The following is a 72,089-nucleotide window of genomic DNA, read 5'->3' as shown; positions in this document are numbered from 1 at the left end:
GGACAGAAGGTTGCCGACTTCGAAATCGTAGTAGTAGGCACCGCGGCCGCAGACACAGGCACCCCCAGCGACAAAGGTGCAGGAAGACCAGGCTCCAGGACGGCGAAACTATTCGTTGTTTGTATCCGCTCTGGGCCTCTCGTTGGGAGTGTAGACTGCTTTGCGGGAGGTCGCTGTCTTCGGCTTCCATGCCTCGTGACATGCGACCATCGTTGATTGCCTTTCTCCTCATGCTGTGCTCCTTCGACGGCGCTATCAGATGGGGGAGCTCCAGGCAACACCGGCCAGTCGGATAATGACAAACGACAAGGCGGAGATGCATCCAACAAGCGTGAACGCCGTACAGCCACCGGCGTAGAAAATGTAAACATTCCACTCTGTGTTTCCCCCAGTTTCTTACGTAGGCTGGCGACCTGTGTGATCAAGGAAGCCACCTCAAGCCTATAATCCTCGGCAAGTAAACAATTGCCGCATTGGAACTCCGATTGATCCGGTTTGTCCCGAAACAAAGCGTAATATATACAGCTCCTACAGCGCTGGAACCGTTCATTTAGTTCTCCAGACAAAGAGGGCTCCATTGATAGATGGGAGGGGTTGATGGTAATGTTACTACTTAGCTTCGGCTGGTGGAGGTCCTGTAGAATCATGTCCAGATAAAGCGTCCGGGGTGAAAAAGTTGAATGAAAAAAGTAGAGTGAGTAAAAAATAACTAAGATGTTGGTAAAATGTGTTAAATGAAGATAGATTAAACGGTTTAAAAAAGTAAAAAACGTCAAGTTTGGCAGGTAGCCAAGCAGCAACAAACAGCGTAGCACGGATTGACGTGTACGACAGCGTTTCAGTTCCAGCAACTTCGCACAGCCATTGAAGAGGAGTGGGACAACATTCCACAGACCACAATCAACAGCCTGATCAACTCTATGCGAAGGAGAAGTGTCGCGCTGCATGAGGCAATTGGTGGTCACATCAGATACTGACTGGTTTTCTGATCCATGACCTTACCTTTTCTTTAAGGTATCTGTGACCAACAGATGCATATCTGTATTCCCAGTCATGTGAAAGCCATAGATTAGGGCCTAATGAATTTATTTCAATTGACTGATTTCCTTATATGAACTGTAACTCAGTAAAATCGTTGAAATTGTTGCATGTTACATATATATTTTTGTTCAGTATAGTTCTGCAGTAGACTTGTCATGCTATAAAAACACCTGTTGCCAGTCAACATGTATGAGTACCTGTTTGCCTGTCCTCTGATCATGCAGGTAACGTCAGTGGATCAATCCTATGTTGTCAAGGGGGAAGGATAATGATAACAACAACAACAACAAAAAAACATGTACAGAAATACAGAGATGAAAAAAAGCTGACGTACATTTTTAAAAAGCATGAGTAAAAACACTGTCCAAGCTGTCCCACTCCCAAAATAATAACACCCAGGAATACACTGGGTACATACAACACCTCTCCTTCAGCTTTCCACTTCTTCTTTCCTTTCTTCTCCTCCCCTCCTCAGCTCATCCTCACCCCAATCTAACTCAAGTGACCTTCTCCATTGGCAATGGCATCATCGAGTCCCTCTTCCCTCCTCCCAACCCTGGGTTCTTAACATGCCTGCCCCATCTGGTAGCAGGGCGCTGGAACAACAACTCTGTTCCGGGCCAGACTGGGGAGTTTCTCTGGACTCCACAGGTAAATCTTAGGAAAATCATTGGTTGGCCACACTCCAGGTGGGGGATCAGATGCAGCTGGTTGGATGGCAGTGGTAGGTACAGTTGGTCAGGGGGTCTCTTTCTGCCCTGCCGGTCCGCACTCTGGGAGCAGCCCCCCTCAACTGGAGACTCTGAAACAGAGTTCAGGGCTGGACTCACTGTGATCTTGGAAATCAAGGCTCTTTACTAAAACTTTACTAGTTTTAGTTAGGGAGAACTATCATAGTTTTAGTAAGTGAGACACTTGTTTTGCTATTCCGCTACATGTCATTCTAATTGTTCGTGCTGTGAGCTACTGACCTGTGTTCCTTGCACCATAAAGCTCACAAAATGTTACATTAAGTTATAATAGTTGATAGCAGGAGAGCACAGTGAGTAACCCACCCTCCATTTGCTCTTGGCAAAGTTCTTCTTGATCTGGGTAGTGACAGACTCATGGATGTTCTTACCCAGGGCTGTCTCCAGCAATCCTGGGGGAGGGAGAGAGACATGAGGGCCAGGCTCTGTTGGGGGGCACAATAATATGTGCAAGAAGGTGTTGTGTGTGTGTGTGTGTGTGTGTGTGTGTGTGTGTGTGTGTGTGTGTGCATGCGTATGCATGCTGTGTACCAAGGGTGCTGGAGAGCCTGGTCACATGTGTAGCGTATCCTTGGGTCCTTCTCTATCAGGTGGACTATAAAGTATTTAGATGAAACCACCACAGGGACACACACACAACGATCTATGTCTCTCTCATCTGAGAATGGAGGACTACCGTACCTGAGACAAAGATATCGTCGAGAGGTAAAAGACTGAAGACTGGACATACTTTAAAAAATGGACAGTTACATATCAGGATATTATTTTTGACAATATATCATATCATATTGACAATATTGCAATATTATTTTTACGCTAGTTAGCTGTACCTGCACCAGAACTCCAGTATTTTTCCTTCATAGCTTGTTCTCCATCATCTTTTTAAATAGTGAGCCAAAATGTTTTCAGCACTTTTATTTCCATGACTGATCAAAACTTGTTTTCTCATGGCTCTCTCTTGTCCCGCTGCAGCAGACATATGGTGTGCAATATGTTTGGAACATCGAATCCCAATAAAATCACATTGAATCGCAATACATATAGAATCGTGAGAATCACAATACATATCGTATCGGCACCTAAGTATCGTGATAATATTGCATCGTGAAGTCCCTGGCAATTCCCAGCCCTAACCAGGAGTGCAGAATCTTAGGCCCATGTATGACTAGACCATAATGTAATATCTTATTTATTTCTAATGTAATAACCAGTCTCCTGGCCCCTAGCGAAAAAGAAAAAAGACAGATAGATAGAGTAGAACCCCTGACACTATACATTTACATTTTAGTCATTTAGCAGACGCTCTTATCCAGAGCGACTTACAGGAGCAATTAGGGTTAAGTGCCTTGCTCAAGGGCACAGACAGATTTTTCACCTAGTCGGGTCGGGGATTAGAACCAGCGACCTCTCGGTTACTGGCACAACGCTCTTAACCACTAAGCTACCTGCCGTCCACACCAGTCTCCTGGCCAGCATCACAGTGAGGTGATAGTCCATCAGATGGAGGTTCTGCAGAGAGATGAGACAGCATAAACAGACTGAAGGAATGAGTGTGTGTGCGTTTACTCACCAGAGCGGTAGAGGCAGCAGGTGGTTGTGTGTGTGTGTGTGTGTGTGCGTGCCTATATTACTACTAACCAGAGACGTGGAGGAAGCAGGATGACTGTAAGGGTACCACCACACAGTCCTTTCGATGTTGATGTACTGAATGAACAATGCCACCAGCAGGTAGAGGAAATCAGGAACTCAAACAGCAGGCTGCTGTCCAATGGGAAGTCAGGGATCCGGGAGTGACGGACAGGTTCCGGCGTGATGAGGGCCGAGAGACTCACACAGTTCCTGCTCCTAGACGGATGGGGACATACAGGTAGTGGGGCTAGTGTGTGTGTTTGTGGTACAGTGTGAGTTGGCTACAGGAATAAGCCTAGGTGTCTGTAGCATGGTCATAGATTTGTGCTCTTGCTAACTCCATTGCTGTCATTGTCAAGCCAAACACTTGGCATCACCATGAGTGACAAGGAGTTGGCATGATGGCACAAACAGACTGGGACTCAGGCTATGGTCTGCAGCAGCGAGGAAGGTGTGTGAGTGTGTGCGAGAGAGAGAGAGAGAGAGAGAGAGAGAGAGAGAGAGTGTGAGAGTGTGAGAGAGAGAGAGAGAGAGAGAGAGAGAGAGAGAGAGAGAGAGAGAGAGAGAGAGAGAGAGTGTGCGGAAGAGCATATTGTGGCGAGAACAGAACAGTGGAAGATATCTCTCCTCCTATCTGTGCTGCCATACCTTCTTACTACTCATGGGAAATATTTCAGACAAAGTAAATCATCTCTACTCCCCCTCAGTCACATCAATGATTTATCTGACTAACCTAACCTCTACTATGTTATAGAAGATGGGGAGGATATTAAAAGGCAGGTATCTTACATCACCAGTTAGAGCGTTGGGCCAGTAACCGAAAGGTCACTGGTTCGAAACCCCGAGCCGACAAGGTGAAAAATCTGTCGATGTGCCCTTGAGCAAGGCACTTAACCCTAATTGCACCTAAGTCGCTCTGGATAAGAGCATCTGCTAAATGACTAAAATGCTAATGTAAATCAGTCAGGATGGGAAGGAAGATGATATGACCGCCTTATGGGGACTTATTTCCATTGCGGTCCCTATTGTTGACATAAATACATATACCATTACATAGATATAGATACAGACACATTACAGAGATGGAGACACATTACATAGATGCAGACACATTACATAGATACAGACACAGTACAGAGATACAGACACATTACAGAGATGGAGACACATTACATAGATAGACATTACATAGATACATACACATTACATAGATACAGACACATTACAGAGATGGAGACACATTACATAGATGCAGACACATTACATAGATGCAGACACATTACATAGATGCAGACACATTACATAAATGCAGACACATTACATAGATGCAGACATTATACAGACACATTACATAGATGCAGACACATTACATAGATGCAGACACATTACATAAATGCAGACACATTACATAGATACAGACACATTACAGAGATGGGACATTACATAGATACAGACACATTACAGAGATGGAGAACCATTACATAGATGCAGACATTACATAGATACAGACACATTACATAGATACAGACATTACATAGATACAGACACATTACATAGATACAGACACATAGATAGAGACATTACATAGATACAGACACATTACAGAGATGGAGACACATTACAGAGATACAGACATTACATAGATACAGACATATTACATAGATACAGACACATTACATAGATACAGACATTACATAGATACAGACATTACATAGATACAGACACATTACATAGATACAGACACATTACAGAGATGGAGACACATTACAGAGATACAGACACATTACAGAGATACAGACACAATACATAGATACAGACACATTACAGAGATACAGACACATTACATAGATACAGACACATTACATAGATACAGACACATTACAGAGATGGAGACACATTACAGAGATACAGACACATTACAGAGATACAGACACAATACATAGATACAGACACATTACAGAGATACAGACACATTACATAGATACAGACATTACATAGATACAGACATTACATAGATACAGACACATTACAGAGATGGAGACACATTACAGAGATACAGACACATTACAGAGATACAGACACAATACATAGATACAGACACATTACAGAGATACAGACACATTACATAGATACAGACACATTACATAGATACAGACACATTACAGAGATGGAGACACATTACAGAGATACAGACACATTACAGAGATACAGACACAATACATAGATACAGACACATTACAGAGATACAGACACATTACATAGATACAGACATTACATAGATACAGACATTACATAGATACAGACACATTACATAGATACAGACACATTACAGAGATGGAGACACATTACAGAGATACAGACATTACAGAGATACAGACATTACATAGATACAGACATTACATAGATACAGACACATTACATAGATACAGAGATACAGACATTACATAGATACAGACACATTACATAGATACAGACACATTACATAGATACAGACACATTACAGAGATACAGACACATTACAGAGATACAGACACATTACAGAGATGGAGACACATTACAGAGATACAGACATTACATAGATACAGACACAGAGATAGAGACACATTACATAGATACAGACACATTACATAGATACAGAGACATTACATAAATACAGAGACATTACAGAGACATTACAGAGATAGATACACATTACAGAGATACAGACACATTACAGAGATACAGACACATTACATAGATACAGACACATTACATAGATACAGACACATTACAGAGATACAGACATTACATAGATACAGACATTACATAGATACAGACATTACATAGATACAGACATTACATAGATAGACACATTACAGAGATACAGACACATTACAGAGATGGAGACACATTACATAGATACAGAGACATTACATAGATACAGACATTACATAGATACAGACATTACATAGATACAGAGACATTACAGAGATGGAGACACATTACATAGATACAGACATTACATAGATACAGACACAGAGATACAGACACAGTACATAGATACAGACACATTACATAGATGCAGACACATTACAGAGATGGAGACACATTACATAGATACAGACATTACATAGATACAGAGACATTACAGAGATACAGAGACATTACAGAGATACAGAGACATTACAGAGATACAGACACATTACATAGATACAGACACATTACATAGATACAGACACATTACAGAGATACAGACATTACATAGATACAGACATTACATAGATACAGACATTACATAGATACAGACATTACATAGATAGACACATTACAGAGATACAGACACATTACAGAGATGGAGACACATTACATAGATACAGAGACATTACAGAGATGGAGACACATTACATAGATACAGACATTACATAGATACAGACACAGAGATACAGACACAGTACATAGATACAGACACATTACATAGATGCAGACACATTACAGAGATGGAGACACATTACATAGATACAGACATTACATAGATACAGAGACATTACAGAGATACAGAGACATTACAGAGATACAGACACATTACATAGATACAGACACATTACAGAGATACAGACACATTACATAGATGCAGACACATTACAGAGATACAGACATTACATAGATACAGACACATTACAGAGATACAGACATTACATAGATACAGACACATTACAGAGATATAGATACAGACACATTACAGAGATAGAGACGAAAACATCCAGATGAGTATGAGGGGGGAGTTTAAGTACAATTCTGACAAGCTTGTTTAGCTGGTAGCTTATTCTTTAGATGTTTTGGGCTGCTGCTGAACCATGATGTGCAGGCATAATCAAAGTGACATCGGACTAGGGCACTTGCCAGAGTCTTTAGGGGGTTTATAGCTAGTTTTCCAGGTAGTTGGCAACAACATTTCATGTGAATATTCTAAAATCTTCATAAAGAAATATGCCATTTCAGAGTTTCCTTTTGGAAAATCTGGCGCTGGACAACATGACAGGAAAGATTTTAATTTACTGGACATTTGAGAAATGTAATGGACATCCATATGTATTCAGATCCAACCTGGCGCAGCTAGCGCCATCAATACACAAGGGATGTTGGCCAAATGAGCCACATTTACGTGTCCTTAAAAACAGCCTATAACAAATTACAAAAACACTATTCCTTGTGATCCAATGTGTAGCATAAGCAAAACTTTATAGCCTATATTTTGTTTGTTTTTTAGGCTACTTTCCTAAAACAATAATTGTCCACCTCACGGTTTAGCTGTCAGAGATTTGAGCACTAAATGTATCAGGGCATTGCATGCAAATGCCTAATAGGCTTAGGTGTCCACTGTATGATATTCATATCTTTATATACACTACCGTTCAAAAGTTTGGGGTCACTTAAATGTCCTTGTTTTCGAAAGAAAATCATTTTTTTGGTCCATTAAAATAACATCAAATTGATCAGAAATACAGTGTAGACATTGTTAATGTTGTAAATGGCTATTGTAGCTGGAAACGGCTGATTTTTAATGGAACACCAGTCTCAACGTCAACAGTTAAGAGGCGACTCCGGGATGCTGACCTTCTAGGCAGAGTTGCAAAGAAAAAGCCACATCTCAGACTGCCCATTAATCTTTTCTTTTTATTGGCCAGTCTGAGATACGGCTTTTTCTTTGCAACTCTGCCTAGAAGGTCAGCATCCCGGAGTCGCCTCTTCACTGTTGACGTTGAGACTGGTGTTTTGCGGGTACTATTTAATGAAGCTGCCAGTTGAGGACCTGTGAGGCGTCTGTTTCTCAAACTAGACACTAATGTATTTGTCCTCTTGCTCAGTTGTGCACCGGGGCCTCCCACTCCTCTTTCTATTCTGGTTAGAGCCAGTTTGCGCTGTTCTGTGAAGGGAGTAGTACACAGCGTTGTACGAGATCTTCAGTTTCTTGGCAATTTCTCGCATAGAATAGCCTTAATTTCTCAGAACAAGAATAGACTGACGAGTTTCAGAAGAAAGTTGTTTCTGGCCATTTTGATCCTGTAATCGAACCCACAATTGCTGATGCTCCAGATACTCAACTAGTCTCAAGAAGGCCAGTTTTATTGCTTCTTTAATCAGCACAACAGTTTTCAGCTGTGCTAACATAATTGCAAAATGGTTTTCTAATGATCAATTTGCCTTTTAAAATGATCAACTTGGATTAGCAAACACAACGTGCCATTGGAACAGAGGACTGATGGTTGCTGATAATGGGCCTCTGTACGCCTATGTAGATATTCCATTAAAAATCAGCCTTTTCCAGCTACAATAGCCATTTACAACATTAACAATGTCTACACTGTATTTCTGATCAATATGATGTTATTTTAATGGACAAAAAAATTGCTTTTCTTTCGAAAACAGGACATTTCTAAGTGACCCCAAACTTTTGAACGGTAGTGTATATACACATACAGTCCCTTCGGAAAGTATTCAGACCCGTTGACTTTTTCCACATTCTGATACGTTACAGCCTCATTCTAAAATTGATTAAATAGTTTTCCCCCCTCATCAATCTACACACAATACCCCATAATGACAAAGTAAAAACAGGTTTTTATAAATCTTTGCTAATTTTTCCCCAAAAAATATCACATTTACATAAGTATTCAGACCTTTTACTCAGTTCTTTGTTGAAGCACCTTTGGCAGCGACTACAGCCTCGAGTCATCTTGAGTATGACGCTACAAGCATGGCACACCTGTATTTGGGGAGTTTCTCCCATTCTTCTCTGCATATCCTCTCAAACTCTGTCAGGTTGGATGGGGAGCGTTGCTGCACAGCTATTTTCAGGTCTTTGGCTGGGCCTCTCAAGGACATTCAGAGACTTGTCCCGAAACCACTCCTGCATTGTCTTGGCTGTGTGCTTAGGGTCGTTGTCCTGTTGGAAGTTGAACCTTCGCCCCAGTCTGAGGTCCTGAGCGCTCTGGAGCAGGTTTTCATCAAGAATCTCTCTGTACTTTGCTCCGTTCAACTTTTCCTCGATCCTGACTAGTCTCCCAGAGCCTGCCGCTGGAAAACATCCCCACAGCATGATGCTGCCACTACCATGCTTCACCGTAGGGATGGTGCCAGGTTTCCTCCAGATGTGACGCTTGGCATTCAGGCCAAAGAGTTCAATCTTGGTTTCATCAGACCAGAGAATCTTGTTTCTCATGGTCAGAGAGTCCTTTAGGTGCCTTTTGGCAAACTCCATGCGGGCTGTCATTTGCCTTTTACTGAAGAGTGGCATCCGTCTGGCCACTCTACCATAAAGGCCTGATTGGTGGAGTGCTGCAGAGATGGTTGTCCTTCTGGAAGGTTCTCCCATCTCCACAGAGGAACTCTAGAGCCCTGTCAGAGTGACCATCGGGTTCTTGGTCACCTCCCTGACCAAGGCCCTTCTCCCCCGATTGCTCAGTTTGGCCGGGCGGCCAGCTCTAGGAAGAGTCTTGGTGGTTCCAAACTTCTTCCATTTAAGAATGAGGGATGCCACTGTGTTCTTGGAGACCTTCAATGCTGCAGACATTTTTTGGTACCCTTCCCCAGATCTATGCCTCGACACAATCCTGTCTCAGAGCTCTACGGACAATTCCTTCAACCTCATGTCTTGTTTTTTGCTCTGACATGCACTGTCAACTGTGGGACCTTATATAGACAGGTGTCTGCCTTTCCAAATCATGTCCAATCATTGAATTTACCACAGGTGGACTCCAATCAAGTTGTAGAAACATCTCAATAATTATCAATGGAAACAGGATGCACCAGAGCTCAATTTTGAGTCTCATAAAGGGTCTGAATACTTATGTAAATAAGGTATCTGTTATTTATTTTTAATACATTTGCAAAAATGTCTAAAAACCTGTTTTCGCTTTGTCATTATGGGGTATTGTGTGTAGATTGATGAGGGAAATGTTTTTATTTTATCCATTTTAGAATAAGGCTGTAACGTAACAAAATGTGGAAAAAGTCAAGGTGTCTGAATACTTTCCGAAGGTACTGTATATAAAGAATGAGATGCTTAGACCTAGCCCCAGAGAAAGAGAGATATTCTGGTGGCATTCTACGACACCGACATGGATTTGGCATGATGGCTACTGCGTCTGCTATACAGATATAGACGTACAGAAGGAGGGTAATTTGTTAATTTTTTATCCAAATATTTTATATAAAGATAAGCATTATATTGTTAGATTATAGGAGTAACTCTGGTAGGCCTGAAATCAGCCATCCTCACCTCAAGTTCAACTGTCGGAGCGTACTGCCTTCATGTCATAGGCCTGCAGTAGCTAAAGCTTAATAATAGCCACACCATACCAAACCTTCACAAACGTTTCTAAACTGTATTAGGGTAACATTAATAGTAAGTGAAGCCATTGTTTATATGGAAAATACGAGCAGAATAGCAAATGTAAACCAGGGGGAAAAATGCACTACCCTCCCCTGTGGTATACGGTTGTCAGCCAGTCAGCATTCAGGGCTCGAACCAGCCAGTTTATAATTCTAAATGTAATTTCACCACCCAACTGTTGGTGGCGGTAATGCACCATCTTCTCTGGCACCATTCGACATCCTATCTAATCTTGTGTCTCAGAGTCTGTGGCGTGAGAAGGTACAGCGTATTCAGAACTCTTCCCTTTTTCCATATTTTGTTACGTTACAGCACAATAGCCCATATTAACATTTTAGAAATGTTTGAAAATGTATTAAAAATAAAAAACAGAAATACCTTATTTACATAGACTCAAAATTTAGCTCAGGTGCATCCTGTTTCCATTGAGCATCCTTGAGATGTTTCTACAACTTGATTGGAGTCCACCTGTGGTAAATTCAATTGAATGGACATGATTTGGAAGAGCACACACCTGTCTATATAGGGTCCCACAGTTGACAGTGCATGTCAGAGCAAAAACCAAACCATGAGGTCGAAGGAATTGTCCATAGAGCTCCAAGACAAGATTGTGTCGAGGCACAGATCTGGGGAAGGGTACCAAAACATTTCTGCAGCATTGAAGGTCCCCAAGAACACAGTGGCCTCCATCATTCTTAAATGGAAGAAGTTTGGAACCACCAAGACTCTTCCTAGTGCTGGCCACCCGGCCAAACTGAGCAATCGGGGGAGAAGGGCCTTGGGCAGGGAGGTGACCAAGAACCTGATGGTCACTCTGACAGAGCTCCAGAGTTCCTCTGTGGAGATGGGAGAACCTTCCAGAAGGAAAACCATCTCTGCAGCACTCCACCAATCAGGCCTTTATGGTAAAGTGGCCAGACGGAAGCCATTCCTCAGTAAAAGGCACATGACAGCCCGCTTGGAGTTACCTAAAGGACTCTCAGACCATGAGAAACAAGATTCTCTGGTCTGATTAAACCAAGATTGAACTCTTTGGCCTGAATGCCAAGTGTCACGTCTGGAGGAAACCTGGCACCATCCCTACGGTGAAGCATGGTGGTGGCAGCATCATGCTGTGGGGATGTTTTTCAGCTGCAGGGACTGGGAGACTTAATCATGATCGAGGGAAAGATGAACGGAGTAAAGTACAGAGAGATCTTTGATGAAAACCTGCTCCAGAGCGCTCAGGACCTCAGACTGGGGCGAAGGTTCACCTTCCAACAGGACAACGACCCTAAGCACACAGCCAAGACAACGCAGGAGTGGCTTTGGAACAAGTCTCTGAATGTCCTTGAGTGGCCCAGCCAAAGCCCGGACCTGAACCCGATCGAACATCTCTGGAGAAACTTGAAAATAGCTGTGCAGCGATGCTCCCCATCCAACTTGACAGAGCTTGAGAGGATCTGCAGAAAAGAATGGGAGAAAGTCCCCAAATACAGGTGTGCCAAGCTTGTAGCGTCATACACAAGAAAACTTGAGGCTGTAATCGCTGCCAAAGGTGCTTCAACAAAGTACTGAGTAAAGGGTCTGAATACTTATGTAAATGTAATATTTCCATTTTTTATTTTTGAAAAATGTGCATAAATGTATAAAAACCTGTTTTTTCTTTGTCATTGTGGCGTATTCTGTGTAGATTGATGAGGGGAAAAAACTATTTAATCCATTTTAGAATAAGGCTGTAATGTAACAAAATTTGGAAAAAGTCAAGGGGTCTGAAAACTTTCCAACCACGAGTTTAGATAGCTGGCCATTAGACTAACTTACACTACATGACCAAATGTATGTAGACACCTGCTCGTCAAACATCTCATTCCTAAGTCATGGGCATTAATATGGAGTTGGTCCCCCCTTTGCTGCTATAACAGCCTCCACTCTTCTGGAAAGGCTTTCCACTAGATGTTGGAACATTGCTGCGGGGACTTGCTTCCATTCAGCCACAAGAGCATTAGTGAGGTTGGGCACTGATGTTGGGCGATTAGGCCTGGCTCGCAGTCGGCGTTCCAATTCATCCCAAAGGTGTTAGATGGAGTTGAGGTCAGGGCTCTGTGCAAGCCAGTCAAGTTCTTCCACACCGATCTCGACAAACCATTTCTGTATGGACCTCACTTTGTGCATGGGGGCATTGTCATGTTGAAACAGGAAAGGGCCTTCCCCAAAGTGTTGCCACAAAGTTGGAAGCACAGAATCGTCTAGAATGTCATTGTATTCCCTTCACTGGAACCAAGGGGCCTAGCCCGAACCATGAAAATTAGCCCCAGACCATTATTCCTCCTCCACCAAACTTTACAGTTGGCACTATGCATTGGGGCAGGTAGCGTTCTCCTGGCATCCGTCAAACCCAGATTCGTCCGTTGGACTACCAGATGGTGAAGTGTGATTCATTATTCCAGAGAACGTTTCCACTGCTCGAGAGTCCAATGGCGGCGAGCTTTACACCACTCCAGCTGACGCTTGGCATTGCGCATGGTGATCTTAGGCTTGTGTACAGCTGCTTGGCCATGGAAACATTTTACATTTTCATTTTAGTCATTTAGCAGACGCTCTTATCCAGAGCGACTGACAGTTAGTGAGTGCATACATTTTTCATACTGGCCCCCCGTGGGAAATCCATTTCATGAATCTCCCGACGAACAGTCCAGGGCAGCTCTAGCAGGACAGAAATGTTTACGAACTGACTTGTTGGAAAGGTGGCATCCTATGACGGTGCCACATTGAAAGTCACTGAGCTCTTCAGTAAGGCCATTCTATTGCCAATGTTTGTCTATGGAGATTGCATGGCTGTGTGCTCGATTTTATACACCTGGCAGCAACGGGGTGTGGCTGAAATAGCCGAATCCACTAATTTGAAGGGGTGTCCACATACTTTTGTATATACAGTGCCCTCCACAATTATTGGCACCCCTGTTTAAGATGTGGTCGAGGACTTCCAAAAATTCTCATTTTTTTTTTAAACAACATAGAACCCAAATGCAAAAAAAGAGAAAAATCCAACCTTTTATTTAAGTACATTACTTTGGTGTAAAAAAAAAATAATCACACATTTAAAAAAAAAAAAACTTGAAATCATGTGTCCCACAATTATTGGCACCCCTGATGTTAATACTTTGTACAACCCCCTTTTGCCAACAAGACAGCACTTAATCTCCTCCTATAACATTTCACAAGATTGGAGAACACAGGGAGAGGGATCTTTGACCATTCTTCTTTGCACAATCTTTCTAGATCATCCAGTGTCCTGGGTCCTCTCTTATGCACTCTCCTCTTTAGCTCGCCCCACAGGTTTTCGATTGGGTTGAGGTCTGGGGACTGAGATGGCCATGGGAGGACCTTGAGTTTGTGACTGCTGAACCATTTTTGTGTAGATTTTGCCACATGTTTTGGATCATTATCCTGCTGAAAGACCCAATGACGACCCATCTTCAGCTTTCTGGCAGAGGCCATCAGGTTTTTATTTAAAATGTCCTGGTAGTTCAAAGCGTTCATAATGCCATGCACCCTAACAAGGTTCCCAGGGCCTTTGGAAGAGAAACAGGCCCACAGCATCACAGATCCTCCACCATACTTCACGGTGGGCATGAGGTGCTTTTCGGCATACTCATCTTTTGTTTTACGCCAGACCCACTTAGAGTGTTTGTTGCCAAAAAGCTAAATCTTAGTCTCATCTGACCAAAGCACACGATCCCAGTTGAAGTCCCAGTGCCGCTTAGCAAACTCCAGACGTTTACGTTTGTGAGTGTTAGTGAGAAAAGGCTTTTTCCTTGCATGCCTCCCAAACAGCTTGTTGGCATGTAGAGAGCGTCTGATGGTTGTTTTGGAGACTTTGTGACCCCAAGATGCCACTCTTTGATGCAATTCTGTGACAGTGAGCTTAGGACTTTTTTTTACTTCTCTTACCATCCTCCTCACTGTGCGTTGTGGCAAGATAAACTTGGGACCTCTTCCAGCCTTGTTTGTCACTGTTCCAGTTGTTTTAAACTTCTTAATGATTCCTCTGACTGTAGATACGGGCAAGTTAAGGCGAGTGGCTATTTTCTTGTAGGCCTGACTTATGAAGGTCGACACAAATCTGCCTTACTTGAATGGTGTGTTCTCTTGTCTTTGCCATGTTGACAAATGGGTAAGAGAATTAGGCCTCCGTGTCACGTCATATTTATACCCCAGGGAAACAGGAAGTCATGTATTACTAATTAAAAGTTCCTAGATACCCTGACCAACTTTAGCAACTACAGAAAAATATATTTTTAAAAAAATCAATTAAAATTTTCAGCGGAATTGTTAGGGGTGCCAATAATTGTGGGACACATGATTTCAAGTTTTTATTTTCTAAATGTGTGATTTTTTTTTTACCACCAAAGTATTGTACTTAAATAAAATGTTGGATTTTTCTCTTTTTTTTTGCATTTGGGTTCTATGTTGTTTAAAAAAAAAGGAGAATTTTTGGAAGTCCTCGACCACATCTTAAACAGGGGTGCCAATAATAGTGGAGGGCACTGTGTACTGTACACATTTTTTTTTTTTTATAGCTGACATGGGCTAATTGAGTGACTGACATAAGAGAAAAACTGTTGATGCACGTCTCCGTTTCCACTCAAGGCATTGAGCCACAAAGATATGTTCTCTGGTTATGAGTTATTCATGCAATCAGTAAGGTGCACAACAAAAAGTTGGCACAAATGATTTGAAATCACATGGTTTGCAGTATAACACAGAGGCCTACTGAGGGGGTGGAGATAAAGGGTAGATTTGCACTTGAAGCATTTCAGTTTTCAGATATTGTATGGAAATGAGTTAACTTGTGTGGGAGTCTTACTCACCCCTGCCCACTTCTCAGACATGGGTTAAGTCATTTTGATACTGAGCGGTCTAACCAAGCCATGACCTTGCACAATCGTGTCATTTAGAAACATGATTGATGAAGACCCCCTGCTAGGCTACTAGAAATATCAGTGGCCCATTCAGTGGAGTGAAACAATCAGAATGCAAAAAATAAAGGTTTAATGGGCAGTACACACTGACGGGGATGCATTTTTAGACTGGACTTTTAAACACATTGAATTTTCCCTAACAATTCTGTTTTACTACTGCAACTAGATGTTTCCCATGTAGTAAAGATTTAACTCATGTGACTTCTCGTTCAACAACTGACTTCCTGTGGAACACGTTTTTCAAAAAAAAATCTGTAGTCATTCTTGACACCCACGGTTGTGACAAAATAAATTGTAGTAGTGTTGAGTAAATAAGGAAACCGTCACCGCAAGTAGGAGGTGATATGTTCATTCTTGAACACTGTACCACCTCCTTACAAAAATGATAGAAATCGTAAATCATCAAAACCTGATTATAGAAATGTTATCATGGGGTGACCAATGTCAGTTGTGTTTTTTGGTTGACAAAGTCACAAGGATGTGTGTGCCATATTTGCTTTACGGTAAATTGAAGCCACAAGATAGTCAAATATGGACGAGCACAGCTTACAATCTGTTTTATGTCAATGTGATGTCAATTGTACACCGAATCTGTCACTGTATCTTTCTATTGTGGTCTCCTGCACAATACTAGTGTCGTATTTGGTTGCCATCACGTTTAAGGCCTGAGAATGAGTAGAGCAACAGGGTGACCGGATAGAGAATCTGAATAGTAATCTGTGATATGTAATAAATCATTAAGATACTATATCTTCAATATCTGAAATGAAGAAAAAAAAGTTAACTTATCAGCATGTGTAAACTATCTAAACATGACAGACAGGAAATCCATCAACCCTAAAGAAGAGGGAGGAATTCAGATTTTGAGAACCTGAGACGTGACCTAAAATAAAGGACAAAATAACTCGACCCAGCAACTGGTAACCTTTAGGATTAGATTGAGTGGGATGTAACCTCACACACACATCACATTAATACATGTATGTTCTGTTCCACTACTACAGTAAGCTGCATCATCAGTTAACCCTTTCCTGCCATTCACAGTGAAAGCCTGTAGTGACTGGTTAGTTTCCCCAGCAGTGGGAAGGTTGACTGAGGGTTGCGTATGTAGCCTGCTGCTCCTTTTTCTCTGCTCAGTTATATTACTGAAAAGAGGCATGGAGAAGCCCACGTCATCACACGCACACACTGATCTGGACGGCTTGGGAGTAGGAAGTGATGTAATGAGAGCTCAGGGGGGAGTTCCCCCCACGTGGCTGTGTGTTTCACACAGGAATGAATATATCACATCACACATTACCATACTAGCTTCAATTGAACAACATAGGCTAACAGATACTTATGGAGAAGATGGTGAAACATTCTGTTCTCTTGGAATCTATAGAGTTTGTACACATTTACTGTAACATAGACCTCACCTCTTATTGACTCATTAATACAAATACAATATTTCCTACTGGATTCAGGTTACAATACCAATAGGTCATATGTTTTTAAGGTCAATCATCAACATATGTTAAGGAAATAATGAATCACTAGTTTAGAGTAAGCCCCCCCCTAGGTCACATCTACGTTTCATAGCACCCTGACCTTTTCAACAACAAAAAAACAAAAAAAACAGTCAAGACGGAAATCACACATTCCAAGTCTTAAGTTCATGTATTTAAATTAATTTAATGTTGTTTTTATAGTCAATCTAGCCTACTAGTTGAAATACTACAATGATAAAAAATAAAAATAAAAAGTACGGGTTACATTGCATTTCCCTTGAATGCATTCAGGGGTCCTCATCCACGCCAAACCCCAATCCTGTCCAATCGATCCTGCAAATTCTTGAGAGAGCGTCAACCATCACCATCCATTCAGGCCACATTAAAACATTCACACATGAAAGAGCAGAAAACAGCACAGCTCTCAAAATAAGCACGTCATAATGGACTGATAAAAATGCTATGACTACATCATCAGGAACATGTACTATATGCGACTATGCTCCATGTGTCCAAAAAGGTTACCGTTTCAACTCAAGCAAAAGATCCTAAGAAAATGTTTACAAAGGTTTGCATTGCTTTCTTTCCCAGGTTATTCCCCCAGGCAATGTTGAAGGCTATGTGAAAACCATTGACCTATCGTGAATATGCCACGTCCCATGACCCATGCTATGACATTTGCTTTGCCAGTAGTACAGTACAGTTGTTTAACTGTAGTCCTTATCTATGTATGCACTCACTAACTGTAAGTCGCTCTGGATAAGAGCTTCTGCTAAATGACTCAAATGTAAATCTAGGGCTGCTAGAGATGGGGCCAACCATCCATTCAAACATCACCACCCTCAGTCCTGTCGTCAGAAATCGGAAGCATCCTGTTTTCAAGGGAAAAGCAGAGAAGAGCTGAAGCCTGAAAACCAAATGCTTCCGGTTTCTTCTGCCCCCAGCTCAGGCGTTTCTTTTACGCGTGCTACGTTAGGTTAAAACACCAACTGACATTGAAACAAACGTGTCAAGCTAATGCAAACAGAACATAAAAATAATGTACAGTGCCTTGCAAAAGTATTCAGACCCTTTGGATTTCTTCAGATTTTATTGTGTTAACGTATTAAAATTGATTGAATTGTCATTTTTTTTCAACAATCTACACAAAATACTGTCAAAGTGAGAAAAAAAAAATATATATATTATTTGATTAATACAAATAAAATATAGTCCATACATGTTAGATACACCTTTGGCAGCAATTACAGCTGTGAGTCTGCTTGGGTAAGTCTAAAGCCTTGTTCACACTGCAGGCCTTAATGCTCAAATCAGTTTTGGACTACTGTACTGACTGTCCAAACAGCAAGTTACAAGTGACCAAATCAGATGTGTATGTTCAGACAGCAGTCATTTGCTGACAAAGGCTACACTAGTTGTCATAGTAACAGGTGTGTGTGTGCAGTGGTGTAGGCTGATTGGTGGTGGTGCTTCCTATCGCTCAGAAGTTATGTAGCAAACTAAGGTGACAATGCCTGCCATGGACATTTCCCAGTTGCTTTGAATGTTCAAAATCATAGTGTAGGAACACTTAAAGCCTCAAAAGATAAGATGATCCAACTTCCAAAAGGAGTCTTTTTTAGCTAGCCACAGCAGTCAACTAGCTAGCTAGGTAGCTGTTTAGCTTTCTAGCACATTCACTAATTTGTTTGTAAACAATTATCAAGCTAGTTAGCTACCACATGTTCTTGTCAAACTGTCAATGTCAAACTGTCAACAGAGTAGCTAGCAAGCAACAAGATCTGCTGAATAAGTCTAAAAACCACTTGAGGGCAAATAAATCAGATTGGACCGTTCAGACACAAGTCACATGGCCAGGAATCAGATTTGTATCTGACTTCAAACTACCTACGAAGGTGGTTTGAAATGTGGCTTGAAATAGCCGATTACATGTGCTTTTTCGCCATTTAGACTGCAGGAAAAAGAACAGATTCAAATTGGATATGCAAATAAATTTGATTTGAGTCACTTCAAACTGCCAATGTGAACACGGCTTAAGAGCTTTGCACACCTGGATTGTGCAATATTTGCCTATTATTCTTTTCAAAATTCTTCAAGCGCTGTCAAGATGTTGGGGATCATGGCTAGACAGCCATTTTCAAGTCTTACCATAGTATTTCCACCATGCTTGAAAATAAGGGCAGTTACTCAGGTGTGTTGGATTTGCCCCAAACATAGGGCTTTGAATTTAGGCCATAAAAGTGTATTCCTTTGCCATGTTTTTTTTTTTTGCAGTATTACTTTAGTGCCTTGTTGCATACAAGATGCATGTTTTGGAATAGTTTTATTTAGTATATTTGTGTTCTCACTGTCATTTAGGTCATTACTGTGGAGTCACTACAATGTTGTTGATCCATCCTCAGTTCTCTCCCATCACAGCATTGTACTCCGTAACCGTTTTAAGGTCACCAATGGTCTCATGGTAACATACCTGAGCAGTTTAATTCCTGTCCTGCAGATCAGTTCAGGACGACTATCTTTGAGGTGTCTGGGTGGTTTAATCCACTGCATAATTATTATCTAGACCATGCTTTAAGATATTCAATGTCTGACTTGTTATTGTTACCAATCACTGCCCTTTTTAAGAGGCTTTCGAAAAGCTCCCTGGTCTTTATAGTTGAATCTGTGATTGAAATTCAATACTTGACTGAGGGAACTCACAGATGTACAGTGCATTCGGAAACTATTCAGACCCCTTCCCTTCTTCCACATTTTGTTACGTTAGTCTTATTCTAAAATGTATTACTTTTATTTTTTCCTCTCATCAATCTACACACAATACCCCATAATGACAAAGTGAAAAACTGGTTTTTAGAAATGTTAGCAGATTTATTCAAAATAAAAAACAGAAATACATTATTTACATAAGTGTTCAGACCCTTTGCTATGAGACTCAAAATTGAGCTCAGGTGCATCCTGTTTCCATTGATCATCCTTGAGATGATTCTACAACTTGATTGGAGTCCACCTGTGGTAAATTCAATTGATTGGACATGATTTGGAAAGGCACACACCTGTCTATTTAAGGTCCCACAGTTGACAGTGCATGTCAGATCAAAAACCAAGCCATGAGGTTGAAGGAATTGTCCTTAGAGCTCCGAGACAGGATTGTGGCGAGGCACAAATCTGGGGAAGGGTACCAAAACATTTATGCAGCATTGAAGGTCCCCAAGAGTACTCCCGAGTGGCGCAGTGGTCTAAGGCACTGCATCGCAGTGCTAGCTGTGCCACTAGAGATCCTGGTTCGAATCCAGGCTCTGTCGTAGCCGGCCGTGACCGGGAGACCCATGGGGCGACGCACAATTGACCCAGCGTTGTCCAGGGTAGGGGAGGGAATGCCCGGCAGGGATGTTGGTAGAGCATGGCGTTTGCAACGCCAGGGTTGTGGGTTCGTTTCCCACGGGGGGCCAGTATGAAAAAAATAATGTATGCACTCACTAACTGTAAGTCGCTCTGGATAAGAGCGTCTACTAAATGACTAAAATGTAATGTAAAAGTAACACAGTGGCCTCCATCATCATTCTTAAATGGAAGAAGTTTAGAACCACCAAGACTCTTCCTAGAGCTGGCTGCCAGGCTAAACTGAGCAATCGGGGGAGAAGGGCCTTGGGCAGGGAGGTGACCAAGAACCCGATGGTCACTGACAGAGCTCCAGAGTTCCTCTGTGGAGATGGGAGAACCTTCCAGAAGCACTCCATCAATCAGGCCTTTATGGTAGAGTGGCCAGACGGAAGCCACTCCTCAGTAAAAGGCACCTAAAGGACTCTCAGACCACGAGAAACAAGATTCTCTGGTCTGATGAAACCAAGATTGAACTCTTTGGCCTGAATGCCAAGCATCACGTCTGGAAGAAACCTGGCACCATCCCTACGGTGAAGCATGGTGGTGGCAGCATCATGCTGTGGGGATGTTTTTCAGAGGCAGGGACTGGGAGACTAGTCAGGATCGAGGCAAGATGACTGGATCAAAGTACAGAGAGATCCTTGATGAAAACCTGCTCCAGAGCGCTCAGGACCTCAGACTGGGGCGAAGGTTAACCTTCCAACAGGACAATGACCCTAAGCACACAGCCAAGACAACACAGGAGTGGCTTCGGGACAAGTCTCAATGTCCTTGAGTGGCCCAGCCAAAGCCCGGACTTGAACATCTCTGGAGAAACCTGAAAATAGCTGTGCAGCTACGCTCCCCATCCAACCTGACAGAGCTTGAGAGGATCTGCAGCGATTAATGGAAGAAACTCCCCAAATACAGGTGCGCCGAGCTTGTAGTGTCATACCCAAGAAGACCCGAGGCTGTAATCGCTGCCAAAGGTACTTCAAAGTAAATGTAATATTTCATTATTCTATTTGCAAAAATGTCTAAAAACCTGTTTTTGCTTTGTCATTATGGGGGTATTGTGTGCAGATTGATGAGATTTTTTTTATAGATTTAATCATCAATTCTAGAATAAGGCTGTAACATAGCAAAATGTGGAAAAAGTCAAGGAGTCTGAATACTTGCACTGTATGTATGAGGGACAGAGGAAGGGTTAGTCATTAAAAAAAAATTCAACCCATATTATTTCACGTCAACCCACGTCAAGTCCATGTAACTTATGTGATTTGTTAAGCAACATTTTACTCCTGAACTAATTTAGGGGCTGAATACATTTGCAACTACTATATTTTAGTTATTATTTATTCATAAAAAATTTAAATCCACTTTGACAGAGTATTGTGTATATTGTTGACAAAAATATTACAATTAAATCCATTTCACTTCCACTTTGTAACAATAAAAATGTGATGAAATCCAGGGGGTCTGGATACTTTTGCAAGGCACTGTATAGCCTATATGACATTTGTACAGTCTATACATAGGACATTTAGATTGTTGTGAGTCATATTCATGTATCTCAAGTGTTGCAGCAAAAGCAGATGGGCATCATTCTGAACCAAAGTTAATGACAGAGTGCTGTAAATTTGAATGTACAACTTTGTGATTGCAGTATGTCAAATCAACACCCTTCATTGACAAAGACTGTACAAACTACGCCCTTGTAGTTGTCTCTATGGGTGATTATTGACTTTACGGCTTGTTTGAATACAAATTCACATTTGTAATTTAATAATACCAGAACAACTGGTCTATGTCCTGTTCCAAATGATATATAGTGTATCCATTAATGATCGTTAGTGTAAGTTGGTCTAACAAATCATTATTAGAGTATTTGGTTTGTATGGAAAGCTGTACACGTAGGGCTAAATGAATTGCCTGGCTATGCGAACGTTGTCTGAGTCAGCCAGGCCACTAAATTAATGCCACAACACTCAATAAACTAACATACAGTATGAAGATTTATGGCATTTATCCAAATCAAATACTTCAATAATATGGTTTGCTTAGTTGAATCCTACACTAAAAACAGCGAGCAAATACTTGTGCTGGCTGTTTGTTCCAAGAGCTGAAGTTCAAGTCATTCCGTCTGGCTGCAACTCTTGCTGGCATTTGACAGTTAATTGACTTTTACATGACCTAACATAAGTGCGTCCTATTCAAAAATAAGACGGGCATCTTGAATGCTGCTTGAAATCTCTCTCTCCCTCCCTCCCTCTCTCCCCCCATATAAAATAGAACATAGTTATTGCTGCAAAGTTATTTTTGATGGTCTGCTAGTAAGCTGTGCATTTATTCTTGTGATGTTGTTAGGAAAATAGTTAAATTTTTTCTGTGGGGTCACTCAGTAACTTTCCTCAACAAATACACTATGGTAAGCCATGAGGGACAACACATCAGTCAACTAAAGATGTATGAACTATGCTTTTCCGATGATCTGAAAGGGCTGTATTTTGACTTGAGATCCGTGTGAGTGCAACCTGGACGTTCGTGTAAATCCTTCCTTGATGTCAATGGTAGACTTCTTCGAATTGTTTTTAGTTAAACACGTAGATCTCAAGTCAGAATAATGCCCAAAGTGAGACCTCAACCATACCTGCTTCTTTATATGAAACAAATAAAATATTCTCAAGCAGCATTACCTGATTATGAACTGGTAATGATCACCAACCATTTCTCTCATGCCATGTCCAAAAAGTACAAAAATGCAATTATTCGTTTTAAACTAAATTGATACAGTATCTACACAGAGAATATCCAAAATGGGACCTTATTTGGGGCCTACTCACCATAGTATCTCATGCCCTCTCACTGGCAAAGTAACTTTTCAGAGGCCTTATAAGCCACTTAATATGGTGCCATTCACAATATTACATTACCCATAGCTGGAGGCTTGCAGTATAGAGCACATGTACTAGTGATTACCCCAAAACTACACCACAAACATCAGATTTTTGTTTTCTGACTGCAGCTCCAGAAGCATATCCCAAAGGCAGAAATCAATGCCCATTTTATTAGTTATTTACATTTCACATGCCAATGTCGCATGCGTTTGACAGACAAAACGGACAAGCGACGATTGCTGTGTAATTTTGGGGTCACACTTAAACGGCCGTGACTGCTGATTGGTCCAGCCGAATCACTGCCATTGACCTGTAGTCTTGAAACCTAACCCTATGCAACAGTGACTAAGGTCTGATTTTAATGACTGAGTCTTTTGGCATAGAGAAACTACGTCACTGCCTACATTTATGCATGTACATTTGAGTCATTTTAGCAGACGCTCTTATCCAGAGCGACTTACAGTTAGTGAGTGCATACATTTTTCATACTGGCCGCCCGTGGGAATCGAACCCACAATCCTGGCGTTGCAAGCGCCATGCTCTACTAACTGAGCTACACGGGGCCTACGTTGATAAGGAAAAAAAATACATTCCGGGGACTCTCCCAACAAATCAAGAGGCAGATATGCCAGAACGTCGCGAATACCTTTGCAATGGTTTTAGTTAAGGTAGTTGATGCAAACTATCCACTTGCGAAATTCACTCATTAAAAATAACCTCTGATAATTTTGCTAGCTACTATTTTGTATTTTATTCAAGCAGATAAAGTAGTGACTTAGGCAGTGACGTAGTTCCTCTGACAAAAGAGTCCATAATTGAAACCAGACCCTAGTCATTGTGTTGCCTAAGGTTGGGTTTTCGAGACTAATTGACCTGTGTGGCGACGGCTCGGTTCGTGTGAAGTCAAACACCTTTAAAAAAGGCATTAGAATCCCTTTCTGTACCTTTCCTCTACAAAGTAGAGACCCATTAAATGAACACAAAAAGTCAAACGGGACACACAGAGACAGGAAAAAGCCCCACTGAAAACGTGGCTTCAGTTTGTTTTTCCAGTTCCCTCCTCAGACTCCTCCTAGACCTTCTGCACCTGTGGCTGCTGCGCCCTGCGTCCCGCCTTCATGCGGATGCGGGCATAGACGCGCAGGAAGAGGGCGAGGAAGACCACAGCCATGCCGAAGCCCCCCACCATTGTGACAACGTGGCCGTACAGGAAACAGGAGAGCAGGATGGCGATGGCCTGCCGCAGGGTCATGATGATGGTGAAGACGGCGGCGCCGAACTGCGCGATGGTGTAGAAGATGAAGAGCTGGCCGCATGCTGAACAAACCGACAGCAGCACGGCGTGGAAGGCGAACTCCGAATGGCGCGTCATGAAGGCCAGCGAGTCGAAGAAGGCGCCCTGCTCCAGCAGCGAGCCCACGGTGAAGAGGCAGGAGAAGAGGTTGACGCCGAACATCATCTGTACCGACGACATCTTGTACTTGAACAGGTTGTCCTGCCAGTTGGATGTGAAGCTGTCGAAGACTATATAGCCGCCCAAGATGACCACGCCACTGAAAGTTGTGACCGTAGAAGGGTGCTTACCGGTCGTGCTCGTCAACAAGAACATGCTGACGCCCAGAGAGATGAGCGCCGCCGTCAGGTACTCCCAGTACTCATAGCTCTTGTGTGACACGATCTTGCCCATTAGCATGACGGGGATCACTTTAGAGGCCTTGGCCAGCACCTGGGTGGGGAAGCTGATGTACTTGAGGGCCTCGTACTGGCACCAGCTGCTGAGGACGTTGGAGAGCGAGGCGAATGAGTACTTGTACATGGGTGCACCGTGGCGAGGCTGCTTGAACAGGAGACACCACAGGCCGGACACGGTCAGTGCCAGGATGCGGTTCATGAACACCAGGAACTGCGAGTCCTTGAAGCGCTCACCCTCCTCCTCGGGGGTGGAGGCCCCGTATGAGCGCGTCATCACCCTCTCCTGTAGGACACCCCATGTCAAGTAGGATACCTGGAGAGACAACAAGATAACATAGATAAGGAGACTAAACAATATGACGTACATGAGATATAATTGTGAATATTATTGTATCGCAGTTTAGCCCTTTACACTTGTGGGAATTGGCCTATATGGATAGTAGTGTTGCACGGTATACCGATACCACGGTAATATCACGATACTAAAACGTCATAATACCAACATTTTAGAATACCGTAGTACCGTTTCATATCATACTACCAAATTTTTCAGCCTTACCAATCTAAAATAACCTGCTGGCGCCTGTAATAAAACATTTTAAAAGTCAGTTTTGTTTATAAATTCAGTTGAATTTAAGCAACAGCCACTAGTCTCTTGTATGCGCAGGTCCAATAATATCCACTTCACTTTCATGTGCATATTACATGTGGCAGCTGTAATCAGTCAGCCACATCCCCTACCAGCCCTCACTCACCTGCTTCTCGCTAATTATTGGTTTGATAAACAACGTTGTTCAGTCATGTTAGCGAACAACCTGGTAACTTGACACTAGGTCTAGGCCAATTTGATTGGCACAGGAAGAAAGGAAAAGGGTCTGCTACTCATGAGATGTGCTTCAAAAGGTAGGATTCATATAGACCTAATGCAAGCCTAAACTATATCAATAAATCTCTCTTTCTGGTGCTCCTTAAATTCTGTTAGGTGCCCAATCAAATAAAGCTTTATTTATATAGCACATTTCAGACATGAATGCAACACAATGCGCTTCACATGAACAACTAATAATAAACAATGAAAATAAAATCTGAAATATTTACTACACAAGAAACATAAGAGGGAAAATAAGCACACAATTTAAAACTGAAAGTTTGGGAGCAGTGTGTGTGGGATAGAGGGAGACAGGGTGTGTGAGGAAGGGAGGGAGAGTGTGTGTGTGTGTGTGTGTGTGTGTGTGTGTTAACTGAAGCGTAAAGGTTTCATGTAGTGTTTTCCTTTACTGCCACAATGACATGCATATCATTATGCATTTATATTCCTTCCTCCCATTCCTCCAGCCAAATCACAGGTAGGCCTTTGCAAATATTAGCGAATCAGCCATTCTATGCAGAATTCTATCATACACTGAACAGTGTGAAGTTAAATTCAATGTGTTGTACTGAGTAGAAGTGTGAATTTCAGTGACAGGTTTTTGCGTAGCACATGCAGAATGTCTAGAAAACGGGAACAAGCGTCCGGGGGTGAACAAGATGCTAGACTACTGATTTTGCCCCCATGTTATTGCGATACTACTCGGTATCGTGATACTTGGCCTGGTAACGTATCGTTAGTAAAATGTTGGTATTGTGACAACAGTAATGGATAGGGCTAAATTGAAATGTTTATTACAGAAGAAATAAGAAAAGCATGGTAACAATTTAAAAGGGAACAGTTTGGAGATTATGGGAAAATTATTAGACCAAAGTTGAGGACAACAGTTCACCTGACAAGACTGAATCCAAACATTACACTGTTGATTTTATGTGCATCTTACATTTTAGGCCGGACAGTGTTGAATTACTGTTTAAGGGATGCCCCGCCTTTCTTTTCAACCGCACCACGCAAAAAAAAAAAAATGCACTGTCCGCTCTCCCTTGAGGCTTTTCCAAATTGATGCGCAAGAGACCAAAGAGCCTCAGATCACGCGCTCAGATCATGTTCGAGTCTCGGATTGGACAATGAAACACACACGCTCTCACCTGCAGGCGACGTGCAGATGTTTCATCTGTCTCTCATGCCATCATGGCTTAAGCCAGCGCAAATTCCTACTATTTATGTGTCCAGGTTAAACGTGGGACGTCCCTCGTTATAAATAAACAGTCGGTTAAATTAATGGTTAATGCATCATTTTCTATTAGAAGCGATTAATTCATCATTATCTATTAGAAGCGATTAATAGACGAAACAACAATGTCATTGAACCAATTGACTGGCCAGATATCAGGGCATTCATCAGCAAATACGCAGTGCAAGCTGATAGTATTTTGGACAACCAAATTGAAGTCAAAATGATTGACGAAATCGAAGTGTGTTAGCTGTATGGTGATTTGCGATTAAACAACTTACATTTTACCGGTACTACCAGTAGTAGTAGGCCAACCGATAACACCTAGACGGAATACGTTTGAAGTGATGATGCGCCAGCGAGAACAGCTAGCATGTCCAGCAAAGTACATCGCCAGTGGCATACACACTTTGTGCAGATCAGCAGCTCCACAATCATGTAATCGACTGTCTCGAAGGTGGGGGCTTTTCGTGGCAGCCAGACAAGACAATCGAAGGAGGATGCAGTGATTAAAGTTACTGGCATCGAATTTAGTCAAGCTTGCTCAATATAGATTGATGCTTCTATGCATGTTATAAACAACATTTTTTATTGTTATGATGATACGCTATACTTTATTGGTGGATTTATATATTTTTTCCAATGCTACATTATTTTGGCAGACCTAACTTGATTGACCCTCTTTCTACAAGGCCTAGTCTATGAGAGGCCTAATCATATTTGTATGAATAATTTGTTAACGCCTATAGGCTATCGAGATGCATTCAGGTAATGAACTCATTATTATACATCAACATTTTAATTTGATTACAATTATTTGTCAATCATTCTTGAATTAGAAAAACATGTTAAATAGTCTACTATTACCCTATACATCACATAAAATTACGATTGGATTGCACTGTGTGTTACATTCATTTGACCTAATTCAAATGATTGCCCTTTATTAACAATAGCATATTTTTCCTACAAAGGGTAGTCTATGATAGGCCTTTATATTTGCATTGTCTTAAATTTGTTAGCCTTGTTAGACTATACATTTAAATAGATGAATGAACTGAATACATTCATACATTACTTTCTTTCTTCAATAATTTTTGAATATGATAGAATATTGCATTCTATTATACACAATAAAGGGAACACTTAAATAACACAATGTAACTCCAAGTCAAATCAAACTTCTGTGAAATCAAACTGTCCACTTAGGAAGCAACACTGATTGACAATACATTTCACATGCTGTTGTGCAAATGGAATAGACAACAGGTGGAAATTATAGGCAAATTAGCAAAACACCCCCAATAAAGGAATGGTTATGCAGGTGGTGACCACAGACCACTTCTCAGTTCCTATGCTTCCTGGCTGATGTTTTGGTCACTTTTGAATGCTGGCGGTGCTTTCACTCTAGTGGTAGCATGAGACGGAGTCTACAACCCACACAAGTGGCTCAGGTAGTGCAGCTCATCCAGGATGGCACATCAATGCGAGCTGTGGCAAGAAGGTTTGCTGTGTCTGTCAGCGTAGTGTCCAGAGCATGGAGGCGCTACCAGGAGACAGGCCAGTACATCAGAAGACACGGAGGAGGCCGTAGGAGGGCAACAACCCAGCAGCAGGACCGCTACCTCCGCCTTTGTGCAAGGAGGAGCACTGCCAGAGCCCTGCAAAATTACCTCCAGCAGGCCACAAATGTGCATGTGTCTGCTCAAACGGTCAGAAACAGACTACATGAGGGTGGTATGAGGGCCCGACGTCCACAGGTGGGGGTTGTGCTTACAGCCCAACACCGTGCAGGACGTTTGGCATTTGCCAGAGAACACCAAGATTGGCAAATTCGCCACTGGCGCCCTGTGCTCTTCACAGATGAAAGCAGGTTCACACTGAGCACATGTGACAGACGTGACAGAGTCTGGAGACGCCGTGGAGAACGTTCTGCTGCCTGCAACATCCTCCAGCATAACCGGTTTGGCGGTGGGTCAGTCATGGTGTGGGGTGGCATTTTCTTTGGGGGCCGCACAGCCCTCCATGTGCTCGCCAGAGGTAGCCTGACTGCCATTAGGTACCGAGATGAGATCCTCAGACCCCTTGTGAGACCATATGCTGGTGCGGTTGGCCCTGGGTTCCTCCTAATGCAAGACAATGCTAGACCTCGTGGCTGGAGTGTGTCAGCAGTTCCTGCAAGAGGAAGACATTGATGCTATGGACTGGCCCGCCCGTTCCCCAGACCTGAATCCAATTGAGCACATCTGGGACATCATGTCTCGCTCCATCCACCAACGCCACGTTGCACCACAGACTGTCCAGGAGTTGGTGGATGCTTTAGTCCAGGTGTGGGAGGAGATCCCTCAGGAGACCATCCGCCACCTCATCAGGAGCATGCCCAGGCGTTGTAGGGAGGTCATACAGGCACGTGGAGGCCACACACACACTACTGAGCCTCATTTTGACTTGTTTTAAGGACATTACATCAAAGTTGGATCAGCCTGTAGTGTGGTTTTCCACTTTAATTTTGAGGGTGACTCCAAATCCAGACCTCCATGGGTTGATAAATTTGATTTCCATTGATCATCATATGATTTTGTTGTCAGCACATTCAACTATGTGAAGAAAAAAGTATTTAATAAGATTATTTCATTCATTCAGATCTAGGATGTGTTGTTTAAGTGTTCCCTTTTTTTTGAGCAGTGTACATCCTATGTGAATAATGTTCATTAATGTTAATTTGTGTATTCACAATAACAACAATAATCTGATAATCATGTTGAAATGTAATATTTCTCCTATGTTTCACGTCCATATAGCCTGGACATTCATTACCCGATTATCAAAAGCACTCTGGTATATGGACCCCCATCTAGAGAAGTTAAAAGAGAGAGGCTTAGCCATACCAGACAGATTCCTGCAATTACCACAAGGCCTTGGGATCCTACAACAGATACCAGGAAATACCAAAACTAAGTCAAGATCAGCTTCGGGATCATTGCAGTCAGCTCTCTCTCTCTCAATATCCCAGCCCTGGGCACACCGGAATCACTTCACAGGTATTTTAATGAATGTATTGTGTCATTTTCCTATATCAATTAAGTTTGTGGCACACTACTACTCCTTGTAGATTCATATCAAACATACTGTGTGAAATATTTAAAATGTTTATTTTCAAAAGTAAGTGTAAGCTTTATGTTCTAAACCTCTCAACTAAAACTGCCTGTATTCCTTGACGACATTAGATCTCAGAGAAGATGTGGTGCGTCTAAGAGAGTCCATAGCAGCTTATCCCACTTGGAGAAGGTGAATCAAGCAATGACCAGACGTCACCAACAGCCCACTCCCCTACGTACACCATTCTGATGTTTTATGCTACACTGAGAGCATCATGCGGACCGGTCAGCCCCCAGTACAGCACTCTGTTTAAAGCTTTGGAGAAAGTGCCCCAATACCACCCCCTCTTTCTACTGGACTTTGCTCCTGAAGATAGATTCCAGAGAAGGAAATGGATTGACAACTTGAAACTTCCATTGACTTTCCTTGTACAGGTTTGCCTATGGTGTTCATGAGACCAGGCAAGCTTCTGTCATCTCCACACTGAGAAAATAAATACCAACATACCACACAAGAGCAATGTAAAAAGCACTCCTGAACAAATACGCACATGCTGCCAAAGTGAACAGCTACTTCCTGAGAGAAATGTATCGGTTTCTGGCAGATGACAAGAGTTCAGCAAACGATGATGAACAGGGACTTGATGAGTATGAAAAAATAAATGTATGCACTCACTAACTAAGTCGCTCTGGATAAGAGCGTCTGCTAAATGACTACAAATGTAAAAAATAAAACGAGAGTATCCTTGATCCTCCTTGATGGTGATGACCCAGACCACAATCCTCATTTCAGCCGTTTTGGGATGAAGTACAGAAGTATTTGATCGAATACTCAGGTCAACGATCGCAGACATGGGGAGTACTTGTACTTACCTTTTGCTATATAAGTTGAGGACTTGCGTGACAGTGGAAAAACAGCTTCCACCAGAAACTAAAATCCCATCAATACAGTGGCTAAGAAAGCAGTTTACACCCAAGAATCCATGGTCCATGTCTGCTCTCCAGTACACAGGAAAGTTTGACCTCAAGTTCATGGTCCAGTCTCGGGTGATAAGGGACATAGAGACTCAAAGTTTGTTGCAGTACAGTGGAACTACATTAAACAGTTTGCCTGAATGTGGCAGAAGGACTGTGAAAAGTTGTGTGTGGATGATAAGGCAATCATTCCTGTCGGAGAACCTGGCCAGCCTATAGGGAGGGACCTGTAACAGATGCAGACATCCAAGCATTGCTCCTGTGAGTGGGCCAGTTCTAGCAGCTGCCGACCATGATTACCACATCAGTGGACTTGTACCATCTGTCATGTTGATCCCAGAGATCCCATTCATGTCACTGTCAAGAACACGGTTTTCCAGCCATCCAGCCCCCTTCGACACACAGTTGAAAATCTCAGCATCCTCAGAGGAGAGAACTACAGTTAAGATAATGTCTCTCTCAACAAGTCAATCTTGATCATTCAATCTGATGGTGAGCCAGACAACAGAATCACATATGCCTCTGTTCAAGCATGCCACACACACTCCTGTTTGTTCAACTGGATCTTGACATGCTTATCGCCTGTAGAACAGCACCAGGTGACAGCTGGGCCAACCCTGCCAAGAGAGTTAATTCCCTTCTAAACTTGGAAAGGAACACACGTAGAAGTACATCAGCCCGCAACACAGGAAGAAATTGCCAATATTGCACAACAATTCAACATAACTGATACAGAAGTTGTCATGATGCAGGACCTCAGCAGAAAAGGCCTTGACAAGGAACAGTACAAGCAATTCCTGGACAGACATTTCAAGATGTCACAATACAGGGTACAGATCAAGAAATGTGAGGGAGAAGATCCATGCTTGTACTGCTTAATGAATCCTCCACGCTTGCCAGAAGAACAATTAACATTGACAGCACACAGATGTGAGTACCAGAAATGTGATGATCTGTACAGTTTGGACACCACTGACAAGGATAGGCCTTCTCTGACACCAAATATAGAAAATGTAAAGAGGAGTGCTGCCATGGTCAGTGCAAAAGGTGAGCGCGACCATCAACTGTGTTGAATGTGAGAAACCAAGGCGCTTGTATGCCAAAAGCAAGCTGTCTAAAGAATAACAGAAAGGAGTCCAACGCATTCGGGATGAGAACATTTTTTACATGTGGTTCAGAGCTTTTCCAAGAAGACAATCCATATCACGAGCAGATAGTTGCTTTCAAGGCGCTAACCTGTGGAATGCAAGTGGAGACGCAGTATTACACAGCAATCACAGTGTCATTCCCAGATGTGTGTCCCCAGATGTTCTTTATTTTAATTTTTTTCTTCATTTAGCAGACGCTCTTATCCAGGGCGACTTACAGGAGCAATTCGGGTTAAGTGCCTTGCTTAAGGGCACATCGACAGATGTTTCACCTAGTCGGTTCTTGAGGTGCTAGAGATGGTGAGGCTCAAACAACATTCCAACATGTCAGGCCAATGTGCCCAGTGTGTAAGCAAGAAGGAAAGCAGTTCATTACGAGAGCTCCAATAAATCTTAAAAAGAAAATGAACACCATAGAGACCAGAATAAACAACAAATAAAAGGACAAAACAGACCGTGCTGTTGAACAGTAAAAAGCAGCAGGTGATTGTGCTATTGCCTCTGACCACATAACATTGGCCGTCATTTTCATTTCCAGACTATTCTACATGTTGAATCGCCATTATTTGTTGACACCCAGTAGGTGATCTACTGCACACGGCCAACTTGGTGTCTTGTGAAGCTGTTCTTGATTTTTATCAGAGTTTATCAGAGCCTGGTATAGAGGTCCTGGATGGCAGGAAGCTTGGCCGCAGTGATGTACTGCACCGTACGCACTACCCTCTGTAGTGCCTTGCGGTCGGAGGCCGAGCAGTTGCCATACCAGGCAGTGATGCAACCAGTCAGGATGCTCTCAATGGTGCAGCTGTAGAACTTTTAGAGGATCTGAGGACCCATGCCAAATCTTTTCAGTCTCCTGAGGGGGATTAGGCTTTGTCGTGCCCTCTTCACGACGGTCTTGGTGTGTTTGGACCATGTTAGTTTATTGGTGAAGTGGACACCAAGGAATTTAAAGCTCTCAACCTGTTCCACTACAGTCCCGTCAATGAGAATGGGGGCGTGGTGCAGTCCTCTTTTTTTTTCCTGTAGTCCCCAATCATCTCCTTTGTCTTGATCACGTTGAGGGAGGGGTTGTTATCCTGGCACCACACGGCCAGGTCGCTTTTCTCCTCCTTATAGGCTGTCTCATCGTTGTCGGTGATCAGGCCTACCACTGTTGTGTCGTCTGCAAACTTAATGATGGTGTTGGAGTCGTGCCTGGCCATGCAGTCATGGGTGAACAGGGAGTACAGGAGGGGACTGAGCACGCACCCCTGAGGGCCCCCCGTGTTGCGGATCAGTGCGGCAGATGTGTTGTTACCTACCTTTACCACCTGGGGTCGGCCCGTCAGGAAGTCCAGGATCCAGTTGCAGAGGGAGGTGTTTAGTCCCAGGGTCCTTAGCTTAGTGATGAGCTTTGAGGGCACTATGGTGTTGAACGCTGAGCTGTAGTCAATGAATAGCATTCTCACATAGGTGTTCCTCTTGTCCAGGTGGGAAAGGGCAGTGTGGAGTGCAATAGAGATTGCATCATCTGTGGATCTGTTAGGGTTGTATGCAAATTGGATTGGGTCTAGGGTATCTGGGATAATGGTGTTGATGTGAGCCATGACCAGCCTTTCAATGCACTTCATGGCTACAGACGTGAGTGCAACGGGTCGGTAGTCATTTAGGCAGGTTACCTTAGTGTTCTTGGGCACAGGGACTATGGTGATCTGCTTGAAACATGTTGGTATTACAGACTCAGTCAGGGACCTGTTGAAAATGTCAGTGAAGACACTTGCCAGTTGGTCAGCGCATGCTCGGAGTACACGTCCTGGTAATCCGTCTGGCCCTGTGGCTTTGTGAATGTTGACCTGCTTAAAAGTCTTACTCACATCGGCTAGGGAGAGCGTGATCACATAGTCATCCGAAACAGCTGATGCTCTTATGCATGCTTCAGTGTTGTTTGCCTCGAAACGAGCATAGAAGTGATTTAAGCTCGTCTGGTAGGCTTGTGTCACTGGGCAGCTCGCGGCTGTGCTTCCCTTTGTAGTCTGTAATAATTTGCAAGCCCTGCCACATCCAACGAGCCGGTGCAGTACGATTCAATCTTAGTCCTGTATTGACTCTTTGCCTGTTTGATGGTTTGTCGGAGGGCATAGCGGGATTTCTTATAAGCAGCCGGGTTAGAGTCCCGCTTCTTGAAAGCGGTAGATCTACAGTGAGGGAAAAAAGTATTTGATCCCCTGCTGATTTTGTACGTTTGCCCACTGACAAAGACATGATCAGTCTATAATCTTAATGGTAGGTTTATTTGAACAGTGAGAGACAGAATAACAACAACAAAAATCAAGAAAAACGCATGTCAAAAATGTTATAAATTGATTTGCATTTTAATGAGGGAAATAAGTATTTGACCCCTCTGCAAAACATGACTTAGTGCTTGTTGGCAAAACCATTGTTGGCTATCAGAGGTCAGACCTTTCTTGTAGTTGGCCACCAGGTTTGCACACATCTCAGGAGGGATTTTGTCCCACTCCTCTTTGCAGATCTTCTCCAAGTCATTAAGGTTTCGAGCCTGACGTTTGGCAACTCGAACCTTCAGCTCCCTCCACAGATTTTCTATTGGATTATGGTCTGGAGACTGGCTAGGCCACTCCAGGACCTTAATGTGCTTACTTCTTGAGCCACTCCTTTGTTGCCTTGGCCGTGTGTTTTGGGTGATTGTCATGCTGGAATACCCATACATGACCCATTTTCAATGCCCTGGCTGAGGGAAGGAGGTTCTCACTCAAGATTTGACGGTACATGGCGCCGTCCATCGTCCCTTTGATGGGGTGAAGTTGTCCTGTCCCCTTTGCAGAAAAACACCCCCAAAGCATAATGTTTCCACCTCCATGTTTGACGGTGGGGATGGTGTTCCTGGGGTCATAGGCAGCATTCCTCCTCCTCCAAACACAGCGAGTTGAGTTGATGCCAAAGAGCTCCATTTTGGTCTCATCTGACCACAACACTTTCACCCAGTTCTCCTCTGAATCATTCAGATGTTCATTGGCAAACTTCAGACGGGCATGTATATGTGCTTTCTTGAGCAGGGGGACATTGCGGGCGCTGCAGGATTTCAGTCCTTCACGGCGTAGTGTGTTACCAATTGTTTTCTTGGTGACTATGGTCCCAGCTGCCTTGAGATCATTGACAAGATCCTCCTGTGTAGTTCTGGGCTAATTCCTCACCGTTCTCATGATCATTGCAACTCCACAAGGTGAGATCTTGCATGGAGCCCCAGGCCGAGGGAGATTGACAGTTATTTTGTGTTTCTTCCATTTGCGAATAATCGCACCAACTGTTGTCACCTTCTCACCAAGCTGCTTGGCGATGGTCTTGTAGCCCATTCCAGCCTTGTGTAGGTCTACAATCTTGTCCCTGACATCCTTGGAGACCTCTTTGGTCTTGGCCATGGTGGAGAGTTTGGAATCTGATTGATTGATTGCTTCTGTGGACAGGTGTCTTTTATACAGGTAACAAGCTGAGATTAGGAGCACTCCCTTTAAGAGTGTGCTCCTAATCTCAGCTCGTTACCTGTATAAAAGACACCTGGGAGCCAGAAATCTTTCTGATTGAGAGGGGGTCAAATACTTATTTCCCTCATTCAAATGCAAATCAATTTATAAAAAAATGTACATGCATTTTTCTTGATTTTTTTGTTGTTATTCTGTCTCTCACTGTTCAAATAAACCTACCATTAAAATTATAGACTGATCATTTCTTTATCAGTGGGCAAACGTATAAAATCAGCAGGGGATCAAATACTTTTTTCCCTTACTGTACCCTTTAGCTCAGTGCAGATGTTGCCTGTAATCCATGGCTTCTGGTTGGGGTATGTACATATGTTCACTGTGGGGATGATGTCATCAATGCACTTATTGATGAAGCCAGTGACTGATGTGGTGTACTCCTCAATGCCATCGGAAGAATCCCTGAACATATTCCAGTCTGTGCTAGCAAAACAGTCCTGTAGCTTAGCATCTGCGTCATCTGACCACTTCCTTATTAACCGAGTCACTGGTGCTTCCTGCTTTAGTTTTTGCTTATAAGCAGGAGGATATAATTATGGTCAGATTTGCAGAGGGCGAGGGAGAGCTTTGTACGCATCTCTGTGTGTGGAGTAAAGGTGGTCTAGAGTTTTTTTTCTCCTCTGGTTACACATTTAACATGCTGGTAGAAATTAGGTAGAACGGATTTAAGTTTCCCTGCATTAAAGTCTCCGGCCACTAGGAGTGCTGCCTCTGGATGAGCATTTCCTGTTTGCTTATGGCCTTCTACAGCTCAATGAGTGCAGTCTTAGTGCCAGCATCGGTTTGTGGTGGTAAATAGACAGCTAAGAAAAATATAGATGAAAACTCTTGGTAAATCGTGTGGTCTACAGCATATCATGAGATACTCTACATCAGGCGAGCAAAACCTTGTGACTTCCTTAATATTAGATTTTGTGCACCAGCTGTTGTTTACAAATATACACAGACCGCAATACCGGGGAAATCCTGAGACGTCGAGTAGTACATGACATCTCCCTCTTTCCACGTTGAAATTCACCAAATCGCGATCTGGGTCAGGTGGGCATCATTTGAAAGCTTGTCAGGGCTCGACATTAACACTTGTCCACTTGCCCGAGACAAGGCAAAAAAAATTGTTGGACAAGGAGAATATAGACTGAGCATGTCTGACAGGACAAACAAAAAAAGATCACACAAAAAAAAAAAAAAGTCTAACAATTAATCTACTCAATTGGAACAAAGTCTCCTAGGGAAGCGATGTGTTGCGCACTGTAAATTCCCAATCTTTGAACAGAGACGCTTGTCTATCAGTGCGCTGCAAGTAGACAAAATTAATTGAGCTGTGAGTTGGAATTGCTCATCTGAAGACTTGAGGTATGGTCTAAAGTCTTTCTTCATGTGCCCCGTGTGTACCCACGATTTTACTTACGTTTTCAAATGTGTGTAGCCTACTCTCTTGTTGGTGTTATCTCTTGGAGATGGAGAGCAGTAGATAGCTGTTTAATATGTTTCTACAAGCACCGAAAGCTGGCCAGGTACCAGGAAAGAACCCAATCCGTCCACCACCACTACTACCAATCCTTGAACCAGCTGCTAAAAAGGCAGCATACGAGGAGAAAATAAGAAAATTAATTCAACGTGGAAAGAGGGAGATGTCATGTACTACTCGACGTGTCAGGATTTCCCCGGTATTGCAGACACGTAAGTTAATCAAAATAGTTGAAACTGTTCTAGCAAATGTTGATTTTAGCAACCTGTTACCAAATGGAGCTGAAGGATGGGACTAATAACAACAACAAGATAACTAATGTAAAGCATACTGTGTTCATAATAAGTATATGGGTTATAGATTGTGTGCTTTTGTGAAAGAGCACAGTTAGAAAGATATGGCATATAGAAGCAAACCGGTTTGACATCATGAAAATGATCGGAGAGGTTGAGGGTAGAGGAAGTTCAGGAGTAAAAACAAACAAAATAGAATTATTGTAAAATTGACTGTCCATAAAATGTATATAGTATGTGTAAGCTGGAAGTAGAGGCCTAAGCGTTGTTGTTCACTAGTTTACTCCAATTAGGGAAGGGGTTGGAAAGTAATAAAGGGAAATATATTTTTTTAAAGGATATATATATATTTGCGAGAAAGAAAAAAAACATGGGGGATTGGAAGTGATGCAGACAATTACATTGATGAAAGTTACAATCTATCTGATATAGTAAAGCTGATCTACCCCCAATAAAAAAATTATTTTCAAAAACCTGTTACCAACTGACAGGTTCACAGGCTGGCAAGCTATACAGCTAAATTAGCTAGCTAGCTAACATTAGCATAGAAGGTAGGCTAACTTTACTTGCCAGTCAATTAGTCACCAACAGATAATGCTAGGGATAGTTCGGGATTTTGGCTATGAAGCCCTTTACTACTTCCCCACAGCCAGATGAACTCGTGGATAAATTTTTTAAAGTTTGCCTGCAGTTTGAAGGTAGTTGATAACTAGCGTAAGCACAATTGCTAACTAGCATTATTGTGCTAACGCTAGTTAGCATTGGCTCACGAAACGATGTATTCCTATTGGTTGGTTGAATTTACATATCAATAAGGTGTTATGCCATTGGCCATGCTTACAGATGGGGGGAGATTGCGAACGTCAATTCTTCCCAGTCTGATACTGACATGCAAGAGGTATCTCACATTCTGAAATAGTGCATTCTATTTACATATTTACAATGTGTACGAGTTCACTATCAGAGATGGGCAAAAATGACAAAATCTGCTTGTTCTACTGCCAATATGACTAGCTAAGTTATAAAATACGATGTTACAGTGTTATGCTTTCACAGGGCAATTCAGAGAAACAGATCATCATTCTGGTGCGCATAGAAAGGAGTAATGCGTAGGGCTGTGGCGATCACGAAATTGCGTCAGCTGGTGATTGTCAAGCAAATAACTGCCGGTCTTCACGGTAATTGACCGTTAATTAACATGAAAACATTTAGCATCTCCTGGCTTCCACACACAGCCTACAAGCCACTGATGCAGACCTTTGGAACATCTACATTTTAAAAAGTCTAATAAATCCATGTAATATAGCCTACACCTTCACCATAAATCCATAATTTATTTTAGACGGGTCTATGAAGAAAATGTATTCTATTTCAGAAGAACAGAATAGCATTCTCTGAATTGTCCTTATGTTAGGTCCTCATCTGGCGATGCCATATGGCTGTGGGCTACACTAGTTCATTTAGCAGACAAGATTTGCTTAGAATTCCGTGGCATTATTTTATAGTATGAAGAATACAATTGAACAAAGCTGAATAGAAAGGATATTTTCTCCAAATTTGAGGGAGTGCGTACATGGGGCTATTCTGTGTTGAACGGTTAACAAAGAAATAGGTACTCCTATAGGCTTAATTTAGAGTTAATGTAACTTCAGTTGTACAAACGTTGGTCTATTTGTTTAGATTTTTTATACATTGTAAGGCTGCATGATACGACTAATGATGATTTGAAAAAAGTTGCATGAAAGGCATGAGCTCTGCTTAGTTTTTTGCGCAGGCTGTACACACTTCATCAGTCTCTCATTCACAATTTGACAAGCACTTGATAATACCTAGAATTTTCCGGCGGCATCCCCTTTGTGTGGCCTTAATGCCCCCTAAAAAAAAATCTATGCCTTTTGCGGCCAGTGGCCGTTGTGCCCTTAGGCTGAATATAATAATTTAAATTCACTTCTCCCTGAGTGCGGAGTGCTCCGAAGCACCTCTCACGCTCATGGCTCTCCATCACGTGATCAGGTCTTTCTCACAGGCTACAAGTGAAGACAGACACATCGGGGACGCAACTGCGCGTGTCCTTATCCAATTCCGAGGTGCATATTGAAGATATTGGAAGAACTGTCCACATTTACTTTTCGTCAGCCAACAAGATGAGTATGCCAAACGAACAGCAAAAACACTAGCCTATGTCAATCTACTATCCCCCATATTACAAAAGTTGACCTCTTCTATTCTGTGTGAAAAATAAATATTCCAAACATAGTCTGGGACAGTTGTGGGATGCAATAGATCCCAAATTAATATAACCATTAACATCAAAAAAAAAACTTTTTTACACAATGAGGCTGACGCAACATATCAGAACATTTAGGCTATTTCTTCACATTATAAGCGCAGCAATGCACACATGGCAGTAGGCTATAAGCGCGAATGTTCCATTAGCGGGAAAACACCATTATCAAAAAGTGACCACAAATGCGATTATGCATGTAATGCTTTTATTATAAAGGTGCATTTTTATGGGGAAAATGTTCTTCCCCAAACTTGAATCTCACCGCTGCTTATGTATGCCAGTTAGGCTCTCACCCCTTGTAAAGCGGATTAATGCGCTTAATTTAAAAAAGTTATTTGGCCACTTTAGTTGTGATTAAACCTTATCAAAACATACAGTACCTTCGGAAAGTAATCAGACCACTTGACTTTTTCCACATTTTGTAATTTTACAGCCTTATTCTAAAATGGATTAAATTATTTTCTTTCCTCAATCTACAAACAATACCCCATAATGAGAAAGCAAAAACAGGCATTTAGAAATTTTTGCTAATTTATATTGAAAATAAAACATGGAAATATCAAATTTACTTAAGTATTCAGACACTTTACTCAGTACTTTGTTGAAGCACCTTTGGCAGTGATTACAGCATCAAGTCTTCTTGGGTATGACGCCACAAGCTTGGCACACCTGTATTTGGGGAGTTTCTCCCATTCTTCTCTGCAGATCCTCTCAAGCTCTGTCAGGTTGGATGGGGAGTGTCGCTGCACAGCTTTTTCAGGTCTCTCCAGAGATGTTCGATCAGGTTCAAGTCCGGGCTCTGGCTGGGCCACTCAAGGACATTCAGAGACTTGTCCCGAAGCCACTCCTGCGTTGTTTTGGCTGTGTGCTTAGGATAGTTTCCCTGTTGGAAGGTAAACCTTCGACCTAGTCTGAGGTCCTGAGCGCTCTGGAGCAGGTTTTCATCAAGGATCTCTCTGTACTTTGCTCCGCTCATTTTTGCCTTGATCCTGACTAGTCTCCCAGTCCCTGCCGATGAAAAACATCCCCACAGCATGATCAAATCAAATTTTATTGGTCACATACACATGTTTAGCAGATGTTGTTGTGGGTGTAGCGAAATGCATGTGTTTCTAGCTCCAACAGTGCAGTAATATCTAACAATTCACAACAATACACACCAATCTAAAAGTAAAAGAATGCCACCACTATGCTTCACCGTAAGGATGGTGCCAGGTTTCCTCCAGACGTGACGCTTGGCATTCAGGCCAAAGAGTTAAATCTTGGTTTCATCAGACCAGAGAATCTTATCTATCATGGTCTGAGTGTCTTTAGGTGCCTTTTGGCAAACTCCAAGTGGGCTTCCGTCAGGCCACTCTCCCATAAAGCCCTGATTAGTGGAGTGCTGCAAAGATGGTTGTCCTTCTGGAAGGTTCTACCATCTCCACAGAGGAACTCTAGAGCTCTGTCAGAGTCACCATTGGGTTCTTGGTCACCTCCCTAACCAAGGTCCTTCTCCCTAGATTGCTCAGTTTGGCCGGGCGGCCAGCTCTAGGAAGAGTCTTGGTGGTTCCAAACTTCTTCCATTTAAGAATGATGGAGGACACGCTGTTCTTCGGGACCTTCAATGCTGCAGACATTTTTTGGTACCTTTCCCCAGGTCTATGCCTTTACACAATCCTGTCTCAGAGCTCTACGGACAATTCCTTTGACCTCATGGCCTGGTTTTTGCTCTGACATGCACTCTCAACTGTGGGACCTTACATAGACAGGTATGTGCCTTTCCAAATCATGTCCAATCAATTGAATTTACCACAGGTGGACTCCAATCAAGTTGTAGAAACATCTCAAGAATGATCAATGGAAACAGGATGCACCTGAGCTCAATTTCGAGTCTCATAGCAAAGGGTTTGAATACTTATGTAAAGAAGGTATTTCTGTTTTTATTTCTAAAAACCTGTTTTCGCTTTGTCATTATGGGGTATTGTGTGTAGATTGCTGAGGATCTTTATTTATTTAATCAATTTTAGAATAAGGCTGTAACGTAACAAAATGTGGAAAAAGTCAAGGGGTCTGAATACTTTCCGAATGCACTGTATAGGCCTATGGGCTAGGCAACAAGCGGTGTGCGACTAGGATTCGAAAAAGTCGCTAAAAAAAATACAGTTTCTTGTCTTACGCTGGGCATCATTCACAAGTGATATTATATAATTCAGAAGTGATAGGCTAATATTGTCACCCATCAGACTATTCTTGATTTAATCTTGTCTACACATATTCTAAATAATATACAGTACCAGTCAAAAGTTTGGACAGACCTACTGATTCAAGGGTTTTTCTTAATTTTTACTATTTTCTACATTGTAGAATAATAGTGAAGACATCAAAACTACGAAGAAACATATGGAATCATGTAGTAACCAATAAAGTGTTGAACAAATCAAAATATATTTTATATTTGAGATTCTTCAAATAATAATGCCATTTAGCAGACGCTTTTATCCAAAGCGACTTACAGTCATGCGTGCATACATTTTTTTTGTGTATGGGTGGTCCCGGGGATCGAACCCACTACCCTGGCGTTACAAGCGCCGTGCTCTACCAGCTGAGCTACAGAGGACCAAATAGCCACCCTTTGCCTTGATGACAGCTTTGTACACTCTTGGCATTCTCTCAACCAGCTTCATGAGGTAGTCACCTGGAACGTATTTCAATTAACAGATGTGCCTTGTTAAAAGTTAATTTGAGGAATTTCTTTCCGTCTTAATGCGTTTGAGCCAATGAGCTGTGTTGTGACATGGTAGGGGTGGTATACAGAAGATAGCCCTATTTGGTAAAAGACCAAGTCCATATTATGGCATGAACAGCTCAAATAAGCAAAGAGAAATGACAGTCCATCATTACTTTAAGACATGAAGGTCAGTCAATACGGAACATTTCAAAAACTTTGAAAGTTTCTTCAAGTGCAGTCGCAAAAACCATCAAGCGCTATGATGAAACTGGCTCTCATGAGGACCGCCACAGGAAAGGAAGACCCAGAGTTACCTCTGCTGCAGAGGATAAATGAATTAGAGTTACCAGCCTCAGAAATTGCATACCAAATAAATGCTTCACAGAGTTCAAGTAACAGACATCTCAAAATCAACTGTTCAGAGGGGACTGTGTGAATCAGGCCTTCATGGTCGAATTGCTGCAAAGAAACCACTACTAAAGGACACCAATAAGAAGAAGAGACTTGCTTGTGCCAAGAAACACGAGCAATGGACATTAGACCGGTGGAAATGTCCAAATTTGAGATTTGTGGTTCCAACCGCCGTGTCTTTGTGAGAAGCGGTGTGGGTGAACGGATGCTCTCAGTATGTGTATTTCTCACCGTAAAGCATGGAGGTGGTGGTGTTATGGGGTGGGGGTGCTTTGCTGGTGACACTGTCAGTGATTTATTTAGAATTCAAGGCACACATAACCAGAATGGCTACCACAGCATTCTGCAGCGATACGCCAACCCATTTGGTTTGCGCTTAATGGGACTATCATTTGATTTTCAACAGGACAATGACCCAAATCACACCTCCAGGCTGTGTAAGGACTATTTGACCAAGAAGAAGAGTGATGGTGTGCTGCATCAGATGACCTGGCCTCCACAATCACCTGACCTCAACCCAATTGAGATGGTTTGGGATGAGTTGGACCGCAGAGTGAAGGAAAAGCAGCCAACAAGTGCTCAGCATATGTGGGAACTCCTTCAAGACTGTTGGAAAACATTCCAGGTGAAGATGGTTTAGAGAATGCCAAGAGTGTGCAAAGCTGTCATCAAGGCAAAGGGAGGCTACTTTGAAGAATCTAAAATATATTTTGATTTGTTTTACACTTTTTTGGTTACTACATAATTCCATGTGTGTTATTTCATAGTTTTGATGTCTTCACTATTATTCTACAATGTAGAAAATCGTAAAAATAAAGAAAAACCCTTGAATGAGTAGGTGTGTCCAAACTTTTGACTGGTACTGTATGTGTGAAATTTGTTTGGATTAAGAATGGACCATTATCATGCACCTGTCTCGAAACAGGGGCAGCGGAAAAAAATATATGTAATCTATGCACTTAAATAGCGAATGGAGGCCGCTTTTCCCGTGGTTCATTTTCATGCCAGCCTGGTAGCTATACTCCTGTTGTAAAGAGAAGCAATGTGCTTAATATTAGGAAAGTTGAGAAATAAATATAGTAGGCCTAGCCTATAGAAAGCTGATGGGATCCTCCTCTTTTTAATAAAGGCCTTCTGTTTTCTCACAATTGCATAGCCTATAGAAATGTTGCGCAACATGAGCTCATGGGCTCTCTTGAAGTGTTTGATTAGATTTTCGATAACATTTGCATTTATGTCAGAGTGATTAGAGGGACAATAGAGTGCTGAGTACCAGGCAGTTAGCAAGTTTGGTAGGCTACTAATGACCATCAGCAGCATCAGAGCTTGGAGAAGCCTAGTTACTGTGACTAAACAGTCACATGGATTTTGACTGCCTTCATGACTTGTGACCGCCTGTTTGGCGGTAATACGGTCACCGTAACAGCCCTAGTCATGCATGCATTCAGGTGCGTGTTCCGCTGTGAATTTTCTTCATAATATTCAAACATAGGCTAATTCTGTTCAGAACAACCCAGGGTATGCTGCCATGTCATCTTGTAACTTTACATCAAACATAGTGGTCATAAACGTTCACAGTATATGACATGAGTTTTATGATATGGAAATGTCAAGTGCACATTTGGACTCACAGGTGTATGGTTTGCTTGTGTAAGATCAAAGCAGTATTTATTATAATCCTCAACATCTCATCTTTTAAAATACATAATTTACAGCATTTCCCCCACTCAGACAACAAATTAAATTGCAGAAGTTGCCCAATTAGTGGAAGGGATGGGGGCAACTTTTTGTCCCATAAGATGCTCAAGTTTAGAAAGACTCAGTCAAAACCCATAAAGCACTGTGAAGCGCAGAGCCTGAGCTCTGACCATTTATAGCATGTTACTGTACAGCCACTGTGTTCCAATTTATGCGCTTATCAGTGCCCAATTCTGCCATTTTCAACCCATATAAAAGGTATGAGTGTAAAGAGCTACAACTATAAAATCTACCCAAAGTACTGAGTAAAGGATCTGAATACATATGTAAATGTAATATTTCCATGTAAAAAAAAAAAAAAAAAAAGGAATACATTTGATTTATATAGCCCTTTTAACTACGTCACAAAGTGCTTTACCTGAAGTCCCGCAGCGCAGAAGACTAACTTGAAGGCTTGTCTGGCCGACGAGCCCGAGTCAGCGTCATTTCTCTGAGCTATGGACACGTCGTCCAGGAGACCCGTCTTCGATTCACTCCCAAACACACAGGCCTTTATGACAGGATAGCAAATGCCACGACCTGGGAGGAAGGAAAACACCAGTCAGGAAGATATTTTAAGGTCCAGAACACATCAACCATTCACTGACTCATCAAAACCAACACAATGATCATGTTAACATAGAGAAACTCTGAATTGCAACTTGAAGGATACACTGAGTTATAACAGATAGAATTCAGAATTCATGTGGAGAAAAATTGTAGGCCTATTTGTGTGCGTGCCAGTGTATATGCGTGCAGTGTGTGTATTATCACCAGTCTGTAGATCATCCACACCTGTTTCGAGGTAGTTGATCCTCTTGAAGTACCCAATGAGAAAGTAGCCAGGTATGATGATGGTGGCGTAGCCCAGCATGTTGAGGAAGAAGCGGAACAGCCACACGTCGTGCCAGTCCTGTAGCAGCGAAGACTCTTTGTCATCCGCCAGCGTAGACGGGAAGAGGATCAGCACCAGGCCAGGCCAAAGCCTTCAGCACACACAGGATAAAAGTACTAGTATTAGTACCGGAGGCATGGCAGTTAAGTTATGTAATAGACTGGTTAACTATAATAAACTCTCAGTAACATGTTTTTCCCCACGTGGTTTTAGTGTGATGGATTGAAATACTGCAGCTTCACTGATGAGATACTAAAACTTTGATTCTAGTATTCATTTACAGCTTTAGCCTTCAGTAGATTATGTGACTTGGGTGGGTCATATTGGAAGGTGGGACACACAGTGTAATTTAAAGCATAATAAACACATAACACCCATTGGCCTGAAAGCAGAGTAAAGAGAAGAGACCATCCCTTTCTATACAACAGCCCCCTACTAGTCCACGACCCATTTCCACCTGTCATGTTCACACTGATCCTTTACACTAGCATCCTTTTCCACAGATACCACTCATTTACCTGCACCCAACCAACAGATCTCCTCTCCGTTACCCATCTGGGGAGGATGACCTAATCAGGCCGTGTGAAAGGTTGCCTCCCTCCCTGGCTGCTGTGGCACAGTAGTGGATCACTTTCACTGGGAAGAAGGGAGGGCCCCCACCTCCTCCCCAGAGGCCTGCCTACATGCCTGACTGGCTCACACAAACAGAGGCTCTTTGTGTGGGCCTCTACCCCCGGCCAGGCCAGCCAGTCAGGCCACAGCAACAGGAGGAGAAGCCCCCACTGCAGCGTCGCCCAGTGCGACCTGGGCTTTGAACAAGCAGCTCATTACATGAAGGAATGCAGTCCTCTCTGCACTGCTACCAACCAACCTGCAGGCCGCAGCTGGAAAAATTGCCACATTTAGGCATCATGCCGCAGTTGCTGGGATTCCATCTACTTATCGCAGGGTTAATCTTTGAAAGTTACACAATTGCAAAGAGGGACGTGTTGCTTTTATATAGGTACACTGCAACAGTTAGCCTAGGCCTAATTGTTGGAATGATTAGGAAAAGAATGGTTGAAAAAGCTTAATTTAAAAAAAATCTAGCCATTAAAGAACCTGTGATTCAGGTTTGTTCCAGGATGCTGAAAAATGCAGTGGGGGAATTTCTTGGAAGATAATCCATCCGCCTGACAGGTGTGGCATATCAAGAAGCTGATTAAACAGCATGATCATTACACATCAAGAAGCTGATTAAACAGCATGATCATTACACAGGTGCACCTTGTGCTGCGGACAATAAAAAGGCCACTAAAATGTGCAGCTTTGTCACACAACACAATGCCACAGAGGTCTCAAGTTTTGAGGGAGCGAGCAATTGGCATGCTGACTGCAGGAATGTCCACCAGAGCAGTTGCATGTTAATTTCTCTACCATAAGCCGCCTCCAACTTAGTTTTAGAGAATTTGGCAGTATACCCAACCGGCCTCACAACCACAGACCACGTGCAACCACGCCAGCCCTCCACCTCCGGCTTCTTCACCTGCAGGATCATCTGAGACCAGCCACCCGAACAGCTGATTAAACTTTGGAGTATTTCTGTCTGTAATAAATCCCTTTTGTGGGGGGAAAACGTAATCGGATTGGCTAGGCCTGGCTCCCAAGTGGGTGGGCCCCTGCCCTCCCAGGCCCACCCATGGATGCGCCCCTGCCCAGTCGTGAAATCCATAGATTAGGGCCTAATTATTTATTTCAATTGACTTATTTCCTTATATGAACTGTAACTCAGTAAAACTGTTAATTGTTGCGTTTATATTTTTATTCAGTATAGTTGTAGCAGATGGCTTAGTTTGCATCGAACAGTGACATTAAATGCCCATAAATGCCTTGAATTTACACGTTCTCTTCTTCACATACCTGACAGGGATGGCTCACATTACAAACTTATACAGCAAACACTGATGGACTAAAAGCTGAAACGTGTGAACAATTAATGACAACATGTCAGATACATTTGGCAATGGCTAGGTTCTTCTTTCTGCATTTATTCATTTGGACCTAAGCTAACTAGCTAACCTGTTCAGTGTAACTAGTCTACAACCTGTGACAAGAAAAATCACGCAAGGCAAACAATTCTTTACAAATACATACAGAACTCTGATAACTAATGACTATGATTTGGGCATTTAAATCTGGGCTGTGTCAAATTTGAATACACAACACACATTCTCTACATTTCAAGGTAGCTAGCTAGCCAGTCTGACAGCTGTTTACATGGGCACGCTCACATTGACAACTGGCAGTTAGCCGTGCTAAATAAAATAAAATGTTGCTTTACTTTGGGTTTAAAGTGAATACAATTCCAAATGAATGTTTAGAGGCGTCAACATCAGCACAATGTGTTCCTACCTCCATAAAAAAGATGGCATTTTCCCCCCACCAACACTTCTGGTCTAACACCTGGCGTAGCGAACACGCCGAACAACTCAACCACTTAGGCTGCAATGAAGCGTTTACGCAAATCAACCAACTGATGAAATCCTTATTGTAAAAGCAAATTTCTTTTTTGTGCCTTCACAACTTATCAATTGCCTATGTGTTCACTTAAATAAAGAATCCCCGCCCCTTCAGTGGAAACCTGGAAAATGCGAAGCCGGATTTCATTACATAGCTGAGGTTGTAGTCCTCTCTCGCGACATTGCCACCTGTAGGGCTGGAAGATTATTTTCACCTGCCCACTTTACTAGCAGTACCCAAGACCGTACAGTATGAAGATAGGCTAAAACGGCCTCTCCAATAAAAGTCTCAGATCACATTTGTGGGCGATTTCATGGCGACGTTGGCTAGCTAAACTCACGCGTAGAAAGAAAGATGCTTGGGTCTAACGGTTGTCTCACGCCAAACTGCGCATGTGCAAGCCATCAACTCAAAGGCAATCCTTTGATATAAAGTTGTTTTTGACGAAAATGAAAACGTGTCAGTTTATCACTTTCACGAGGTTAGAGTAATAACATCAACTGCTTAAGACATTGGTTCGAATCTAGTTTGTGCCTTTAGATCTAAGGAGTAATTTTTCACTTCTCTCATTGACTTCACAAACCCCAAACCCTGGCCTGATCTGTTTCGCAAGCGTTCCCGGAAGTCTCGCGATGTTGCGCCTGTGGATTTAGAAACTCTGTGACACTGTATTTATAGGCTACACTATTTACTTAGTTCAAATAAAACATGAGAGTCAATCAAAAACAAAAACTTGTGAGAATTAGATTGATTTATATAAACCAAATTGCCCATTTATAAAGCAGAATGCATGTCTATCTCCCGACAATTTAATACAAACAATATTATCAACATATTTTTCAAAAACATATTGCAATTCAAGTATTGAACCATTTATATTTGGGAGTTTTCATTTATCCACACTGAAAACCACACGTTTGGGAAGATACATGAAAAGAGGAAGCCAACACACTAGCAAACACATGCAGTTATCTAGAATGGAGTTGGGTGGGTAGATCAGCTTTAATATTGCAGATAGATTGTAACTTCCATCTATGTAACTGTCTGCATCACTTCCAATCCCCCATATGTGTTTTTTCTCGCAAATATATATACACTGCTCAAAAAAATAAAGGGAACACTTAAACAACACAATGTAACTCCAAGTCAATCACACTTATGTGAAATCAAACTGTCCACTTAGGAAGCAACACTGATTGACAATAAATGTCACATGCTGTTGTGCAAATGGAATAGACAACAGGTGGAAAATATAGGCAATTAGCAAGACACCCCCAATAAAGGACTGGTTTTGCAGGTGGTGACCACAGACCACTTCTCACTTCCTATGCTTCCTGGCTGATGTTTTGGTCACTTTTGAATGCTGGCGGTGCTTTCACTCTAGTGGTAGCATGAGACGGAGTCTACAACCCACACAAGTGGCTCAGGTAGTGCAGCTCATCCTGGATGGCACATCAATGCGAGCTGTGGCAAGAAGGTTTGCTGTGTCTGTCAGCGTTGTGTCCAGAGCATGGATGCGCTACCAGGAGACAGGCCAGTACATCAGGAGACGTGGAGGAGGCCGTAGGAGGGCAACAACCCAGCAGCAGGACCGCTACCTCCACCTTTGTGCAAGGAGGAGCAGGAGGAGCACTGCCAGAGCCCTGCAAAATGATCTCCAGCAGGCCACAAATGTCTGGGACATCATGTCTCACTCCATCCACCAACGCCACGTTGCACAACAGACTGTCCAGGAGTTGGCAGATGCTTTAGTCCAGGTCTGGGAGGAGATCCCTCAGGAGACCATCCGCCACCTCATCAGGAGCATGCCCAGGCGTTGTAGGGAGGTCATACAGGCACGTGGAGGCCACACACACTACTGAGCCTCATTTTGACTTGTTTTAAGGACATTACATCAAAGTTGGATCAGCCTGTAGTGTGGTTTTCCACTTTAATATTGAGGGTGACTCCAAATCCAGACCTCCATGGGTTGATAAATTTGATTTCCATTGATAATTTTTGTGTGATTTTATTGTCAGCACATTCAACTATGTAAAGAAAAAAGTATTTAATAAGATTATTTCATTCATTCAGATCTAGGATGTGTTATTTTAGTGTTCCCTTTATTTTTTTGAGCAGTGTGTATATATATATATATATACACTTAATAAAATTATATTTCCCTTTATTACTTTCCAACCCCACCACCCCTTCCCTAATTGGCGTAAACTAGTGAACAACAATGCTTAGGCCTCTACTTCCAGCTTATACATACTATATACATTTTATGGACACTGTCAATTTTACAATAATTCTATTTTGTTTGTTTTTACTCCTGAACTTCCTCTAACCTCAACCTCTCCGATCATTTTCATGATGTCCATCCGGTTTGCTTCTATATGCCATATCTTTCTAACTGTGCTCTTTCACAAAAGCTCTCAACCTATAACCTATATACTTATTATGGACACAGTATGCTTACATTATTAGTTATCTTGTTGTTATTAGTTGTTGTTAGTTGTTATTAGTCCCATCCTTCAACTCCATTCAACACCACCCATCTATCTCTTAACACCATCCATATTGGATTTCTATTTGCCATATATTTTTCAACTGTACTGTGATGTTTTACAAAAGTTCTGAACCTTTCTATTCTCGTTGTTTCTACAGATTGTAAATTGAAAATAAATATTTTTGCTAAAAGTATTATTATATTATTGATCGATTGACTATGACTTTTCAGATCACCCAGTAGTGCTATCTGCTGGGTTAGCTCCAGGTAAATATTGCAATCCTTTAGCCATTCCTGGACCTGTGTCCAAAAACAAGCTACAAATGGACAGTACTAAAACAAATGATCTAATTATTCTGTCTCTTCGCAGCAAAATCTGCAGAGCTGGGAAGATTGTATACCCCATATAAATAACATTCTATTGGTAGCAAGAATTGTATATAATAATTTAATTTAAAAGGGGAAAATACCATTCTTGAACATTGGGTGAGACAATCTTACTAATTTGCTAGAGAACCAGTTTGGATTTAAGTATAACTTTTGTATGACTGAAGCTTTTAGTGATAGGTCTAATGCTTTAATATTTTATAATTTCCGTCCTCCGAATTCATATTCATTATATAAATAGGCCCGTTTAAATTTTGTCTGGCTTGCTGTTCCAAATAAAATTGAATATTTTTTTCTCATATAATTTTAAAAACTGTTCGCTAGGCGTAGGCAAGACCATAAGCAAATAGGTAAACTGGGATAATACTAAAGAGTTAATCAGGGTGATGTTTCCACAAATTGACAGGTATTTAGCAGTTATCTTGACAATGAGGAAGTTTTTCTGTCCAAAAACACAGACATTCTACAAGCTATATCCACTGAGTATACAAAACATTAGGAACACCTTCCTAATATTGAGTTGCACCCCCTTTTGCCCTCAGAACAGCCTCAATTCGTCGGGGCATGGACTCTACAAGGTGTCAAAAGCGTTCCACAGGGACGCTGGCCCATGTTGACTCCAATGCTTCCCACAGTTAGCTGGATGTCCTTTGGATTGTGGACCATTCTTGATACACACGGGAACTGTTGAGCGTCAAAAACCCAGTAGCGCTGCAGGTCTTGACACACTCAAACCGGTGCGCCTGGTACCTACTACCATTCCCCGCTGAAAAGCACTTACATCTTTTGGTCTTGCCCATTCACTCTCTGAATGGCACACATACACAATCCATGTCTCAATTGTCTCAAGGCTTGAAAATCCTTCTTTAACCTGTCTCCTCCCCTTCATCTACACTGAGATAACACCTGCCTAAAGTGGTTTCCTAATCATTCAGAAAAACAAACTAGCCTTGCTTATCTGGCTTATTCTGGAGTATTGACGAGTCTTGTTAATGCCCAAATAATGACTTCAATAAGTCACTCAAATGCTTGTGAAAGAAAATAGGCCAACATACAAATAGAAGGTAAAACATTCGCCACAAACAAAATTAATCCCTCTGCCTCATTGAAAGACTTCTTTATTCTCGGGTCCCAGTCTTGCCTTGGGCCTGTGTCTGAATATTCATTATGGGCAGACCGTGAGAGTATAGAGAACAGACAAGTGATCTGGGTGAGTGGAATTTCCAGACTCATTGTACTAAAGAGGGTTATCAGGAAGAATCAAGCAACCGGAAAATAATACATATGCTTTACCAAAAGCAGCTGACAGGAAAATAAGAAATAAGGAGTTTCGTAGTTATCAAGGAGGCTTTGTTCTCCCAAGATAGCATCCTACAATGTTTAGAGCAATTTATTGGATGGATTTGCTCTATATGGGGAGTCAGCAATAGCCTGCTAGACTGGCCCTATCAACTTGGATTAAAATATGTGAATGTTGTCCAACCAGATTCTTTGCACAAAACATATAGTCTACAGTATATAATCTACATCATTGACAAAATCCTTAATTCCAGATGCCACCCTTTTTGTATTATCCTCTTTGAGCACAGTACTGTATATGTACATCTATAAACAATTAATATGACACACTTCAATGAACAAAAACTCCAAACATAGGTTTGACAATGACCCCCCCAAAAAAGAGTGAAGCGATAATTGGTTTATTTATTTTATTACAAAATATAAGAGTTTGGAAGTGTTAAAAGAAGGCAAAACATCTAAACAAGCCAGTCTGATTCAGTACACCATAACAAGGATCATACCTGATTTATCAGAGATGAAGGAGGAGAAAGATGGTAAAATAGGGAATATTTGACTGTATCGAAAATACAGCTGTTTAATGTGTCTTACCAATACAGATACTGGAAAGGCAATGCATTCAAAGCAGAAACCGATCAATTAAATATACATTGAAAGATATTAAATTATGATAATAAAGAACTTCGCTCCATGTCAACAGATTTACAGTGACTAAAGTATAATTGAAAAACATTTTCAATTTGAAAGCTGAAACAATGTTCATTTATAGCACGAAAGCAATGCATTTTGTATGTGTTGAAGCTAAATGTCCCACTATAATCTGTTATTATACACACGTGATAAAGAGGTAGATTCCCTGTGTACTTTGTAGGGAAATTAAACATTTTAATTGAATTATTTCCGCTCATATTCATACATTTGTTTTTGGTAGTAAATCAGTTACCTTGTATGAGAAAATATGTATCATTTAAGTCTCCATTAGATTTTCCTGCTGATTTTGCTGCATTTGAAAACGGGTATCAACCATCAAATAATATTACACCTTTGTACCACTTTGCTAGCAGAGAATAAGCAACTTTTCAACGTGAATGTCTAAAGAGCGCACACATTCACATATACACTGCACAACAACGATAAATAACCCTGTAGCGAAGATTTATATAAATGAAAAATCACCTTAAAAATAGCAAATTACAAACGTGATTGATGTAAAGCTACAGTTTTCTGACGAGGCTCCATGATGATGTTCAAGAGGTCAAATGTCACCAGTTGTAGAGTATTCAGGTGGTGAGAGAAGTACACGGTCAGAATGGCACTCTAACCACTGACCTACCCTGGATTTGGATGTCATCAAAAGGGAAAAGAGCAAGGATCTGAAAGAAAAGCATATGGTGGGGGGGTTACATTTCACATGATATTTTCTACCTCTGACCAGACAACAATCCAGTCATTCTCCTTCACAACAGGAAATACATTGGGGATGTTAAACCCCCCCCATCATCAAAAATATGAATTTCTAGCATTCTCAGTGATTATCATCAGACTTCGAGTCACACACCAAATACACTAAATACTTTGAGCTGGTTTCCCAGACATACACTACATGAACATCTCATTCCAAAATCATGGCCATTAATATGGAGTTGGTCCCCCCTTTGCTGCTATAACAGCCTCCACTCTTCTGGAAAGGCTTTCCACTAGATGTTGGAATATTGCTGCGACGACTTGCTTCCAACCAGCCACAAGAGCATTAGTGAGGTCGGGCACTGATGTTGGGCGATTAGGCCTGGCTCGTAATCAGCGTTCCAATTCATCCCAAAGGTGTTCGATGGGGTTGAGGTCAGCGCTCTGTGCAGGCCAGTCAAGTTCTTTCACACCGATCTTGACAAACAATTTTTCTGTATGGACCTCGCTTTGTGCACGGGGGCATTGTCATGCTGAAACAGGAAAGGGCCTTTCCCAAACTGTTGCCACAAAGTTGGAAGCACAGAATCGTCTACTGTCACAAGCTGGGATTGAACTCCGGTCTCAGATGTGGAGAGCTGGGGGTAATACCCCTTAGCCACAGAGGAGGTGTAGTAGGACCCAAATGAAACACCCAAGGCAATACTCCAGGCAAGTAGATTTAATGTAAAAACAAAAGTTCTTAGCACTTCAAAAATAGTCCAACAAAAGTTATTCTCAGAAAGAGGTATACTAACAAAACAGGAGGCAAAACAAAATAACTCCACGAGGGGAGAAAAACAAACCAAAGATAACTTAGAAAACCTTACTTGGAAAGACACGGTGGAACAAAGCAGGAGACACATAGCCAGGACTCAATAACCAAGTGAGAAACAAGGGGAAAACACACAGCTAAAATACACAAGGGGAAACAAGGCACAGGTGACCTGGATCAAACTAATTAGGACACACGAGGAAGAACTAAGGCAGAGGGGGAACACAGATGACCTCTAGAGGCCCGGAGACAAACAGGAGGCAGGAAGCTGACAGGACCCCCTCCTCTAGGAACGACTCCTGACGTTCCTTCCAGAACACCCGGCCCCAGGGTGCGAAAATCTCGGATCAAACCTGGGTCCAGGATGTCCCTGGCTGGAACCCAGGAGCGCTCCTCTGGCCCGTAGCCCTCCCAGTCCACCAGATACTGCAGAGAGTTCTGGACCCTCCGGGAGTCCAGTATCCGGCGGACTGTGTAGGCTGGCTGGCCGTCAATGATCCTGGGAGGTGGCGGGGGTCTGCGTGGGGGGGGCAAAAGGAGAAGACAAGACAGGTTTAAGGAGTGAAACATGGAAAGTGGGGTTAACTCTAAGGGAGCGAGGCAGAACCAAACGATACGAAACAGGGTTAACCTTTCTAGCAATGCGGAAAGGGCCGATGTATCTCTGGGAAAGCTTCCTGGATTCGACCCGGAGGGGCAGGTTCTTAGTGGCCAACCAAACTCTTTGACCAGCTCGGAAACTAGGGGCCGTCCGGCGGTGTCGATTAGCCTGACTTTGGTATCTCTGGGAGGTCCGAAGGAGGATACACCTGGCCTTCTTCCAGGTCCGCCTACAGCGTTGGACAAAGCGCTGGGCCGAGGGAACACCAACTTGCGCCTCTTCCTCTGGAAATAATGGCGGGTTGTAACCGAACTGGCATTCGAAGGGGGACAATCCGGTGGCTGAAGACTGGAGGGTGTTGTGGGCATATTCAGCCCAAATGATATAGGTGGCCCAAGACGTGGGATTACTGGCCGCCATACACCGCAGGGTGGTCTCCAGATCCTGATTAATCCGTTCCGTTTGGCCATTAGACTCTGGATGGAACCCCGACGATAGGCTGGCTGTGGCCCCAATAAGCCTGCAGAAGGCCCCCCAAAACCGGGACGAGAATTGGGGACCTCGGTCAGAGACCACGTCCAGGGGAATGCCAAATATCCGGAAGACATGGTTCATGAGGAGCTCAGCAGTCTCCTTAGCCGAGGGGCAGCTTGGGCAGGGGAATAAACCGGGCAGCCTTAGAGAACCGGTCAACGATCACTAGGATGACGGTGTTGCCCTGGGATGGAGGAAGTCCCGTAACAAAGTCCAGAGAAAGGTGTGACCATGGCCTTCGAGGAATAGGTAAGGGATGGAGCAGTCCCTGGGGGTCGCTGGCGTGTCGACTTTCCCTGGTTGCACACCGGGGGCCTCAACATAGACCTGCACGTCCTTCCTGATGGACGGCCACCAAAACCGCCGTCGGAGGAATTCCAGTGTGCGAGCACTGCCTGGATGGCATGTCAAGGGCGACTCATGACCCCACTGCAAGACGCGGGCCCGAACAGAGAGAGGAACGTACAGGCGACCGGCAGGACCACCGCCTGGATCGGGCTCATGGACAAGGGCTTCTCGTACCCCTCTTTCTAGTTCCCACTGAAGAGGTGCGACGATCCTAGACCTCGGAATAATCGATGCCAAGGGCTTCTCTTGTACCTCGGGAGAATAGGCTCGAGACAGGGCATCCGGCTTGACGTTCTTGGTGCCAGGTCGGTAAGACAGGAGGAACTGGAATCGATTAAAGAAAAGGGACCATCGTGCTTGCCGAGGGTTCATCCGCTTAGCCTGTTGGAGATATTCCAGGTTCTTGTGGTCTGTGAGAACCTGGAACGGGTGCTGAGCCCCCTCAAGCCAATGGCGCCACTCTTCCAAGGCCAGTTTTACTGCAAGTAACTCTAGATCCCCCACGTGGTAGTTGCGCTCGGCCTCAGACAGGCGGCGAGACATGAAGGCACAAGGGTGTAATCTCCCATCCTCACCCCTCTGTGACAGGACGGCTCCCACCCCCCACCTCTGAGGCGTCCACCTCCACCACGAAAGGTCTTTCTGGGTCAGGCGTCACCAGAATCGGAGCAGACGTGAAGCGGCGCTTGAGATCCTCGAAGGCCCCTGCTGCTTCCGGACCCCAGTGAATCTTGGTCCCTCCTCCCTTGGTAAGCGTCGTCAAGGGGGCTACCACCGAGCTGAAATTCTTGATGAACTTCCGATAGAAGTTAGAAAAGCCAATGAACCGTTGAACCTCCTTGACCGTGGCAGGTGTGGGCCAGCTGCGGACCGCTTCGACCTTCTTGGGATCCATCTCTAGGTGCCCGGGAGTGACAATAAACCCGAGAAACTGAGTCTGAGAAACATGAAATTCACACTTCTCAGGTTTAACGTAGAGGTGATTGTCCAGGAGCCTCTGGAGAACCCGGCTAACATGCCCTCATGCTCCTTCAGTGACCTCGAGAAGATGAGGATATCGTCCAGGTACACGAAGACGAACAGATTAAGCATATCCCGGAGAACATCATTAATCAGGGCTTGGAATACTGCGGGGGCATTGGTGAGCCCGAACGGCATCACCCGATATTCATAGTGCCCCGTGGGCGTGTTGAACGCCGTCTTCCATTCGTCACCTTGCCGGATCCGCACGAGATGGTAAGCATTGCGGAGATCCAGTTTAGTAAAAATGGAAGCCCCTTGAAGCAGCTCAAAAGCAGTGGCCATGAGAGGAAGAGGGTATCGATTCCGAACCGTGATCTTGTTGAGTCCCCGGTAATCAATACAAGGCCTAAGGCCCCCGTCCTTCTTTTCAACAAAAAAGAAGCCCGCCCCAGCCGGGGAAGTAGAGGCATGGATGAGGCCGGCTGCCAAGGACTCCTTAATGTAGGTGTCCATAGCTGCGTGCTCGGGGGAGGACAAGGAAAAGATCCGACCTCTAGGAGGGCAGCACCCAGGGAGTAGATCAATGGCACAGTCATACGTGCGATGAGGCGGTAAGGAAGTAGCCCGGGCCTTGCTGAACACAGCCTTGAACCGATGGTAAACACTGGGGACTAGGGGAGACGTCAACAGACTCTTGAAACTGGGTACTAGGGGCTGAGGGACTCTGAAGCATACAGGTGAGTTGGCAAGTGAGACCCCAGCTTAGAATGGTGCCAGTAGACCAGTCGATCTGGGGATTATGTCTGCATAGCCAAGGGTGACCCAGGATTATAGGATACTCGGGAGAGTCAATGAGATAGAAGGTTTCCTCCTGCTGGTGTTGAGAGATGGTAAGTCGCAGGGACTGAGTCGCCTCTGTAACCTTTCCTGGTTCCAGAGGTCTGCCATCTAAGGCTGTAACTGCCTGGGGATGAGGAAGTAGTTGGGTAGGGATCTTAAGTTCCTTAGCCAAGGTTACATCCAGGAAATCACCTGCGGCACCGGAATCGATCATAGCCTGGACCCGATGCTGGTGGCCCTCCCAGGACAGAGTGGCTGGAATAGCCAGGACAGCGTTAGTAGGAGGAGCTCTAATTCTCCCCATCACAGCCCTCCTGTAGCTGGGCGGGGACTGGCGTTCCCGAAGCTCGGGGCAAGTGGAGCGGAAGTGGCCGGCAACCCCGCAGTAGAGGCACCCGACGCTCCCTCATGCGACGTTCCCTTTCGTTGGGAGAAAGCCTGGAACGGCCTAACTGCATGCTCTCCGGGGAATCCTGGAGCAGTTCAGGAGCCGGGAAGCTCTGAATGACGGAGTCCAAACAGGAGAAACAGAGCTGCTCCGAGGAACTTGGGACTGAGACACCTGGCGGCGAGCCGTTCTCCGCTCTCTTAGACGATTGTCCAGGCGGATGGCCAAGGCTATGAGGGACTCGAGATCTCCAGCTGGTTCTCGGGTGGCTAACTCATCTTGAAGGGGCTCAGATAACCCTCCCTGAAAGCAGACCCTCAGCGCTTCATCATTCCATCCGCTCCTTGCTGCTATGGTCCGAAAATCAATGGCGAAATCTGCCGTGCTTTGGGGGCCCTGACGGAGAGACAGTAGGCGCTTGGAAGCCTCCCGCCCACTGACAGGATGATCGAACACCCGCTTGAACTCTTCTACAAATGCAGCGTGGGAGTCACAACAGGCCTCCTGGGACTGCCACACCGCAGAGGCCCAGGCGAGCGCCTTGTCTGAAAGAAGGGTAATGATGTAGGCAATCTTGGAACGGTCTGTGGGGAAACTTGAGGGTTGGAGCTCGAAGGTGAGGGAGCATTGGGTGAGGAAACCCTGGCAAGAGCTTGGATCCCCAGAAAAGGGCTTGGGAGGTGGTAGTCCGGGCTCCGCCAACCGAGAAGGCCTGTCGTCACTGGGAGGTGACCTGGGGGAAGGGGGAGGACCAAGGAGGCGTTCAAAGAGCTGGTGAAGGGAACTCATCATTTCGGCCAGGAGTTGAGAATGTCTAGCCATCAGCTCCTCTTGTCGGCTGAGAACGGCTTCATGGCGCTGGAAAGAAGCCTCATGTCGAGTGATCACCGCCAACAGGTCCTGGGAACTGAGTGTTTCTGGGTCCATGATGACTTGGTTATTCTGTCACAAGCTGGGCTTGAACTCCGGTCTCAGATGTGGAGAGCTGGGGGTAATACCCCTTAGCCACAGAGGAGGTGTAGTAGGACCCAAATGAAACACCCAAGGCAATACTCCAGGCAAGTAGATTTAATGTAAAAACAAAAGTTCTTAGCACTTCAAAAATAGTCCAACAAAAGTTCTTCTCAGAAAGAGGTATACTAACAAAACAGGAGGCAAAACAAAATAACTCCACGAGGGGAGAAAAACAAACCAAAGATAACTTAGAAAACCTTACTTGGAAAGACACGGTGGAACAAAGCAGGAGACACATAGCCAGGACTCAATAACCAAGTGAGAAACAAGGGGAAAACACACAGCTAAAATACACAAGGGGAAACAAGGCACAGGTGACCTGGATCAAACTAATTAGGACACACGAGGAAGAACTAAGGCAGAGGGGAACACAGATGACCTCTAGAGGCCCGGAGACAAACAGGAGGCAGGAAGCTGACAGTCTACAATGTCATTGTATGCTGTAGCGTTAAGATTTCCCTTCACTGGAACCAAAGGCCTAGCCCGAACCATGACAAACAGCCCCAGACCATTATTCCTCCTCCACCAAACTTTACAGTTGGCACTATGCATTGGGGCAGGTAGCGTTCTCCTGGCATCCGCCAAACCCAGATTTGTCCGTCGGACTGCCCGATGGTGAAGCGTGATTCATCACTCCAGAGAATGCGTTTCCACTGCTCCAGAGTCCAATGGCGGCGAGCTTTACACCACTCCAGCAGACGCTTAGCATTGCGCATGGTGATCTTAGGCTTGTGTGCGGCTGCTCGGCCATGGAAACCCATTTCATGAAGCTCCCGACAAACAGTTATTGTGCTGACATTGCTTCCAGAGACAGTTTGGAACTCGGTAGTGAGTGTTGCAACCGAGGACAGACTATTTTTACATGCTACACGCTTCAGCACTCGGTGGTCCCGTTCTGTGAGCATGTGTGGCCTACCACTTTGCAGCCGAACTGTTGTTGCTGCTAGACTTTTCCACTTCACAATAACAGCACTTAAAGCTGACAGGGGCAGCTCTAGCAGGGCAGACATTTGACGAAATGACTTGTTGGAAAGGTGGCATCCTATGACGGTGCCACGTTAAAAGTCACTGAGCTCTTCAGTAAGGCCATTCTACTGCCAATGTTTGTCTGTGGAGATTGCATGGCTGTGTGCTCGATTTTATACACCTGTCAGCAACGGGTGTGGCTGAAATAGCCGAATGCACAAATTTGAAGGGGTGCCCATATACTTTTGTATATATAGTGTAGATTAAGGCTATAACTATAGTCCTGGACTAAAAAGCATGTTCAATGGAGGATTGTGTGTAGGACACTGGCCCTTCCTGTATATCTCACATCATCATTGCCGCCAGCTAGATCCATGGCTGTCTCATCCTCCATGTTCCTCAGCAGCTTATCAGCCCCGGACTGGCAGAGCAGGTTGGCGATGGCTGCGTCCTGCCGGCCCACGGCGAGGTGAAGTGGCGTGCAGCCGTTAAACATCGCCACGTCCACATCGGCTCCCTTGTTCAGTAGCAGCGTCATAGAGACAATGTCATGGAGCTCCACTGCCAGATGGAGAGACGTTTTACCACTCGTACCTTCCTGCGGGAGAGAGAAGACAGGCGAGGGTGAGGGACTCGATAAATAAAATGTCCCCTCAAAAATAGGATGGGGTGAGGGAAAGGCGCAAAGGTAGGGAGCAAAGGGTCAACAAATCTTAGGACATTTTATAAACTGTCCTCTTCAATATAATTTCTATTCATTCAAATACTGAAAACATAAAATGAGGCAGCTTGATATCTCCTGTACAGCAGGTTTATTTAGCACAGAATGATATCTAGGGTAGGGTTAGGTCAGCCTGCTATGTTGTGTTCTATATCTATCTGTATGTGACTCAGACTTGCTGGCCCGGGCCTCTTCTCTGACAAGTCTAGCTGCTCCAGATAAAGCTCCCAGTACATCAAACTCTAATTTATCAGAACGCGCTGAGCTCAGGGCCATTACACTATCAGTATCACTACACCAGTGCAGTAGACAGGGGAGTACAGTAAAGCAGTGAAGTACGTAGCTTGAGGGAGACACTCTGTACTTCTAAATACTTCTAAATAAATACCATGTGCTCATTAATGTATCACATGCACTCATTATGACATGATGCATTCACTTAAGACAGTAAATTGTAGTTTGATCATCTATGTCGAAGTAAATATTTCTCTGCCCTACTACAAATTAAGAGGATTTAGCAATGACACATTGAAGTACTAACTGTATGTTAGTATATCTCACTGATATATATATCTCACTGGTCATTCCCAAAGCCAACACCTCCTTTGGCCGCCATTCCTTCCAGTTCTCTGCTGCCAATGACTGGAACGAATTGCAAAAATCTCTGAAGCTGGAGACTCTTATCTCCCTCAATAACTTTAAGCATCAGTTGTCAGAGCACCTTACCGATCACTGCACCTGTACACAGCCCATCTGAAATTAGCCCACCCAACTACCTCATCCCTATATTGTTATTTATTTTGCTCTTTTGCACCCCAGTATCTCTATTTGCACATAATCTCTTGCACATCTAGCATTCCAGTGTTAATACTATTGTAATTATTCTGCACTATAGCCTATTTATTGCCTTACCTCCATAACTTGCTACATTTGCACACACTGTATATATATTTTCTGTTGTATTTCTGACTTTATGTTTTTTACCCCATATGTAACTCTGTGTTGTTTTTATTGCACTACTTTGCTTTATCTTGGCCAGGTCGCAGTTGTAAATGAGAACCTGTTCTCAACTGGCTTACCTGGTTAAATAAAGGTGAGAAAAAAAAAAAAAAAAAAAAAAAAGTACTAACTACAGTATTATAGCACAATGTAATGCACTACGTCAATAATACAAGCCCAGTGAGCAAAATTGGTTGAGAGGTATTTTCAATGTCCTTTGTGCTGTTGTCTGTGCCCAATAATGTTTGTTCCATTCATTGTGCTGCTACCATGTTGCGCTGCTGCCATGTTGTTGTCATGTTGTGTTGCTACCATGCTGTGTTGTCATGTGTTGCTGCCATGCGGTTGTCTTAGGTCTCTCTTTATGTAGTGTTGTGGTGTCTCTCTTGTCGTGATGTGTGTTTTGTCCTATATTTTATTTATTTATTTATTTTTAATCCAAGCCCCCAAAAGGAGGCCTTTTGCCTTTTGGTAGGCCGTCATTGTAAATAAGAATTAGTTCTTAACTGACTTGCCTAGTTAGATAACGTTTATTTTATTTTATTTTGTGACCGGAAATACTTTTCTCAACGTCTTTTCAACATCTAGTGCTCATAGGGAGGTTATTGTAATGGAGTAGACCCGGGGGAGTCACTGGACTAACCTGGAGGTTGAGGTCTGCCCCTTTCTTCATCAGTAGCTTCATCAGACGATGCTGCCTGTTCACAGTGGCTAGGTGGAGACAGGTGAGACCTGAAAAAGAAGACATATTCCTTTCAAAAACCACCTTTCTGAATGTGGGATTTGATGAATTTGAGTAGATGTTATAGCTAGTATCAAACAAGAGTCGGTAAGGTCATGCCACGTGACACACATGCACATAACCTACATATCGAACAAAATATACAATTGTTTACAAATATAAACATGATACACATCTGCAAAGCCGGAAACATCGAAAACTAGCTAGACAGCAACAATGATTAATTTACACCAATTTTGTCTCGCACAGTGCAATGTTGCAATAAAACACAACACGTGAGGTGGGCACATCCTCGCATAGACGCCGACATGCTGAAGACGCCAACACATCAACAGGAAGTTACATTAAATAAAGAGCCATCACATCATGGTATTGTTATAGCCTTGTACACTGCCTACAAGCTGATCATCCTGGGCCCTGGTAAGTAGGCAAACGTTATGGAATGTTCAGATAGAAATACATTAAGTAGAACATTTATCCCTGACATGTAGAATAAGGCATTGCGTCAGCTCTATTTATGACATTTCTATCTGCAACGTTACACATTTGCCTACTAAAGGTGGCCCAGAGTTGTTTTCATTAGTGCATACCGTAGCAAAACATTTTGCAACAGATGTCAAGGTAGTCCCTCCCTGTTTCAGTCATTTTTTTTCTCTTTTGGTGACAAATTAATATGGGCCCTGTTTTCTCACCTCTCCAGTTCTGGGACTCCAGCACAGGGTCCAGCTTGCTGGAGGAGACATCCCGGGTCATCTCGGTGGCGCACTCGGCCCGGCCGTGTTCGCAGGCCACATGGAGCGGCGTGTTCCCCTCCTGGTCCTGCAGCTCCAGGCTGGCCCCGCTCTCCACCAGGCCCCGCACCACCGAAGAAAGGCTCAGGTAGGTGGCTAGGTGTAGCGGTGTCTGGGAACATGCATAGAAAATAATAACTCCCATGGTACACTCAATATGGCTGCCAGCCCACCCAACATTGACAGTGATATCTGACTTGGAGTCAGTATGGACCCTCTTTCAAAGTGATTTGAGTACAATCAGCGTTGCTAAAAGCCGATATAGGTTCTTAAGTACAGTAGCTAGTATCTTTGACTGATCTTTACTATAGAATAGTTCAACTCTTTAATGCCAAGTGAGGTGATTAGCAAAAATGCATTGTTAGACCTGAGGCATCTCAATATGAAACTGCTGATTGAACTGGGTAGGGCTGACTAATATAACCAGTAGGGCCACCATTGCTTGTGTGGCTTTTGGTAAATGCTAACAGAACAAAGATAGAACAAGGCTATATGTGTGTGAGTCACGGTGCAAAATGCTGACTGTCATTTCTGCCCTCCTAGACATTTTCCTCTCCGACCCATCAGGATTTCTCTAACGCCCCGTCAGCTTGCCTCACCACCCCTCATACCTCCCTCGCCCCTGTAAGTGACAGGTTACACCCCACACCCTTCATGTTCACTCAAACCTCCTCTAAAATATGCACTGTGCGTTTACTCAGGCAGCCCAGTTCTGATATTTCTTCCACCAATTGTTTTTTTGACCAATCAGATCAGCTATGAAAAAGATCTGATGTGAAAAGATCATAAGTGATTGATCAAAAGACCAATTAGTGAAGATAAAAAAAATCTGAATTGGGCTGCCTGTGTAATCTCAGCCTTAGAGGCAAAAATATTCCAGATAAGATTTCTTGTTTTTGAACATGGGAAAGCAGGCGAGTATCCAATTTCCATTTACTCCCTTATTAAATTGTCAAAGACTCCAGCCACCCTAGTCATAGACTGTTCTCTCTGCTACCGCACGGCAAGCGGTACCGGAGTGCCAAGTCTAGGTCCAAAAGACTTCTCAACAGCTTCTACCCCCAAGCCATAAGACTCCTGAACAGCTAATCATGGCTACCCGGACTATTTGCACTGCCCCCCCACCCCATCCTTTTTACGCTGCTGCTACTCTGTTAATTATTTATGCATAGTCACTTTAACTCTACCCACATGTACATATTACCTCAACTACCTCAACTAGCCGGTGCCCCCGCACATTGACTGCAACGGTACCCCCCTGTATATATAGCCTCCCTACTGTCACTTTATTTTACTTCTGCTCTTTTTTCTCTCAACACTTTTTTTGTTGTTGTTTTATTTTTACTTTTTTTGTTAAAAATAAATGCACTGTTGGTTAAAGGCTGTAAGTAAGCATTTCACTGTAATGTCTGCACCTGTTGTATTCGGCGCATGTGACCAATAAAATTTGATTTGATTTGATTTGATAAATAACCCTAGAACCCCTCTCACCCACTGAACCCGTTCCAGTAAGAGGATGTACTACTGGAGAACAGGGAAGATACTTCTCTTGAACTACAGGATCATCTCTGTTGTTATCATAAACATTGGCAGTTGCAATCGTCAAGAGGAAGGATCATGAAGGTTAAGTAGTTTCAGTACACCAGTCCCCGTGTTCAGGCTGTAAAGAGAAGGGGATGTTGCTGTGTCTTCTGTACCTGGTACAAGTTGTTCTGGATGTCCAAGACATCTTTGGGGAACAGCTGTATCAATTGACGAGCAAAGTGTTCATCTTCATGGATGATGGCTAAATGCAGGAGTCTGGAGGGGGCGACAAAAACAAAACTTTTTTTTATCAAATGTAAATAATACATCTATCAGATTCATTTATGAAGCCTTTTTTACATTGCAGTTGTCACAAAGTGCTTTTGCAGTAACACAGCCTAGGCCGCACAGCAAGCAAAAGCAGTTTTGAGTTGCATTCAACTGAAAAGTGAGCAGCCTGGGGAGAGTGGAAAAGTTTCTCATTACATTTCTAGTTACTTTAATTTAAACGTTTACATGTGAGCAGCCACAGGATATAATAAATGGATTTCATCATGTGATGGAAAGAATTACCTGCTTGAGAATTCTTAGAACGACATCTAGACCTACCTGGAAATGTAGCACATAGCATCCCATGAATGAAAACTGCTTAGTAGGCCACACAGTGCTCAGTGGTTGTGAATGTTGCGCAATAATGGAACTTTTATGCAAAGGATAGTCATGTCAAGAGGATGTTTGATTCCACAAAGCACTTTTCAAATATTTATCTTCTCAGTTGTCATTCGTCATAACTGAACTCAAGTTATTTGGATAATATCCTAAGATCGAACAAACAGAACCAACGGGTTATTGCCGAATGTTCAGCTAACACAAGCCTCAGGCCTATGGACTTGAACTACTCCGTTATAATAGCAAATGCAATGCATTGTGTTCTTTACTGCAGCCCATATACACTGTCATGACATTTGATAAATACAAAGTGGAAAACAACAGCAACAAGAAACTCTTGCCCCAAAATCTAAAGGGGAAGTTCTAGCAGATAAAATAGCCAAATGCAGGAAATGGAACAAGGCCACCGCCGTGCTATATTTAACCTACGACAAGGCTTTCCAGAAGACATTGTTCACACACTACTCCCTACATAGTGCACTACTTTTGACCAGGGCTCTATTCCCTACCTAGTGCACTACTTTTGACCAGGGCACTATATAGGGAATAGGGTGCCAATTGGGAGCCACTCATTGTCTACCTAACTAACTGATGAGAAAGTAGTAACTCGTTTAGCCTAACCTTGTTCCAAGCTAAATGTCGTCAGGCAAATCAATTTATCTTGTGACTTCATTTTAAGACAATCCATTTGATATATAAAAAAAGCAACTTAAAAAAACAAACATTTACTTGCACAAGTATGTCACTATAGTCACAGTCACCCCTTATAACCGGAGATTATTGTCCAATAACTCCTCTTCAAAGCAGAGCCAGTAGCCTGGTCCCAGATCTGTTTGTGCCGTCTTGCCAACTCCTATGGTCAATGTTTAGTGTGACAAACAGATCTGGGACCAGACTACAGAGCTTGCCAGCATTCTTTCAACTTTGAATGGTACAAGGTCTATATTCAAATGCAAAATGCATCTCTTGGCAAGATCTTCCTCTGAAAATATACGTATTTTTTTTTATCTCAATGGGACTTGCTAGTTTGAATAACGGTTGAGTAAGATAAAACAAATAAAAAAATCCCATGGGGGAAATTAAATGCCTGCACCATGATACTTTCTCAAGTCAGACGATTGACGTAATGTATTGTGGGTTCTTTCTGTTGTTCGGTAACTATAGTGCAGGCTAGAGAATGCTTCCTTGTGACATAGTTAGACAATGAGAGCGAGGATATGAAAGGAGGTCAGAGACAAAAAAGCTGTTACTCTATCAATGGAATCGTTACACAGACTCACTATGACTTTGAACAATTGATAGCGATCAACACAATATCTTTCAGAGTATACGGACTCCAAAGACAAAGCCAAGACGATGAGTGGAATGCAAAATCACATGTAGAAGGCCGATAAGGACAAAAGTCTGCACGTCTGTGACTGCGTGTGTGACAATTGTATGAATTTCATTGATCAGCCTATTATCGGACCTAGAGAGAGAAGTACTACGTGAACATGTGCCCTTCCTTCTATCATGGGGAATTTCCACGGCCATGTCTTACACTTCTGCTTTCCAAGTCGAGGCACCCTACAGGAGTCCATACACATCAACAATCATATCATGACAGCTTTCACAGGCCTGAGTGTATCACTCCAAACTTAAAATCTCTTCTTAGTCGACATCACATGCTATAATGATTGGGAATAGGATTAAAATGACACATGCAAAGAAAGAGCTGAATTTCTCCAGCGCAGGCCAAAACTACTACCTATCCCCCAAGCCTTTTATTAATTGATAGCTGCAACACTGTGGGTGGCTTGAGTGTTAAGCTGCAAATTCGTGCAGTAGGCCTAGCCTACAAAAATGCATCCATCTTCAAATTGTTATTGTGGTTAACACACTCAGACATCCAGTCATCCCACCAGACATGATGATGTCAAAGAAAACATATTCTGTTTGATGACAGTGGTAATTTTAGTCTATGCTCTCATGGCCAGTTGAAACCCCATAAGAGGACAACCAAATAGCAACACCAAACCAATTCTGTCAGATCTGCAGGGTGTATCTGGGAGCATCTCTAGGGGCTTGGGGTGAAGGGTTGGTTTTTGGATAAGCACAAATGTATGGGGTAGAGCAGACATCACATTGTGCATTAGGATTAAATTGGTTGATAAAACTGTAATCATGGCCCAATTGGTAACTCAATAGCCTATGCTATGCATTTTAGACTGTGAAATGTCATTATGGATACAGTGATTGGGATTAAAGGAGATAGGAAAATTAAACTCAAATTACGGTTGGCCCTACTTTTATCTATATTGAAAAATGTGTCAATTAAATGCAAAATAAACACGTTTACGATTGCACACATGCGTGTTTTCTTGATACATCGTTTCACCATAACATGGACACATTTTACTTATTGAAGAACATAGCCATAGGATACATTAAAATATGTATTAGTTTAAAAATGTAAATATAAAAAAACTTAGGCCTACGTGTCTCCATCTTCAGTGATGCTGGTGAGAAGGTTCTCTTTATGTTCAAATTCTGTATTCTCCGCACTGTCATCTTCAGACTCCGAAATGTTGCAGCCCTCTATAATCTCACTGAAATTCTCAACAGTTAGTGACGACGAGCCATAAGCAGAATCTAACCTCTCCTCTGTGTTGTTGCTAAATTTGTCCCTGGCTTCACTGGATTCAGAAGTCGAATCCCGTACCGTTTTATTAAAGGGGTCATCTTTCGTAAAAGATTGGAAGGATTCAACACCAGAGTCTATTCGGTTATCCTCCAACAAATCCACTTTCCCCTTCGCATCTTCAGCGCCTGCCATGTTGGTCCGGAGTCACTCGGGGTAGGCTTGGCTGGTTTAAACCCTGAAAGGACTACCTGTTGCTTGATGGTGCGAGCAGTCCTCGGAGGAAAAGTCGATCACACCTGAGTAGGAAATTACTCTTCCTTTGTTGCTTTTCATGCCACCGGGTCGAACGCTTTTCTTTTCCCGCACAACAGCAGTTACATGAAAATAAGTGAAGTCATCTTGCGACACTGCATAAATGGTAGAAAAGCTTCCCTACATGCAAAATTGGCAATTTCGTTCAAACCATCAAAAGTCTTAAAATCAGAAACAGTCTTTAAAATAACTTTGATACCCTCATAACCTGAGGTCGGCCTACATAGTAGAGAGCATGTGAGCAATGTAAGGCGATAGGGTAAGCGCTCAGCGCTGACATGGGGGAATCCCCGAAGGGCGTGGTATGCGCTTACATTACAACCACCCACTAAACGCTGTGGTCTCCCTGGTTTTACAGGATATGTTTGACCTATGTTCCCCGTACCATGCTTTCATGTGTGTCTATTTCTAAACTAGTGTGTCACAACCGGGAGATTTACAAGTTAAGTAAATAGGGAGTTCATTTTTCAGTGAGTAGGCAAGAGGCCATTTCATAGGCCTAAAACAGACAGCCTAGCCTAATCTAATGTTGCAATATGGCGATTTAGGCTACAAGTTTTGTAGTCTATGAGTTGACCTATAAGTAAGCATTTAGAATGGGCCTATTACAAATATGGAAGTAAAACTTCAGTGGCCTATTAATATAGCCTACTTATGCTTAAATAGCACATGGCGATGTGTGAAAATTACTCCTCAGTCTTGAGGAGGGCGTTCACGTGTGTTTGTGAGGCAGAGGTCCCGATTTAGAGCCAGGTAAGGGCCGAATCGGGAGGAAGTGGTACTCGCTAAGCAAGCAGCGTGAAGTCCTTTACAGTTACTAATTGTAAACACAACTGCAGGAGTTTCAGTGCAATACTTTTTCCAGCAGAGAGCACTGGCGGCCGGTTTGAATGCAATCCCCAAATGTATTTTTCACAGTTAGCCTATGATGTTCAATACTGTATTATTCTTCTCTGATTTAGCCCAATGGACTAAAGGAGCCTAATGTTACTCCTTATAGTCCAATGACCTTACATGTTCAGTTTAGAGGCGAATTGACGCTGACAGCCAAATACTCCATCTCAACGTGAATCGATTCTCAATTGCGGTACACTTCAAGAAACATAAAGCCCTCTACTATCATATCACATCAAAATGGTTAGAGCAAGCGCCGGGCCTCTTAACAAAACTCCCCCGGCCAGAACATACTATTTTGAATAGGCGCCAAAGGTAGTTAGTGTCTATGCATGGGCTATCTCTGATTCAGCTCATGGAATCACCATAAAAAAAAAAGAAGAGGTATCATCGAATCTGTATTTTTTATAACAAAATATAAATATGTGTTACTGGGTGGATAGAGACTAGTCAAATCTGCCAAAATGCCAAACTATTAGTCTATGGGAATCAAACCTGACCGTAAATCCCCTTTCCTCTTTTTAAATTATGCCTAATATACGTTATATATTTATGGCCATGAGAGGGCAGAATCAGCCATGTTATAGCAGCCTACAGGCGATAATACAAAATGATTAGGTAAAACATGTTAATATGTTGTTGCTAGTGGTAACATTACTACAGCAACATAAAGTGCTAGTGTTACCAAGGATTACTTTAATAATATTCATATTTATGATACTAGATTTGCAGAACAGAAGCAGTAAAGTAGTCTTGGCCATAGCATGAAAATCTATTGAGCAGACTTTCTGGCATTTCAACTTGCTGTCAAGAGTAGGCTAGCTTTTGCATATTTGGCCCTGCAGCTAATGTCATTAATGTTCCATGTCCAATCCTACCTGGCCATGCTTTTTGAATGATTAGATGCTGTAAATTGATTACATCATGCTCACGTAGTCGCTGTGCCATCTAATAACATCACTCTGGGGTGAGCCATAAAACTAGCCTACTGGAAACTAATGGTAAAGGCTTGGATTTTCACTGAACAAAGAATGGTTTTCATTGAGTAGGCTATATATGGGGTCTGAAGTTATTGACACCCTTGATAAAGACTAGCAAAAATGACTGTATAAAATAAATAATTCAAATACTGAGCTATATTGTGTGCTCCAAAAAATTGAGACTTTATTTTATAGTAATACAATTGCTCAGAGGAAGAGATTTGGTTTAACAACAAGGAATACTTTTTCTTCTCAAAAAGGTAGGGGTCAAAATTATTGACACCCCTGTTTTCAATACCTTTCAATACCTCATGTTGCGAGGATAACGTCACTGAGCCTGTTTCTAAAATGTTTTATCTGTTGGAGAACTCATTGAGAGGGATCTTAGACCATACATCCATACAGAATCCTTCCAGATCCTTGATATCCTTCATTTCCTCTTCATTTAAACCACAGGTTTTCAATTGGTTACAAGTCTGGAGACTGAGATGGCAATTGTAAAATTGTGATTTTGTGGCCAAATAACCATTTCCTTGTGCTTGGGGTATATTGTCTTGCTGGAAGATCCACTTGCGGTCAAGTTTCAGCCTCCTGGCAGAGGCAACCAGGATTCTGGCTAAAATGTCCTGGTACTGGGTAAAGTTCATGATGCCGTTGACCTTAACAAGGGCCCGAGGACCAGTGGAAGCAAAATAGCCCTATAACATCAAAGATCAACCAACATATTTTACAGTAGGTTTGGGGTTCTTTTCTGCTCATGCATTCTCATTTCGACATCAAACCCACCACCGGTGTGCGTGGCCAAAGAGCTCTATTTTCATGTCATCCAACAAATGTAAACGCCTGGAGTTTGCTAAACGGGATTGGAACCGGTGCTTTGGTAAGATGACCTGAACATAGAGCTCTTTGGCCACGCACATCAGTGGTGGGTTTGGCGTTGAAATGAGAATGCAACCGCCTTCTCATCACAAGTACCTGGAGAGGATTGCAAGCACCAACATCACCAGGCGCGCTCTTATTTACATTCTGCCTGTGCCATCTCGGAGCAGGCACATGTAGCCTAGTCTACAGACTAGCCTACTTGTCTTTGTCCTACAGCCTAGTAGTGTTTTTTGTCCTAGTACACCGGGTTGGGTAACACCGCCTTAATCTATGCAAGAGTATTTCGGAAGCACCTGCATTAAGGCGCAAAGGAGCCCATTGTTTTCTACCCTGGACATATGAACCCAATACATTTCGCTTTGGATATAGGCTGCTGTAGCCATGCAGCGGCACCTAACATCAAAGATGCTGTGGGGGAGAAGATACTGCTTTAAAACGGGAGCATGATGTAGGGGTTTCCTCCGGCTATATTGGCTGGATTATGTAGCCTGTGATAGGCTTTCTGGCTGTTGCACTGTGATTTGGACCTCGGTTTTTCTAAGGTGATCCA

The 72,089-nt window shown here is 43.0% G+C and overlaps 3 protein-coding genes across 3 annotated transcripts in view; 1 reads left to right on the top strand and 2 right to left on the bottom strand.

The window, feature by feature from the left end:
- Nucleotides 1–24,022: 24,022 nt before the first annotated feature.
- Nucleotides 24,023–48,503, bottom strand: LOC121549181 (adenosine 3'-phospho 5'-phosphosulfate transporter 1-like). The gene is made up of 4 exons (XM_045210084.1): nucleotides 48,246–48,503; nucleotides 45,755–45,945; nucleotides 45,339–45,499; nucleotides 24,023–25,507 (listed from the first exon to the last, which is right to left on the bottom strand). Exons 1-4 carry the CDS (start codon nucleotides 48,263–48,265, stop codon nucleotides 24,575–24,577), a joined length of 1,305 nt encoding a protein of 434 aa, XP_045066019.1. The 5' UTR covers nucleotides 48,266–48,503; the 3' UTR covers nucleotides 24,023–24,574.
- Nucleotides 48,504–52,925: 4,422 nt separating this feature from the next.
- LOC121549083 (NF-kappa-B inhibitor epsilon) lies at nucleotides 52,926–69,036 on the bottom strand. Its single transcript, XM_041860906.2, has 6 exons — nucleotides 68,326–69,036; nucleotides 65,353–65,455; nucleotides 63,557–63,767; nucleotides 62,766–62,854; nucleotides 60,752–61,000; nucleotides 52,926–53,903 (listed from the first exon to the last, which is right to left on the bottom strand). Exons 1-6 carry the CDS (start codon nucleotides 68,661–68,663, stop codon nucleotides 53,835–53,837), a joined length of 1,059 nt encoding a protein of 352 aa, XP_041716840.1. The 5' UTR covers nucleotides 68,664–69,036; the 3' UTR covers nucleotides 52,926–53,834.
- Nucleotides 69,037–71,650: 2,614 nt separating this feature from the next.
- The window catches only part of LOC121567161 (transmembrane protein 151B-like), a 13,565-nt gene continuing 13,126 nt past the window's right edge, over nucleotides 71,651–72,089 (top strand). The window contains exon 1 of the mRNA XM_041877096.2: nucleotides 71,651–72,089. This exon is cut by the window's right edge and continues 117 nt beyond it. The gene's annotated coding sequence lies outside the window, so the exon portion shown is untranslated.

This window comes from Coregonus clupeaformis, chromosome 33, assembly GCF_020615455.1.
Source record: "Coregonus clupeaformis isolate EN_2021a chromosome 33, ASM2061545v1, whole genome shotgun sequence".
Taxonomy (NCBI): Eukaryota; Metazoa; Chordata; class Actinopteri; order Salmoniformes; family Salmonidae; genus Coregonus; species Coregonus clupeaformis.
Note: the sequence above shows the minus strand (reverse complement) of the source record. Positions and strands in the feature narration are given on the sequence as shown.

Excerpts from the sequence above, each read along its gene's own strand:
- LOC121549083 (XM_041860906.2), bottom strand. The coding sequence starts at position 68,663 with ATGGCAGGCGCTGAAGATGCGAAGGGGAAAGTGGATTTGTTGGAGGAT. Across the intron at positions 65,456-68,325 it reads ATCACTGAAGATGGAGACAC|ACTCCTGCATTTAGCCATCA; the intron begins GTAGGCCTAAGT and ends CGCCCCCTCCAG. Across the intron at positions 61,001-62,765 it reads GGGCAGACCTCAACCTCCAG|GAAGGTACGAGTGGTAAAAC; the intron begins GTTAGTCCAGTG and ends TCTCTCCCGCAG.
- LOC121549181 (XM_045210084.1), bottom strand. The coding sequence starts at position 48,265 with ATGCCATCTTTTTTATGGAG. Across the intron at positions 45,500-45,754 it reads GATCAACTACCTCGAAACAG|GTCGTGGCATTTGCTATCCT; the intron begins GTGTGGATGATC and ends CCTTCCTCCCAG. Across the intron at positions 25,508-45,338 it reads TCTGCGCTGCGGGACTTCAG|GTATCCTACTTGACATGGGG; the intron begins GTAAAGCACTTT and ends TTGTCTCTCCAG.